The sequence below is a fragment of the Oncorhynchus masou genome, chromosome 28 (assembly GCF_036934945.1).
Source record: "Oncorhynchus masou masou isolate Uvic2021 chromosome 28, UVic_Omas_1.1, whole genome shotgun sequence".
Lineage (NCBI taxonomy): Eukaryota > Metazoa > Chordata > Actinopteri > Salmoniformes > Salmonidae > Oncorhynchus > Oncorhynchus masou.
Genome location: NC_088239.1, coordinates 30,073,120 through 30,145,208, shown reverse-complemented (window position 1 = coordinate 30,145,208; position 72,089 = coordinate 30,073,120). Strand labels below are relative to the sequence as shown.

The 72,089-nt window shown below is 42.5% G+C and overlaps 1 protein-coding gene and 1 non-coding gene across 2 annotated transcripts; one reads left to right on the top strand and one right to left on the bottom strand.

Moving 5' to 3' along the window:
- Window positions 1-51,278: 51,278 nt before the first annotated feature.
- Window positions 51,279-51,354, bottom strand: trnat-ugu (transfer RNA threonine (anticodon UGU)). The gene has a single exon. It is a non-coding gene; the product is annotated as a tRNA-Thr (tRNA).
- Window positions 51,355-53,386: 2,032 nt separating this feature from the next.
- Window positions 53,387-61,793, top strand: LOC135517504 (sonic hedgehog protein-like). The gene is made up of 3 exons (XM_064941881.1): window positions 53,387-53,996; window positions 57,906-58,167; window positions 60,155-61,793. Exons 1-3 carry the CDS (start codon window positions 53,688-53,690, stop codon window positions 60,847-60,849), a joined length of 1,266 nt encoding a protein of 421 aa, XP_064797953.1. The 5' UTR covers window positions 53,387-53,687; the 3' UTR covers window positions 60,850-61,793.
- Window positions 61,794-72,089: the final 10,296 nt, after the last annotated feature.

Below are 72,089 nucleotides of genomic sequence, written 5' to 3'. Positions count from 1 at the left end.
TAAACGAACTACATTTGATTAAAAACCTGTTTTTGCTTTTGTCGTGATGAGGTATTGTGTGTGGATTGATGAGAAAAATACATCTGTAATGTAACGAAAGGTGGAAAAAGGTCAAGGGGTCTGAAAACTTTTTTTTTTTTTTTTTTTAAGGACACCTGCTTTTTCCATGACATAGACTGACCAGGTGAATCCAGGTGAAAGCTGGTCAGCCCTGAGACAGTTGAGACATGGATTGTGTATGGGTGCCATTCAGAGTGCGAATGGCCAAGACAAAAAAATTGCAAAGACCTTTGCTTGGAGCATGGTAGTAGGTGCCAGTCGCACCAGTTAGCAAGGCTGCTGGGGTTTTCACACTCAACACTTTCCTGTGTGTATCAACAATGGTCCAACCACCCAAAGGACATCCAGCCAACTTCACACAACTGTGGGAAGCATTGGAGTCACCATCGGGCGCAAATCAATATTAGGAAGGTGTTCCTAATGTTTGGTATACTCAGTGTACGTCATCTCGCACAACTTTAAAAGGTCAAAAGGTCCATTTGATGACGGTGGGAAATTGTTGTTTTATACAGATTTTAAAATATTTGCATGAAAATCTGTCGCAAATTGGATGGAAAGCTAGCTATTGACATGGAAATGCTGAGACGGGCCAGCTTTTACCCTGACTACATTATAAAGAAAAGGGGTAGTACCCTTTTAAAAAGCACCAGACAAATGCCCAGGTGACCCTTGATATCACCAGTCCTAGAATATGTCTCATTGCTGCACTCAGTGGTTTGAGAAGGAACTGCATGTCCTCCCTGCTCCATCTGTGACCCCTGTGTGTGTCCAAATAATATCTCCTTTCTCCTGAAGTGTGCACTCGTTCACTACTTTCTACAAACCTAAAAGCATTGGATTGAAAAAGCAGGTCCGGAGCAAGGTGACGCATCAGGTGATACAAGGTAGAACGACCGAAAGTTGTCCGTTTAGGTAGTCCTGAGGCATAGACCACCTAAACGAGAGAGAGAGAGAGAGAGAGTCGAAACAGCAGATAGCACAGGACACCAGATAGGACAGGAATATTTGAGATCATGCAGTACAACCAGGTTGGACAGACTGACCCTAGCCAAACACATGACCGAAGCACCTCTAATCACATGACCAATGTTTAGAGTGAGCGTGTGCAGGCGGAGCTCCAGTAGTCCTTGTGAAATATCCTGATATCTAAGCCAGACCATGTAATTAGCTTTTGACCTACATTTCTCCAAGGCTTTCAATGCATAGGGCGCGGGTCAGTTTCACTGGGATTACATCTGGCCACTTCCAGGCAATTATTTTATTCTTCCCATCACAGCTGTGACTTTAAAGAAGAACAAGTACCTTGACCAAACAAAAACGAAGTTTCCATTTCACAGCTAACAGCTGTTCATTGTTGCGTGGCCTCAATCTGGGTTATGACGGTGTTTTAGCATCCGCCATTCAAACACTTCATGTTAAAAGATTACTCAGAAAGGCGGAGAATAATCTTGCCTTGAGGAGATAAGGGCATGGGTGAAGCAAAACTTCCTTCGACTGAACAACAGCAAAACCCGAGGCCCTACTTGTTGGCATCCTACATCAGGTCCAGCACTCCCCAATAACACACCGCACCATTGCAGGACAGAACATCCCTCTTTCCCCCCTCAGTTTCCAATCAGGGTGTAAAGCTTGATACCTCCCTTTGACAGCCACGTCAAACAGCTGTGTAAAGGGTAATTCTAACACCTCGAGGACATGGCCAAACTGTCCCACCCTCACTCAGTTTAATGCAGAGAAGCTGATCCATTGCCTTTATCTCCTCAAGACTGGACTACTGCAACGCACTCTTCATTGGGGATCTCTGGCAGGAGTCTCCAGAAGCTCCAATCCATCCAAAGCTGCCAGGATCCTGATGAGAGTGCGGAAACTCCCATACTGGCATCTCTGCACTGGCTCCCCGTTTCATTCCGGATTGAATTCAAAACCCTCCTGCTGACTTTCCAGTGTATTCACGGCAAATCCCCCCTTATCTAAAGAAAATGCTCTTCCTCCATAACTCCACTGGGCACCCTCAGGTCAAACGATAGGCTGCTCCACCACGTCCCCAGGTCCAAGCTTCGCACTTTTGGGGGATCAGGCTTTCAGTTCGACTGCCCCCAGCCTCTGGAACGCTCTCCCGGACCACCTGAAGGCACCACAGACTCTGGGCTCCTTTAAAACGGGCCTAAAGACCTTTCTCTTTAGGAAGGCTTTCTGTTGACAGCTGTGCTCCTTGGTGTCCTTGTCCCTTGTAGTATCAGCTGGGTTCTTTTTGTCAGTTACCGTGTCTAATTGTGTCAAAAACAATTCTATTTTGGTATTTAATTGTTATTTTATGCACTTTGAGATGATTCTGTATGAAGAAATGTCATTTACAAATGTAATAAATGATTATTATTAGCTTTGATCAACACATGGACAGGCAAGTCAGTCCAATGATTCTTAAGTTATTATGCTTGCAAGTTGACTGACAGTACCTGTATGTCCATCCACAGTTTTGATCCACTCAGGGACGGACTGGGACCATAAATCGGCCATCCATTTCCAAAACACCAGAGGTCTCACTATTAGCCAAATAAGGATTATTATGCGCAAAACCCCCAATCTACATAGAATGTTCACTGGACTAAAGGTGGACCAGCCCATCTGGCAGTTGCCAGAACTAACCTATGGCCAGTCCATCCCTGGACCCACCTGTTCTCTGAGTCTCCTTTTTGGCAGTTTCTCTTGGAGGTAATGCCGCTTCCTCATTGAGACTTCTCACCCCCCCCCCCCCCACCCCCCACCCCACCAAAAGAGAACAAAATAAAGCTTTTCAAAATTAATCTTTTAATCTCCATAAAAAGGTTCCAATGTACATACCGCTGTTAAAGGATGTAGATTTATGAGTCGATACAGTTCCATGGCTGTTTAAAATGAAAGCACATCATGGCTGCCAAAACGTCTGTGGATTAATGACAGAATTTAATAAAAATTAAGAGACTCTTAATTTATGGCCGAAACTCCGAGCAGGTAGCATTGCAACCAAACACGACTTAGTACACAAACTGTATACTGGAAGGAATGACTTCAAGTTTCAAAGTTTATTTGCCAAGTACACAGGATGCAAACAGCTGTAAAACAGGGCAGTGAAATTCTTACCTTGAGAGCTCTTTCCAAACAATACAGTGATAATAATAATTATGTACGTAGATAACAATAGAAAATAGAACAGAAAATAAAAGTATGAATAAAAACCACACAAGAACTACGATGAGAGTTAAAGAACAGAGAATCAAGTACATACAGGTCAGTGCCAGTACCTTATTCACTGTGCAGGGTTAATGGGGTGGTTGAGGTGTGTTAATACATAACACATGTCTGGTAGTAGGATATACTCTACATGTGAACAGGGCTGAAAAGTGACTGGTAGAAGGAACATATATGAATACTTATGGTAATACACTAATGGTAATATACACCGAGTGTCCTTATTTAACCTGTCTCCTCCCCTTCATCTCCACTGATTGAAGTGGATTTAACAGGTTACATCAGCAAGGGATCATTGCTTTCACCTGGATTCAGTCTATGTCATGGAAAGAGCAGGTATTCTTAGTGTTTTGTACACTCAGTGTATACATGTATACAGGAGTAATATTGACCAGTAGCAGGATAAATAGATAAATATTAATGGTAATGGCAATCAATAATCAATGGACAGCAGCGTAAAGGAGTAATAACTCTAATCAATAATAATTTGATAATCAATAATAATTCTCACGAAGAACAGTCCATGTCGCGGGAGGCTGGAGTCTTTGGCAATTTTTTGTGCCTTTCTTAGACACCGCCGGGCATGTACGTCCTGGATGGCTGGGAGCTCACACCAAAGGTGATGCGCTGGGCTGTCCGCACCAACCTCTGTAGGGCCTTCTAGTCGCGGGGGTGCAGTTGCCTTACGAGACGGTGATACAACCAGTCACGATGCTCTCAATGGTGAACCTGTAAAAGTTCCTGAGGATCTGAGGGGCTATGCCAAATCGGTTCTGGTGTGAGAGGACCATGTTAAATCCTCAATGATGTGGACACAGAGGAACTTGAAGCTCTTCACCCTCTCTACTGCAGCCCCATGTAGTCCATGGATGAGCTCCTTGCTGAAGTTGAGGGAGATGTTGTTGTCCTGGCACCGTAGTGCCAGTTCTCTGACCTCCTCCCTTTAGGCTGTCTCATCGCTGAGGTGATCAGGCCAATCACTGTTGTGTCGTCAGGAAACTTGATGATGGAGTTGGAGTCGTGTATTGCCACACAGTCATGGGTAAACAGAGAGTAGAGGAGGGGGCTAGGCACACACCCCTGGGAGGACCCGTGTTGAGGGCCAGTGTTGCAGTTCCAACCACCTGGTGTCAGCCCATCATGAAGCCCAGGATCCAGTTCTAAAGGGAGGTGTTCAGTCCCAGGGTCCCTCGTTTAGGTGAAGAGCTTTGAGGGCACTATGGTGTGGAACACTGAGCTGGAGTCGATGAACAGCTTTCTTAGTTGTCCAGGTGGGAGAGGGCAGAGTGGAGTGCAATTGAGATTGCATCGTCTGTAGATCTGTTGGGTCGGTATGCAAATTGGAGTGGGTCTAGGGTGTCTGGGATGATGGAGGTGATGTGTGCCATGACCAGCCTTTCAGAGCACTTCATGATTACAGATGTTAGTGCTACAGGGCGGTAGTCATTCGGTGGGTAGCCTTAGAGTTATTGGGAACAGGAATGATGGTGGTGATCTTGAGACATGTGAGGATTACAGACTGGGACAAGGAGAGGTTGAAAATGACAGTGAAGATGCCTGCCAGCTGGTTTGCGCATGCTCTGGGAACGTGCCCTGCAATACAGTCTGGTCTTGTGGCCTTGCGAGTGTTGACCAGATTAAAAACATTAACCATGTCGGCCTTGGAGAGCGAAATCACCCAGTCCTCTGGGACAGTGTGGGCCCTTGTCCACAGCTCGGTGTTGTTTTTCTCAAAGTGTGCATAAAATACATTTTTTATTTTATTTTTTATTTCACCTTTATTTAACTGCAGGTAAAGCATAGCAGTGTGAACAGACAACAACACAGAGTTACACATGGAGAAACAATTAACAAGTTAACTAGAAAAAAAGAGAGTCTATTTGCAAAAGGCATGAGGAGGAAGGCTTACAATGATTAACAGATGGTCAGATGGTCACAGGTAGAGATATTGGTGTGCAAAAGAGCAGAAAAGTAAATAAATATAAACAGTATGGGGAAGAGGTAGGTAAAATTGGGTGGGCTATTTACCGATAGACTATGTACAGCTGCAGCGATCGGTTAGCTGCTCAGATAACAGATGTTTGAAGTTGGTGAGGGAGATAAAGCCTCCAACTTCAGCAATTTTTGCAATTCGTTCCAGTCACAGGCAGCAGAGAACTGGAACGAAAGGCGGCCAAATGAGGTGTTGGCTTTAGGGATGATCAGTGAGATACACCTGCTGGAGCGCGTGCTACGGGTGGGTGTTGCCATCGTGACCAGTGAACTGAGATAAGGCGGAGCTTTACCTAGCATGGACTTGTAGATGACCTGGAGCCAGTGGGTCTGGTGACGAATATGTAGAGAGGGCCAGCCGACTAGAGCATACAGGTCGCAGTGGTGGGTGGTATAATGTGCTTTAGTAAAAAAACGGATGGCACTGTGATAAACTGCATCCAGTTTGCTGAGTAGAGTGTTGGAAGCTATTTTGTAGATGACATCGCTGAAGTCGAGGATCGGTAGGATAGCCAGTTTTACTAGGGTAAGTTTGGCGGCGTGAGTGAAGGAGGTTTTGTTGCGGAATAGAACGCCGATTCTAGATTTGATTTTAGATTGGAGATGTTTGATATGAGTCTGGAAGGAGAGTTTACAGTCTAGCCAGACACCTAGGTACTTATAGATGTCCACATATCTAGGTTGGAACCATCCAGGGTGGTGATGCTAGTCGGGCGTGCGGCTGCAGGCAGCGAAGGGTTGAAAAGCATGCATTTGGTTTTACTAGCGTTTTAGAGCAGTTGGAGGCCACGGAAGGAGTGCTGTATGGCATTGAAGCTCGTTTGGAGGTTAGATAGCACAGTGTCCAAGGACGGGCCGGAAGTATACAGAATGGTGTCGTCTGCGTAGAGGTGGATCAGGGAATCGCCCGCAGCAAGATCAATATCATTGATATATACAGAGAAAGGAGTCGGCCCGAGAATTGAACCCTGAGGCACCCCCATAGAGACTGCCAGAGGACCGGAGAGCATGCCCTCCAATTTGACACACTGAACTCTGTCTGCAAAGTAGTTGGTGAACCAGGCAAGGCAGTCATCAGAAATACAGAGGCTACTGAGTCTGCCGATAAGAATATGGTGATTGACAGAGTCGAAAGCCTTGGCAAGGTCGATGAAGACGGCTGCACAGTACTGTCTTTTATCGATGGCGGTTATGATATTGTTTAGTACCTTGAGCGTGGCTGAGGTGCACCTGTGACCGGCTCGGAAACCAGATTGCACAGGGGAGAAGGTACGGTGGGATTCGAGATGGTCAGTGACCTGTTTGTTGACTTGGCTTTCGAAGACCTTAGAAAGGCAGGGCAGAATGGATATAGGTCTGTAACAGTTTGGGTTCAGGGTGTCTCCCCCTTTGAAGAGGGGGATGACTGCGGCAGCTTTCCAATCCTTGGGGATCTCAGACGATATGAAAGAGAGGTTGAACAGGCTGGTAATAGGGGTTGCGACAATGGCGGCGGATGAACATTGAGTTCATCTGATAGAGAGGCATCACTGGATAGATCACGGCTAGGTCTACCTATATAATATGTAATGGACTGTAGCCCCTGGGACATATCGAGCGTTTGAGCTGGTGTAATAAGATTCCACCTTGCTCCTATATTGTACATGTTCATTTCCTCAGCCATAGCCTCGGGGTTAGCTGCGATAGCCCTGTGTGCAAGGAAGCTTTGTCCTTTAACTTAGCGTGTATCTCAATGTTAATCCAGGGCTCTGATTGGGGAAGCAGCAAACTTTCACTGTGGGGACAATGTTGGCGATGCATTTACTGATGAAACCCAAGACAGAAGTGGTTAGCTTGACGATGCTACCGGCAGTGTCCTGAAAACCTAGTCCAGTCAGCACTAGCAAAGCAGTCCTGCAACATAGCCTCAGATTTGGAGGATAATTTCTCTACAGAGCGTGCCATGGGTACTTCCTGTTTGAGCTCCTGTTTGTAAACAAGAAGCAGGAGTATAGAGACACGATCTGATTATCTGAAGGGGAGACGAGGGGGGGGGCTTATATACTTGCTTGTGGGTTGAGTAACAGTGATCTAGTGGCGAAGGAGACGTGTTGATAAAAGTTGGGCATCACGTGTCTAAGTGACACAGAATTACAATTGCCGGCAACAAGAAAAGCAGCCTCCGGGTGCATAGTTACCTGCTTGTTTATTGCCTTGTACAGTTCGTTAAGTGCCAGCTTGTTGTTTTAGTTGTTCCGAGGTGGAATATATACCGCAGTCATGATAACAGGTGAAAACTCTTTTGGGAGGTAGAAGGGTTGGCATTTGCTCCTCAGGTATTCCAAGACTGGTGAACAATAGGTTGAGACTTCCATTGCGCTAGAGTCTGCACACTATATGTTGTTGATGAAGAGACTTACCCCTTCCCCTCTGGATCTCCCTGAATCCAATATCCTCTACGCTTGGTGAATAGAAAAGTGGTGACTGGTTTTGCCTTCACCTTGGTCTCAACTGGACGTCAGATCTCTTGCCTCATTTTCGCCTGCGTTTCCTATTGGGTAGCCCAAAGATTGGATCAGAGGTACATAAAGACTTGAAGTTGAAGCCGAAATTGAGGTTAGTAACTGGCGATCTGATGTTCAAACGTTTTTGTAGGTCATAAGAAATTATATAGTATACATTTTGTGGGGAAAAAAAGGAAAGATAAACCACAAAATAGCAAAGTTGGGTCGGAGCTCTCTAGACTCCAGTCATACAGTACTGCGCAATCTTACTGCCCATTCTCTTTATGACTTAAGCTCCAATTTCACCCATAACTCCTGTCTGATATCGATCATCCTCAGCGGGGTCGGGTATAACTGGATGCATCCGGTTTTCAGAGGAAATGGAAAGAAAATCTTATTTTGGATGTTAACAAGGTGACACAACATCTTAACTCCTCCTCCACATTTACTGGATGAGTTGAACAGTGCAGAAGAAAACCTCCGTCAACAGAAATAAATTGTCACACCCTGATCTGTTTCACCTGCACTTGTTATTGTCTCCAACCCCTCCAGGTGTCGCTTGTTTTCCCCAGTGTATTTATCCCTGTGTTTCTTGTCTCTCTGTGCCAGTTCGTCTTGTATGTTCCAAGTCAACCAGTGGTTTTCCCGTACTCCTGCCTTTGCTATTCTCTTTTCTTCTAGTCCTCCCGGTTTTGACCCTTGCCTGTTCTGGACTCTGGACCCACCTGCCTGACCATTCTGCCTGCCTTGACCACGAGCCTTTCTGCTACTCTGTACCTCCTGAACTCTGATCTGTTGTTGACCTGTCCACGACTATTCTCTTGCCTACTCCTTTCGGATGATTAAATATTGTAAGTCTCCAACCATCTGCCTCCTGTGTCTGCATCTGGGTCCCACCTTGTGTCATGATAGAAATGTTTCTCAGGTGTTTCTTTTACACCTGCTACGTTATGTAAGGGATCAATTAACCAGAAATTCAGTCAACACAACCCACTGTGTATCAGTGGTGTAAAGCACTTAAGTAAAAACTACTTTCAAGTACTACTTAAGTAGTTTTGGGGTATCTGCACTTTGCTTAACTATGTATCTTTTTGACCATTATTACTTTTACTTCACTACGTTCTTAAAGAAAATATTGCACTTTTTACTCCACTTTCTCTGACACCCAAAAGTACTCATTACATTTGGAATGCTTAGCAGGACAGGAAAATGGTCCAATTTACACACTTATCAAGAGAACATCCCTGGTCATTCCATAATTTTGTTTGTAAATTATGTCTGGGTGTTGGAGTGTGCTCCTGGCTATCGGTAAATAAAATAAAAAACAAGAATGGTTGCATCTAGTTTGCTTAATATATGGAATTTGAAATGATTTATACTTTAATTTTTGTAAAAACAAAAAAGCTTGGGATCATTTAGAAATTTCATTGCTTTTTAAAGAAAAGCACATTTTTTTGTCCATTAAAATAACATAAAATTGATCAGAAATATATTGTAGACATTGTTAATGTTGTAAATGACTATTGTAGCTGGAAACGGCAGATTTTTTATGGAATATCTACAGAGGCCCATTATAAGCAACCATCACTCCTGTGTTCCAATGGCACGTTGTGTTAGCTAATCCAAGTTTATCATTTTAAAAGGCTAATTGATCATTAGAAAACCCTTTTGCAATTATGTTAGCACAGCTGAAAACTGTTGTTCTGATTAAAGAAGCAATAAAACTGGCCTTTAGACTAGTTGAGTATCTGGAGCATCAGGGTTTGATTACAGGCTAAATATGGCCAGAAACAAAGGACTGTCTTCTGGAACTCGTCAGTCTATTCTTGTTCTGAGAAATGAAGGCTATTCCATGCGAGAAACTGCCAAGAAACTGAAGATCTCATACAACGCTGTGTACTACTCCCTTCACAGAACAGAGCAAACTGGCTCTAACCAGAATAGAAAGAGGAGTTGGAGGTTCCGGTACACAACTGAGCAAGAGGACAAGTACATTAGAGTGTCTAGTTTGAGAAACAGACGCCTCACAAATCCTCAACTGGCAGCTTCATTGAATAGTACCCGCAAAACACCAGTCTCAACGTCAACAGTGACGAGCGACTCCGGGATGCTGGCCTCCTCTGTCCAGCGTGTGTTCTTTTGCCCATCTTAATCTTTTCTTTTTATTGGCCAGTCTGAGATATAGCTTTTTCTTTGCAACTCTGCAGAGAAGGCCAGCGTCCCGGAGTCGCCTCTTCACTGTTGGCGTTTCTACAGATTGTAAATTAAAGACATTTTTTGCTAAAAGCATTATTATATTGATCGATTGACTATCACTTTTCAAGTCCCCCAGCAGAGTTAGTTCCATGTAAATGTAGCAATTCTTCAGCCATTCCTGAACCTGGACCATAAACCAGCTATTTATGGATAGTACCAAAACAAATGATCTAATGATTCTGTCTCTTCGCAGAAAAATCTGCATAATTGCGATGGTTTTATCCCCCAACAAATTATCTAATGATTCCGTCTCTTCGCAGCAAAATCTGCAGAGCTGGGATGGTTGTATCCCTCATACGTACAGTGCCTTTGGAAAGTATTCAGACCATTTGACTTTTTCCACATTTTGTTAGGTTACAGCCTTATTCTAAAATGTATTAAATAGTTTCCCCACCCTCGTCAATCTACACTCAATACCCCATAATGACAAAGCAAAAACTGTTTTTTCGAAATTTTAGAAAATGTTTAAAAAATACTGTAACGCCGTTCTTCGTTTGTCGAAAGAAAGTCGGACCGAAATGCAGCGTGTTGGTTACTCATGTTCTTTAATGGAACAAATGACGATACACGAAATAACTTATAAATACAAAAAACAACAAAACGGAATGTGAAACCTATTACAGCCTATCTGGTGAACATTACACAGAGACAGGAACAATCACCCACAAAATACAAAGTGAAACCCAGGCTACCTATATACGGTTCCCAATCAGAGACAACGAGAATCACCTGACTCTGATTGAGAACCGCCTCAGGCAGCCAAACCTATGCAACACACACCCCTAATCAGCCACAATCCCAATAACTAAAAAACCCCACTAAGAAATACAACAAACATAAACCCATGTCACACCCTGGCCTGACCAACTAATAAACTAAAACACAAAATACTAAGACCAAGGCGTGACAAATACAAAACTGAAATATCATATTTACATAAGTATTCAGACCCTTTAACCAGTACTTTGTTGAAGCACCTTTGGCAGTGATTACAGTCTTGACGCTTCTTGGGTATGACGCAACGAGCTTGGAACATCTGTATTTAGGGAGTTGCTACCATTCTTCTCTGCAGATCCTCTCAAGCTCTGTCAAGTTGGATGAGGAGCATCACTTCACAGCTATTTTCAGGTCTCTCCAGAGATGTTCGATCGGGTTCAAGTCAGGGCTCTGGCTGAGTCACTCAAGGACATTCAGAGACAAGTCCCGAAGCCACTCCTGCGTTGTCTTGGCTGTGTGCTTCGGGTTGTTGTCCTGTTGGAACGTGAAACTTCGCCTCAGTCTGAGGTTCTGAGCGCTCTGGAGCAGGTTTTCATTAAGCAGGTTTTCTCCAGTCCTGAGCGTTCTGGAGCAAGTTTTCATCAAGGATCTCTGTCTACTTTGCTCTGTGCTTATTTTCCTCGAGTCTGACGAGTCTCCCAATCCCTGACGCTGAAAAACATCCCACAGCATGATGATGCCAAGACCATGCTTCACTGTAGGGATGGTGCCAGGTTTCCTCCAGATGTGACACATGGCATTCAGGCCAAAGAGTTCAATCTTGGTTTCACCAGACCAGAGAATCTTGTTTCTTATGGTCTGAGAGTCTTTATGTGCCTTTTGGCAAACTCCAAGCGGGCTGTCATGTGCCTTTTACTGAGAAGTTGCTTTCATCTGGTCACTCTACCATAAAGGCCTGATTGGTGGAGTGTTGCAGAGATGATTGTCCTTCTGGAAGGTGCTCCCATCTCCACAGAGGAGATGTGCTCTGTCAGAGAGACCATCCGGTTCTTGGTCACCTCCCTGACCAAGGCCAGTCTCCACCGATTGCTCAGTTAGTCCAGGCGGGCAGCTCTAGGAAGAGTCTTGGTGGTTCCAAACTTCGTCCATTTAAGAATGACGGAGGCCACTGTGCTGTGCTGTACTGTGCTGTCTTGGAGACATTCAATGCTGCAGAAATGATTTGGTGCCCTTCCCCAGATCTGTGCCTTGACACAATCCTGTCTCAGAGGTCTACGGACAATTCCTTCGACCTCATGGCTTGGTTTTTGCTCTGATATGGACTGTCAACTGCGGGACCTTATATAGACAGGTGTGTGCCTTTCCAAATCATGTCCAATCAATTGAATTTACCCCGGGTGTACTCCAATCAAGTTGGTAAAACATCTCAAGGATGATCAATGGAAACAGGATGCCCCTGACCTCAATTTTGTGTCTGATTGCAAAGAGTCTGAAAATAAGGTATTTCTGTTTTTATTTTGAATAAATTTGCAAACATTTCTAAAAACTTGTTTTCGATTTGTCATTATGGAGTATTGTGTGTAGATTGCTGATGATTTAAAAAAAAGTTTAGCCATTTTATTATAAGGCTGCATTCTAACAAAACGTGGAAAAATTCAAGGGGTCTGAATACTTTCCGAAAGCACTCTGTAACATTCTAATGGTTGCAAAAATTTGTACAATAATTTAAATAAAAAATGTGAAGTTTTAATTCGTCGTCGTTTTGTGTATCAGTTCATAAACCATGTTCCATTGAATCAGTACATCGAAAATCTCTTGTCACGCCCTAGCCTTAGTTATCTTTGTTTGCTTTATTATTTTGATTAGGTCAGGGTGTGACATGGGTGATTTAGGTGTTTTGTCTTGTCGAGTTTTTTTGTAGATTTATGGGGTTGTGTTCTTTTAGGTGTCTAGGTAAGTCTATGGTTGCCTGGGTTGGTTCTCAATCAGAGGCAGGTGTTTATCGTTGTCTCTGATTGGGAGCCATATTTAGGCAGCCATATTCTTTGGGTATTTTGTGGGTGATAGTTTCCTGTCTTTGTGTTTTATGCACCAGTTAGGACTGTTTCGGTTTTCACGTTTATTTATTTTGTAGTTTGTTCATTAAGTGTATCTTATTAAGTGTCTCTTATTAAAGAACCATGAACTTCAACCACGCTGCGTTTTGGTCCGCCTCTCCTTCCCAGGAAGAAAACCGTGACATCTCTTCCCAACTATTTTGCAATCTACATGACACAGCTGTTAATTGTTTGGTCCTTAAATGAAACTGTTCAACTTTTTTATTTATCACAATTTTCTTTAACCAATTTTGCTCTTTAATGCAGAGCAGACAGAGAGGTTCTTTACTTTTCGCCCATTCCACTTGTCTCTTCCATTTTAATACTGCAATTAGTTGGTTGTAGTTTGGGTAGAGCAGAAATGTCCATATATTTTTGTTTGCTGCATATGTTACATAACTTTGCCAGTCCAATTTATGATATAATTTACAAATATTATACCTTTTTTATACATTTTTTCCAAAAATAGTGGTTTATTGTCAATTAGTATATTTGAGTTTAACCATAATATCTGTTGTATTGTTTGTGCTGTCTTTTCTGATGGAAAAAACTGAAGTTGCAACCAACTTTCTGTGTTGTTTAAAAAATAGTGATATATTGGAGATTATTTCATTTTCATCTAACCGAAAGTGAGAGGTTGTAGTCTTAATAAAGGGAAATAGGCCATACTTGAACATGGGGTGAGACATTCTTCACTAATCTGCAGATTTAAGTATAACTTTTGTGAGTGGTCTAATGCTTTAAATATTAAATCCTTTATGCCCTCTGATTTCATATGCATTATATAAATAGGCACGTAAAAAAAATTGTCTGGCTTGCCGTTCCAAATAATATTGAATATTATTTTCTCATATAATATTTTTTGTTGTTGTTGCTAGGTGTAGGCAAAGGACACTAAAGAGTTTAAAAAAATAATAACCACAAAAAGACAGGTATTTTCCTTCCATGGTTGCAGATCTTATTTAATTTTGCTAACTTTATATTAAAATGGTTTGTTGTGAGATCATTTCTTTCTTTTGAGACATGAATACAGAGTATGTCCACATCAACGTCAGACCATTTTATTGCTAAATGACACAGTAATGTAAAAGTTGTATTTTTTGTGATCCAATATGTAATATAGTACACTTCATAATTTGGTTGTAATCCAGAGAAGTTATCTAGAACAATTATCTAGATCCTATACTAGGCTGTGAGTGGAGGGATCCAAATTGTGGATTTAAAAGAAAACATGAATCATCAGCGTACAATGACACCTTTGTTTTTAAGCCCTGGATTTCTAGCCCCTTGATATTATTGTTGGATCTGATTTTAATAGCTAACATTTCGAAGGCCATAATAAATAAATATGCTGATAGTGGACAACCTTGTTTCACTCCTCCTGACAGTTTAATACTTTCTGAGAAGTAGCCGTTGTTTACTTTTACACCAAGGGTTACTATACATAACTTTAACCTATTATATTAGAGATTCTCCAAAGTTGAAATATTCCAGGCATTTATATATAAATTCCAATCGTACTTTATCAAAAGCCTTTTCAAAGTCAGCTATGAATACCAGGCCTGGTTTCTCAGATTTTTCATAGTGTTCTATTGATTCCGGAATTTGTCTTATGTTATCTGCAATTTTTTTTATTTGTTTTATTTCACCTTTATTTAACCAGGTAGGCTAGTTGAGAACAAGTTCGCATTTGCAACTGCGACCTGGCCAAGATAAAGCATAGCAATTCGACACATACAACACAGAGTTACACATGGAATAAACAAAACATACAGTCAATAATACAGTAGAACAAAAGAAAACAAAAAGGTGAGTGCAAATGAGATAAGATAAGGGAGTTAAGGTAATAAATAGGCCATGGTGGCGAAGTAATTACAATATAGCAATTAAACACTGGAATGGTAGATGTGCAGAAGATGAATGTGCAAGTAGAGATACTGGAGTGCAAAGGAGCAAGATAAATAAATAAATACAGTATATGTATCGTCGATGTAAAAAAACCTGTCTGATTAGGATTAATAATATCTGACAATACCTTTTTAATTCTATGCGCTATGCATTTCGCTAGGATTCTTGCATCACAACACTGAAGTGTAAAGGGCCTACAATATTTGAAATGGACTGGATCTTTATATTTACAGTGCCTTGCGAAAGTATTCGGCCCCCTTGAACTTTGCGACCTTTTGCCACATTTCAGGCTTCAAACATAAAGATATAAAACTGTATTTTTTTGTGAAGAATCAACAACAAGTGGGACACAATCATGAAGTGGAACGACATTTATTGGATATTTCAAACTTTTTTAACAAATCAAAAACTGAACAATTGGGCGTGCAAAATTATTTAGCCCCTTTACTTTCAGTGCAGCAAACTCTCTCCAGAAGTTCAGTGAGGATCTCTGAATGATCCAATGTTGACGTAAATGACTAATGATGATAAATACAATCCACCTGTGTGTAATCAAGTCTCCGTATAAATGCACCTGCACTGTGATAGTCTCAGAGGTCCATTAAAAGCGCATAGAGCATCATGAATAACAAGGAACACACCAGGCAGGTCCGAGATACTGTTGTGAAGAAGTATAAAGCCGGATTTGGATACAAAAAGATTTCCCAAGCTTTAAACATCCCAAGGAGCACTGTGCAAGCGATAATATTGAAATGGAAGGAGTATCAGACCACTGCAAATCTACCAAGACCTGGCCGTCCATCTAAACTTTCAGCTCATACAAGGAGAAGACTGATCAGAGATGCAGCCAAGAGGCCCATGATCACTCTGGATGAACTGCAGAGATCTACAGCTGAGGTGGGAGACTCTGTCCATACAACAATCAGTCGTATATTGCACAAATCTGGCCTTTATGGAAGTGGCAAGAAGAAAGCCATTTCTTAAAGATATCCATAAAAAGTGTTGTTTAAAGTTTGCCACAAGCCACCTGGGAGACACACCAAACATGTGGAAGTAGGTGCTCTGGTCAGATGAAACCAAAATTGAACTTTTTGGCAACAATGCAAAACGTTATGTTTGGCGTAAAAGCAACACAGCTTATCACAATGAACACACCATCCCCACTGTCAAACATGGTGGTGGCAGCATCATGGTTTGGGCCTGCTTTTCTTCAGCAGGGACAGGGAAGATGGTTAAAAGTGATGGGAAGATGGGTGGAGCCAAATACAGGACCATTCTGGAAGAAAACCTGGAGTCTGCAAAAGACCTGAGACTGGGACGGAGATTTGTCTTCCAACAAGACAATGATCCAAAACATAAAGCAAAATCTACAATGGAATGGTTCAAAAATAAACATATCCAGGTGTTAGAATGGCCAAGTCAAAGTCCAGACCTGAATCCAATCGAGAATCTGTGGAAAGAATTGAAAACTGCTGTTCACAAATGCACTCCATCCAACCTTACTGAGCTCGAGCTGTTTTGCAAGGAGGAATGGGAACAAATTTCAGTCTCTCGATGTGCAAAACTGATAGAGACATACCCCAAGCGACTTACAGCTGTAATCGCAGCAAAAGGTGGCTCTACAAAGTATTAACTTAAGGGGGCTGAATAATTTTGCACGCCCAATTTTTCAGTTTTTGATTTGTTAAAAAAGTTTGAAATATCCAATAAATGTCGTTCCACTTCATGATTGTGTCCCACTTGTTGTTGATTCTTCACAAAAAAATACAGTTTTATATCTTTATGTTTGAAGCATGAAATGTGGCAAAAGGTCGCAAAGTTCAAGGGGGCCGAATACTTTCGCAAGGCACTGTACCACTTGTGACCTGTTTCAGTCGTAATGAAATCAGACCTTCTTGTTGAGTATCTGATAATCTACTATTTTGATACTTAAGTATATTTAAAACCAAATACTTTTAGACTCTTACTCAAGTAGTATTTTACTGGGTGACTTGTACTTTTATTGAGTCATTTTCTATCATATGGTATCTTTACTTTTACTCAAGTATGACAATTGGTTACTTTTTCCAAGACTGCTCTGTAGTTTCTGAAATAGCTCTCTAGTTCTGATATTCTGCATTAAAATGTATCTTCTTGACCCACAATCATGCATTGTCACAAGCAAGGAGAAGTTTCTGCCTATCAACATACTTCAAAGGGGTTGCCTGTTTTGGTGGAATTCCTTGATATAGAAAGAGACCACTAGAAAAACCACAAAATTCTTCCAAGCTTTCTGTCAGCAGAGATCTGTGTGTCAGTGCTTGCATTCATAGGGTGGTAGTTTAAAAAGATATTCTGCACCGTTACAATAGCAAGGCCTCATTTTTCTATACACTTAGCATAATTACTTAATTTATGTGAGAGCTCATGTGTACAACAATGATCAACTGTGTAAACCACAAACCAAATGTCCTTGGATCGCAGATTAGTGCAATCACAATACGATCAGCTGGTCACGAAATCAGTGTAGTTTCTGTATGGATAGGGAAACATCCAAGCCAGGTGGAGTGGACAGAGGAGTCTATTGGTCCGTTGGGCTGAGGAATGGGGCCACTGGCTGGTATGCTGTGCAGGATCCCAAGTCTACTTATCACAGAGTTCTCACCATAGGAAAATAAAAGATTTTCCAAAAAAAGACAAAGTAATTCGCCCATCTTTTGTATCAAATCCTACAAGAACTACTCAGCCCTTAATTTCATTATAAATCGGATTTACACTAATCCCTCTCCAAGTGGAGTTGCCCTTTGTCAGGTCTCTATCCCTGGGTGTCAGAAAAAGCTGAATGGAGAAAGTGGGAGTCCACTAATACATTGGGGGTGGGGGCAGATTGGGGATGTTGCGTGTTTATGATCATCCCAAGCCCTCAAGACTGTTTTTTTCTTTCTCACTTTATGAGAAAACCTGAGTAATCCCCTCAGGATTCCCCCTCGAGAGTTCTTTAGCTGCCATAAGCTACACATTCAACCGTCAAAACCCGACATAGTCTCTATAGAGACTGATATGATAGTATTAGAGGATGGTTGGTGGGGGTTTAATCTTCTCTTGTGTCCAACCTTTCCCCCCCAAAAAATAATGAACCTACAGGTAAGCGAGCCACGGGATTGGTGGACTGGTGGCATCTCTATTTATGTACATCCGGCCCTGGGTCTCTCCAACAGATGTTGTGCATAATAATTTATAATACTGTAGTTATTTACTCAATTTCTCCTGTTTTAAGTGGCTAATTCTGAGTGTCTGCATTGTATGAAGAAAGGATGTGGGTAACATAACATTGGCAATCAGTTAGGCGACATAATGCACGGGCATGTCTTCTTTTCTTCGCAAATATTCATGTCATTTGCACACATTGGGGGATTATGGGGTAGCTTGAAGAGCTTAAAATGAGTTCCTTTTGTATGTGATCAAGTCTGATCAGTGTGCCATATAATGAACTGCTGAAAAGCAAAGGGCCTTCTCACAGCACCCCTCTCCTTATACATTCAAGGTCTCTGGTACTGTCTGAATAGCTGACTATGACAGCCTTACCCTGATTGCAGATATGCCAATAGGTGTTACCATGGAAATGGCACTCAGTCCACCGTCTTTGTATGTATTCGATTCTGGGGCAAACTGCTGAAGTCATAAAGACATTTGCTGGTTAACGCTATGTCAGTTTGTAGTTGTTCAGATTCAGATAATGCCAATTTACTTAGAAATATGAAATATGTATCTTATACACTGATTATACCAAACATTAGGGACACCTTCCTAATAATGAGTTGCGACCCCGAACCTCCCCCCCACCCTCGTTGGGGAATGGACTCTACAATATGTCGAAAGCGTTCCACAGGGATGCTGGCCCATGCTGACTCCATTGCTTCCCACAGTTGTGTCAAGTTGGCTGGATATCCTTTGGGTTGTGGACCGTTCTCGATACACATGGGGAACTGTCGAGCGTGAAAAACCCAGCAGCGTTGCAGTTCTTGACACAAACCGATGCGCCTGGCATCTACTACCATACCCCGTTCAAAGGCACTTAAATATTTTCTCTTGCCCGTTTGCCCTCTGAATGGCACACATACACAATCCATGTTTCAATTGTCTCAAGGCTTAAAAATCCTTCTTTAACCTGTGTCCTCCCCTTCATCTACACTAATTGAAGTGGATGTAAAAAGGAACATCAATAAGGCACCATCACCTGGATTCACCTGGTCAGTCTATGTTATGGAAAGAGCATGTGTCCTTAATGTTTGGTATACGTAGTGTATTATCTGCACTAATTGTCTCCGAATCCAGCCAACCAGCTTCATAAATCAAACACATTTTCATAAAATTCTTGATACAGATATCAGATAAGAAGTCGGATGTTCTATCATCGGTTTAGTCAACGCGTTTAGTCTTTGGTCTGTGCTCTTGAAGACATGAGACTTTCAGTTCTTGGGTTTGTAGATGTCATCCCTGTACTAAATCACTTGCAGTCCAGACACCATTAGCATTTTCCTCAGGTCTATACAATGCATCCCAAAGACGGTCACTAAAGAACACGAAAACATGTCATCGGGGAGCGAGCCCCGTAAATCATCAGCAACCCACGCTTAGAGTAATCTGAAATTTGGAATGTCTCCGTTTGAAGTTGTCTGTGGGAGAGAGACGTTGAGAGACAATTATCTTGTATGTCCTCAAGAGGGCTGGTGTTTTGTTGGACAGCTCCAAGAGATCCGAGAAGTGGAGTACATAAATAAATACATCTGAGTGCTCTTTAGATCCGAGGTATTACCAACAGACACTTGGCAAAACAGTCCGCATGTCATGTCTTTACAACATTTCACTGCGCCGATCAACCAACCGATATTCCCCAACGAGGACCCCTTGTGATTTTGCAAGCATAAACGAGGACTTAAGCTTCCACAGAAGATGAATTGCAGAGTGCTAAATTGATTTGAAGTATTTTCTTTTGTGTGTCAACAAAAGCGACCAAGTTTGTACTGGTTCCTATAGCTGATGACAGATCATTGGGCTCCAGTGTTTGCCCAGGTGTCAGGCCTCCTAACTGAGACAGCAAAAAAGGGTTTGTCCAGGTCTTCAACCTGCACGTCTACACTTTTCAGTGCCTTCATTGTACGCAGAACCTTTTTCAATTGCTCCGAATTGTTTTATTTTATAAAGATGGCCAAGAACCTTTTAAACAAAAAACCCTTGTGACAAAATCCGTTTGTGACCAGAAATATTTGAGTTGAATCAATAACTACCTTTGAAACTGTGTGGACATTCACAATACGTGAAACTCTTCACAGAAAAGGTCTGATGCTTGACTTGTATCCTGTTTAGATATTGTGTGAATCCTTATACTAGCTCGGTAGCTCTACTTTTCCCAACCAACATTAATCATGAAGCCCATCATTCACCTTGCACAATATGATTACATTGTGTGCCTCTGGAATAAAGTGTATAATTGCTAAGGTGTGTAAAAAAAGGTATCACCTGAGGCGGTTGGCAACATCCCGGCAGTTTCTCAAAGGATAAATATAGACCCAGCAAAGCAGCTGAAACAGTGGTGGAGGACTTCATATGAAATGTGTGTGTGTTAATTAAAAGTCCTCTAACAGTCGGGCTAAGGTTAGGTCCTTGTGTCTCGAGGTGAAGGGGCCATCCTAGGTTTGGATCCTGTCAGTCAGGTACTTTGTTATGTCTGCATTCGTGAGGACTGGGCGGAGTGATAGCTGCACAGCTGGCTGGGTTTATCAATTATATCTCACTGTGATAGAGGAGAGACACCAACAACCAAACCGAACTTTAACCCTAACCTTTACCTTAACATTAAAGGGACATTTCTAAATTGTCCAACTACATATTTATCATCTCCAGCACCACTCCAACATCAAAATATATGAAAATGGCGCGTTTCTATGTTTTGTATTAAAAAAGATAGAGGAAGATAAGTGTTTCCAATGACATCATCAACCAATTAGTAAACAATTACTATGCAATTAGTAGGCAATGCACATGATCACATGACGTACACCAATGATGTCATTGGAAACACTTATCTCCTTTATAATTTTCTTTTTACTACAAAACATAGAAACGCACCATTTTCACATGTTGCTGCTGTTGGGGTAGTGCTGGAGATGATCAAATGATGAATTTTGAAATGTCTAATCCTGTCCTTAGCTTTTCTTTAAGCCAGGCCTAACTTCTTCCTTCCCCCCTTAACCTTAACCTAGCTTTAGTTCACATCCCCAGCTGTCTCCTATAGCGCTACTTAAGCATAGCATGACATGTTCTACCCATTGTAGCTAAATGCTAAAGCAAAGGTACTGCTTGTCCAAATAAAATGAGCATGATATGCATGGTTTACAGTGATATTAGTGTAATAACACTCCTAGACAACAGTTTGCAGTGATGTTTGACAGGCTTCGAATGCATATAATCCTATGTGTACTGTTAAATCAAAGGTGCCTTAAATCATCCTTGCTGCTTAGTCTTAGGGAGCGTCATTTACACCATTCCCTCCGTCGGTTTTACTATGATGTATTCAGCCTTTTGAAAAACTTTCACCTTGGACCACAGATCATGTGCTTACATGCTGTTCCTGCAAGTTTATATTTGTCCCCCTTTTCGACTCTTGAAAGTTGATATGTAAAAAAAAAAAAAAAAGAAGAAATGTACAAAGTTGAAAAATGACTTTTCTTTATTGCCTTACTTCACAAAACAAAAGAGTGAGCAAATTATTTTGCCACCAGAAGAAAGCGGTACAATTAAACATCTCTGCCACTTAATTTGACGGCCGAGTCCAGCCCTGTTACGTTTTGTTTTTCTAAGCCTCCAACATAACAGAGTGTGCCCTGCCGTCAGCACCTTGAGCAAGTAAAAGCACTTCCTTTATGAACTGCCCGCCAAATATTTGCTTTGCGAATCTCTGCGAGAAGAAAAGAGAGAGGTTGCTGCAGTGAATAACTTTTAAAACACTGTGTTCCAATGAAAAGCAGCAGACATGAAAGAGCAGGAGAAATGAATTGAATGTCGTTTTTTCCCCCTTCTCTAACTCTATGAAAAAGGCTGCCGATGGGATCTGAAGCTCTTGGCCAGGTGATTCATCACTGATCTCTGTCAAAAGGCGCTTTCCACAACATGAGACGAACAATGACAGTGTGATTGCATACAGAGAAGCTCTGATTGAAAGATATCAGCTGTATTCTATTCTACATTCTACCCCAGAGAAGGCAGTTTGCATTCTCAGAGAAGACGATCCACTAACAGATGAAAACGTATTATCTTAACCCTACGGCATGTGTGTCAAGAGAGCTGTTTCAGGAGGTGTTGCGTAACAAAAGCTTCCCGATTTTAAATTAACCAAAACAATTTAACAGCTCCTTAAACATGAACAGAGGAGCTGGCAGTCAGATTGATTGGAGATGTAGCAAAGTAAGTAACAGTCGAGGTAGTGCATGCGTTTCAGTGGCACTGAGACTTCAGCTGGGGAGTGGAGCTGAACAGATTGTGGACGACTGCCAGATCTCTTGATCACACATTCATACCTGGTTCACAACGACATACAGAGTTCACAGGAGAAAAATACTTACCTGGCTAAGAAGTTGTAGCCTTTTTTCTCTCTATTGAAAATGTTGCGCAACAGGCAGAGCTCTGCAGAGCTCGCAAATTCAATTGTAACTGACAATGTTGGTTTTAGTGTCAGCCTTTACATCTTAAGCCCAGTAATAATACTGATATTAGAATCTTTATTAGCCAAACCTGTGCCAGTCCTGAGGTAGGTGTAATATGTAGGCTGGGGCCTTCCCAACATGGCTCCACAACAGGCCTCACCCCTGCCTTTACCCCAGCTCTCTACTCCCCAGTACTCCACGTGAGAGCAGAATAAATATCACCTTAGATACTATTTACATTTAGGGCCAAGGACTACCATTACCTTCCCATCAATATCAGCACTTACAGGCCATAATATGGTGAGACAGGCCTCCAACCTGTAATTTTCATAGGCCCTAATTCATGGTAAAAGGAAATAATAGATGAGGTTATTCAACTAAACAATGATGATACTTACACATAATTGCCAGAGATGACTAGTATTGCCACTGCTAGATCAGCCTCAATCTATCATTTTCATGGGAAATTACACACTAACCTATGAGCAGTTTTACAAGCCATTTTACAGTCCAGCGCCCTCAGAATGAGGAAAGCACTTTCAGAGCAAACTTTCTATGTACCAGAACTTAATATATCTTTTTTTTAATAGTACATAATATAACTTTCTGCTTAATAGAACTTAAAATAACTTTCTGTTTCTATTTAATATAACGTTTTGGCATATATATATATATATATATATATATATACAAGCAAATAGATAAATGTCCCGAGACATACAATTGTTTACTCATGAGTTAAGCATGTAGATGTTGAGTGAGATGTCATGATCTGTGCTTCGTAATTATTTGCCCAATTTCAGTTTGGAGTTGCATTCCCTTCTTTTGCCCCCAGAGGGACAGAGAGAGATGCAGACACAGTAGTCATTCTCACCCCTATTTTACAGTTCCATTGAATACAGTAGCTATTAAATGTTATATTATACAAGTCATTAATCCCCATGATTAACTGATTGGATCAGAGAGTTGCAGCAGAAGTGCCAGCAGGATGACAGTATGTATAGTATTTGAGACAGTATTTACAATAGTTAAAACCACTCCCCCCCCCGCCATTCAGAACGCTGTGGAATTCAGGAATCACCTGAACTGGATCCAGAGTCGGATAGTTGCCAGCAGAAAGACAATCCTCCTGCTCCTAGGTAAGCTGGCTGTGACCCTGGATGGAAATACACTGCAGGCTCTGGCAAAGCTCGCAGGAATGTCTGATTGATCCCAAATATTGGATGTGCCAATTACAACTCAGATAAGAGAGGCTGATTTATATAGAGATGTATATACACATTTTTCCTTTCCAATAAAATGTGAGTGAGTTCCATCTTGATCGAGAGAGGGTGTGGCCTCTGGCTGGTCTTGCAGGGCTGTTTTAGAAGAGAATGCTATCGGCCTATCAACAGGGCCCAATTTTTATCTGATAAAAGCATGAAGACAATTTAATGCCAGAGGTTTAGGCATAAAAGTACTAACATAATGTTAAATGCCCAGGAGCGTTCCGGCTAAAATCATAACTTTACTTGATTTACCATTTGAATTTATTGCCAGGAAGTTGGATCAAAGGTAAATACACAGAGATGCAGTTTCCTTGAGCCAAATTAATTAAATGTTGGCCCTCCTTTACTGTCATCAATTATTATAATGTAATTAGTCAGGAGATAAATAATGTGAGTTTGTGTTGCAGGGTATTCTGTCTGCAGCAGGGTAAGGGCACTGTAAAACACGGTGAAATCAAATGAATATGAACATATTCTCCTCAAATAGTTTGTCCACCAACCACACATAAATGTATTTCTTCATTGAAGGATGTTTTTTTTCATGATCAATGCATGTAATTCAATGTGGTTCTGGGTTGCTAAGATTTTGAAAAAAAAGTTAGCTACATCATTTTCATTGACAATATTCAGTGATTTGCCCAGGCATAACATACATTATTGATACAAGCTTTAAAGGCATCTAATGGCCCTTTTCCCCAGACGGATGTGCAAACGGCAGATAGTGAAAATAGATGATGCAATGTTAAAAGTGTCAAACAACTATTCAGGGATGTAATTGCCTCTTCCTGCACCCCAGTCGTTCCTACTGGGAGTACAGTCGTTGTATGTGTGCCAAATGGCAGTCTATTCCCTACATAGTGCACTACTAACCTATGGGCCCTGGTCAAAAGTAGTGCACTATGTAAGGAATAGGGTGACATTTGGGACGTAGACATTAAAAGCTTCCTCCCCCTCTCCCAACTCTTCAGGAGCATCCCGAGTCGCTCTTTTTCCCCACACTACTTCACATAATTGAAAAGCATCTGCTGCACGATAAAAGACGCCATCGTCGCCAAATTAGCGCCATATTCAAAAAGATCTGAAAAGCCGCTGAGCGTTTACAATGGCGCCTTCAAGAGCATCAACGGCTCAATCATCCTGTGTGTGTTTTTGTTTTCCCTGTTGTCAACTCTAAAAAGATGCCAAAGTGAAGGTTGTGTCTTTTTCCCCCTTCCATGTTCATTATAGTAGATGAAGTAGCAGATTCTTATCTTATCTTATCTTACTATAACACTATCTTTGAGTGAAGTGAGGATTACATCATTGGAACTTCCAGCACAGCTCAAGGTGACACCGTGACAGATAGTTATGACTCAACAACTCCCACTGCGATCAAGTTGATCCTGTATTGTCTTACACCAGGCAGTCAGTCAAGCAGCCAGCCAGCCAGCCGACCTGGGAGTGGGTAGGTATGCAGGCAGTGCGACTGGAGCCATGACCCGGGTCGGGTGCTTCTAGGCTGGGCTGAAGTGCTGCCGTAGCCCCAGTGAGGACATCTGTCAGCAGCACCAACACCAGGCCAGATCCCTACTGCTGCAGCTGCCTGCTTCTGAAGATTGACCCCCCCTCCCCCCTGAGTTGAATCCTCTCCACCATCATCAAAGACAGAGAGAGAAACAGAGAGAGAAACAGAGAGAGAAACAGAGAGAGAGAGAGAGAGGGAGAGAGAGAGAGAGAGAGAGAAGGAGAGAAAGAGAGTTATAGGGACAGGGACATAACTCTTGTAACACATTTGACAGAGGATGCTGTTAAGTCAAGGAGCTTGAAACGGTATCTTCAGCTCTTGTATCGAGTGACATCCTGGCAGGGCTACAAGAAGCGCTCACTCTCCTGGTTGGGAGGGGAGGAGGAATGCAGATCAGTGCTCCAGAGTAAGACTCCTGCTTCGCACCTGCCTTCACACTGACTCCAGATCAGATCACCGAAGGAATGGAACACAGACATAGAACGTTTTTAAACTAACAAAATATATGACGTAGGATCAGATTTGCAACTTTCTGTTTACAATATCCTTACATTAGCATTGGGTTTGGTGTGGCCAGAGCCAAATTGAGACGCCAGATCCGCCTCTTTACACTGTAAAAGCATGAGTTATGTGGAAAATGTCTCTTCGAAACTGGTTTTAGTACGCTATCCACTAAGGTGGTGTAGCAATGGTGTAGAGAAGTCAGAAATAATTGAGATTTGCATCTTTACATTACTGTTATTCTTGCAATAACTCTCGTAAATTCATCGTAGTGCAAAGAGCCCCTACCTGTGTGTAAAAAGGCTCATAAGTATACATCCTCGCACATTACTGAATGGTTGACATAACAGTTCATAACGTAAACAATATTAGAGAATCAGAATTGTGTTTCACCATTCTTTGAATGGTTCTAGTGAAGTGCACTTTCCAGCACATTCTACTCACAGGGAGAAATCAAATGGAGATTCCCCTGCCCAAAAAAATCCAACTCATGACAAGTCGTATGAGTATGTAGGAAGATTTCTGTCAAAATGAATGAGACCATTCAAAACTTTGACAGAAATCTACGGTATCTCCATATGTCAAGCCCGTGTTTAAGACTAGGCTGGTGATTTCTCCCAGAAACTCAGGACACATTAGAAAATCGGATATTCTCTACTAGTTGTTGCAATCTCACCCATTGAATTACAATAAATTGATTAGCATAATACCAAACTACAAAGGAGGCAATGACACACTGGATTACTATTGAGTCATACAGTAAACTGATATCAGGTTATTACCACAATGTAAATGACACATCCAGTAAGGCTTTGCTTAGGATGATGACAATCTCGACACAAAAGGTTTGTTCGGCTAGCGTTCGTCACTCACTTAGACAAAAATGGACCGTCTCTTCGTTATGGGATAGCGGCTGTTTTGTGGACTCACAGAAAGAATCATTGTTTTGATTCTGAATACATGAATAAAGAAGACGTAACAGCCTGGATCCCAAATGGCACCCTATTCCCTATGTAGTGCATTACTTTTGACCAGGGCAGTTGTGCCCAATACAGGTATTAGGGTGTCACTTGGGACTCAATCTTCCTGGGTCTACTAAAGACTGTAGACAGACAAGTAAACAAGCCTGGTCCCGTGTTAGACCTCAAACAGCAAAAAAATCCCTAGAAATGATGAAGGACAAACAACGTAACGTGCTGCCACGCCGATAACCCAGACAACGTTTACCCGCACGGCGTATACTTAATACACTATTTCCAAGCAGTTGCCTTTTTTTAAAGAGCAGACGCAGGCTAGATGACCTGAGATTGAGAAACCACATGTGAAGGGAAGAGCATCGAAACAGAGTATCGTGTTTACCTTATAGCATATCTGGTAATCCCCCGTCCTCCTCCCCCCACCCCCCACCCACCCCCCCCCCATCAACTAGCAATTATATCCAGTTAGAGATTACGTGTGCTGCTCTGTTGCACCTCTGTCTTCTTCACAGGAACCCACCGAGTCAACTTGGACTGATAATAATAATAACGGTCGGCTGTGTTTTTAGCCATTCATTTGATAAAGTGCCTTTCACCTTTTAGCTTTAATTATGCCCAGACATGCCAGAGGGAGGGGTGAAGGGAGGAGGGGAAGAGGGGGTGAGGGGTGGAAGAGAGAGAATCAGATGGTAGGAAGCAAGAGCTGTGTATCAGTCTTAGAGGATAGAAAGGGCTAAGGGGAGGGGGGGGGGGTAAAAAAGAAGAAGAGAACGTCTTGAAGCGTCTATTTTTTTTGTTTTTCGAGACAGATATATCCTGTTGACGGAAAGGGCCGTGGTTCATAACAGAGCATGTCTGCTAGCAACAGCTTAGTTGGTCCACTGAGGTGTCTGTCCACGCGTCTTATGGGGGTTCCTTTAAAGGAGATGACTAAAGCAGTCTCTCCCGAAAAGCAGAAAAAATATGTGTTTATTTTGATGACCCCGCTTGACACTGTGGCGCTGCCTTCGACTTACAAAAACATGCTACTCCAAGGGTTGACTTTCAGACAGCCAGGCAGAGAGAGATATGTGAGAGCCTCCATTATCCACATGGATGACATTTCAAAATGTAACAACCTATCTTTTTTTTGTGTTTAAATGTCTTCTTTTTAATTTCTTATACAGTCCGACTGTGTGTTATAGGAGTGACACTTGGTTGGCAGGGTTTTCTTGAGGAAATGTCTGACTGCATCCCAAATGGCACCTTATGTGCACTATACTGTATAGTAGGGCTGTCACAATAACCGTACAACTGTGTGACTGATGGTTATGGATGAGGAACTTCATGAAAATAAAATACCCGGGGGTTTTGTGTATGTGTGTGTGTGTGTGTGTGTGTGTGTGTGTGTGTGTGTGTGTGTGTGTGTGTGTGGGGTTGTGTGTGTGTGTGTGTGTGTGTGTGTGTGTGTGTGTGTGTGGGTGGGGGGGGGGGTTGATGAACAGCTGGCTGAAAACGGGATAGCCGGGCATTAGTGTGGTTGGGTTCGCTTCGTGGTAACATGGACTCTTAAAAACCTGATATAAGTTTGTTACTCATTACTGAAACAAAGCAAGGTGTTGTAGCAAACGAGCACACGTTGAAAGGTGTGGCAAGGTGCAGCCACAGCACACAGAAATATAATATATGGCAGCACTTGCAGTCAGGAACGGAGGAGAGGAAAGAATGTGTGTCTAATTATTATTATAATCATTTTTTTTTGCTAATCTAACGATTATTACGGAGACAGCAGTCATTTGGCGGGCCAATTATCATGATCCAAAATTCCATGACCGTGGTTGGTGCCGTTTAAGGTGAGGGAGGACAATTTTTTTTATGAGCATGGCCTTACTTCTATTATAGCACATTGAATGACTCTCATTCAAATTCCATACACAGCTCAATGTAACATCAATAGGTTTATGCTACTACATGATACTCAAATTTTCCCTATGCCGATCATGAGGTTGCTACAATCTAGCTTATGAATGAAAGTTTACAATGTAGGTGCACAGGTCCGAGAGAAATTTCAGTAATCAAGGTGACAGACATTGACACATTCAATGCCGCCTTGCACCCTCTTGCCTGCCTGTAGCTGATCTAAGGTGTAATCATTAGTCCAACACTTGCAAAGAGAGTTTCTATTGGACAAATTCAGGTGTGTTTATCCCTGTTTTGTTCCGTTTGCTTCTGTTTAAGATATGTTTTTCAGCAGAATCGGCGGAATGATCACACGCAAACACAGTTCACTTTCATAGCAGCCACATACAAACAGCATGATCACTTTGCTCGTGAATTTTTTCTCTCATCCATGCGATCTCATCCTCTCACCTTCTCCCTTCACTTGTGGACTTCAGTGCACAACACATTAGCTGTCTGTGACCAGCCGAAAAACTTTTCCAAGCCAAACCTTCATATCATAACGTCATTGTCAACATAGCCACTAGAACTAACGCATTAGTAAAATTGCTACAATCATGCAGTATAATGTACAGTCAGCAGCAAGCAGTTTAGCAGTTATGCCGGCAGCTCCCGGTGGCAATACATTTGTAAAACCAAAACCTTACCTTGACTTGAAAGAGTTCCAGTGTTGGAAAGCCATAGTCAGCTAGCTAACATAGCATCTCCCTCTGTTTGAGCTGGGTGTTTGAGTAGGCTAAACTAGCTAGCTGCATTCCATAGCTAAGTAATTGAAGTGAAATAAAATACAACAAAATATAACTATCTCTCTCTCTCTCTCTTTCTCTCTCTCGCTTCTCCTTAATTTGTGAACAAATTACTTTGTTCAAAACTGTTCAATCGTTGTCTTCCGTTCACTTTGAGTCAACTACTCACAACATTTTATGCACTTCAGTGCTAGCTAGCTGTAGCTTATGCTTTCAGTACTAGATTCATTCTCTGATTATTTGATTGAGTGGAAAACATGTCAGTTCATGCTGCAAGAGCTCTGATAGGTTAGAGGACATCCTCTGGAAGTTGTCATAACTACTGTGCAAGTCTATGGAAGGGGATGAGAAGCACGAACCTCCAAGGTTTTGTATTGAAGTCAATGTACCAAGAGGAGGACAGAAACTAGCTGTCCTCCGGCTAAATCATGATGCTACCCTACTGAGTGCTGTTGAGGCTAGTGTAGACCTTAATTTAAAACAGTGTGTTTTAATGAATTATTTGGTGACGTGAATATATTTAGTATAGTTTTATCTAAAAAGGATAACTGTTTTAATGTTTCACTATTTTTTTTAAATAAAATTCACTGAGGAGGATGCTCCTCCCCTTCCTCCGATGGGGAGCCTCCACTGGTCACAGCCCTATTACCTACTAGCCCTGCTACAATCATGCTATTTTGTTTGTTTTTTGCATTGTTTGTAATTTGTTTTGTACATAATGTTGCTGCTACCGTCTCCTATGCCCGAAAAGAGCTTCTAAACATCAGAACTGGGATTGCTCACCTCAAACTGGACGCGAGGGATATACTGTTGACACCCGACCAGGCCCCGATCCCCATGATTCACTGGAAAAGGAAACGGCAATTCCGAGGCAAAAGATCAGGTTGCCTTGTGAGGACAAGGCGACGGGTGGCTAATCTGCCCTTGCCCTCCGTTCTGCTAGCTAACGTTCAATCACTATTAAGTAAATGGGACGAAATGAAAGCATGTATATCCTACCAACGGGACATAAAAAAACTGTAATATTTTATGCTTCACCGAGTCGTGGATGAATGACGACATTAAGAACATAGAGGGTTATACACCATATCGGCAAGACAGAACCAAAGCCTCTGGTAAAGACACGTGGCGGGGGCCTATGCATTTATGTAAACAACAGTTGGTGCACGATATCTAAGGAATTCTCAACGTTTTGCTCGCCTGAGGTGGAGTATCTTATGATAAACTGCAGACTTCCCTATTTACCCAGAGAGTTTTCATCTGCTTTTTCATAGCCGTCTGTATACCACCACAGAGCAAGGTTGGAACTAAAACCAATGAGTTGTATTCCGCCATAAGCAAACAGGAAACGCCCATCCAGAGGTGGATTTCGAAGTGGCCGGTGACTTTAATGCAGGGAAACTGAAATCAGTTTTACCGAATTTCTATCAACATGTTAAACGTGCAACCAAAGGTAAAAATATTCTAGACTACCTCTGTACCACACACAGAGACAATTACAAAGCTCTCCCTCGCCTTCCATTTGGCAAATCTGACCATAACTCTATCCTCCTGATTACTGCTTACAAGCAAATATTAAAGCAGAAAGCACCAGTGACTCGGTCTATAAAAAAAATGATCAGATGAAGCAGATGCTAAACTACAGGACTGTTTTGTCGGCACAGACTGGAATATGTTTCGGGATTCTTCCGATGGCATTGAGGAGTACACCACATCAGTTACTGACTTTATCAATAAGTGCATCGAGGACGTCATGCCCACAGTGACTGTACGTAAATACCCCAACCAGAAGCCATAGATTACAGGCAACATTCTCACTGAGCTAAAGGGTAGAGCTGCCGCTTTCAAGGAGCGGGACTCTAATCCGGAAGTTTATAAGAAATCCCGCTATGCCCTCCGACGAACCATCAAACAGGCAACGTGTCAATACAGGACTAAGATCAAATCGTACTACACCGGCTCCAACGCTCGTCTGATGTGGCAGGGCTTGCAAACTATTACAGACTACAAAGGAAGCACAGCCGAGAGCTACCCAGTGACAGGAGCCTACCAGACGAGCTAAATAACTTCAATGCTCGCTTCGAGGCAAGTAACACTGAAACATGCATGAGAGCATCAACTGTTCTGGATGACTGTGTGATCACACTCTCCGAAGCCGATGAGAGTAAGACCTTTAAACAGGTCAACATTCACAAGGCTGCTGGGCCAGACGGATTACCAGGACATGTACTCCGAGCATGCGCTGACCAACTGGCAAGTGTCTTCACTGACATTTTCAACCTCTCCCTGTCTGAGTCTGTAATACCAACATGTTTCAAGCAGACCACCATAGTTCCTGTGCCCAAGAACGCTAAGGTAACCTGCCTAAATGACGACTGACCCATAGCACTCACATCTGTAGCCATGAATTGCTTTGAAAGGCTGGTCATGGCTCACATCAACACCATTATCCCAGAAACCCTAGACCCACTCCAATTTGTATACCACACCAATAGATCTACAAATGATGCAATTTCTATTGATGTCCACACTGCCCTTTCCCACCTTGACAAAAGGAACACCTATGTGAGAATGCTATTTGTTGACTACAGGACCCTGGGACTAAAAATCCCCCTCTGCAACTGGATCCTAGACTTCCTGACGGGCCGCCCCAGGTGGTAAGGGTAGGTAACAATACATCCGCCACGCTGATCCTCAACACGTGGGCCCCTCAAGGGTGAGTGCTCAGTCCGCTCCTGTACTCCCTGTTCACTCATGACTGCACGGCCAGGCACAACTCCAACACCATCATTAAGTTAGCTGATGACACAACAGTGGTAGGCAACGATGAGACAGCCTATAGGGAGGAGATCAGAGACCTGACCATGTGGTGCAAGAAAAACAACCTCTACCCCAACGTGATCAAGACAAAGGAGATGATTGTGGACCTCAGGAAATAGAGGACCGAGCACGCCCCCATTCTCATCGGGCTGTAGTGGAGCAGGTTGAGAGCATCAAGTTCCTTGGCGTCCTCATCACCAACAAACAAACATGATCCAAGCACACAAAGACAGTCGTGAAGAGGGCACGACAAAACCTATTCCCCCCTCAGGAGACTGAAAAAATTTGGCATTGGTCCTCAGATCCTCAAAGGTTTTACAGCTGCATTATCGAGAGCATCCAGACGGTTTTCATCACCACCTGGTATGGCAACTGTTCAGCATCGGACCGCAAGGCACTACAGAGGGTAGTGCGTACGGCCCAGTACATCACCGGGGCCAACCTTCCTGCCATCCAGGACCTCTATATCAGGTGGTGTCAGAGGAAGGCCCTAAAAATTGTCAAAGACTCCAGCCACCCTAGTCATAGACTGTTCTCTCTGCTACCACATGGCAAGAGGTACTGGAGCATCAAGTCTAGGACCAAAAGGCTCCTTAACAGCTTCTACCCCCAAGCCACAAGACTCCTGAACAGCTAATCAAATGGCTACCCAGATTATTTGCACTCCCACCCCACCCCCACCCCCACACTGCTACTACTCTCTGTTATGATCTATGCACAGCCACTTTAACAACCCTACCTGCATGTACATAATTATCTCAATAACATCTATCCCAGTGCCCCCTGCACATTGACACATTGACTCTGTACCAGTACCCCCTGTATATAGCTATTGTTGTTCACTGCAGCTCTTTAATTATTTGTTTTTCTTATCTCTTACTTTTTTCTCAATTTGTATTTTTTTGTTATTTTCTTAAAACTGTATCATTGGTTAAAGGTCTTGTAGGTAAGCATTTCACTATAATACAACACCTGTTGTATTCGGCGCATGTGACAAATAAAATGTGATTTGATTTTTTGACTTGATACTCTATAGGGAATAGGGTGCCATTTGGAATGCACTCATTGTGTAGAAGTGTGGTATTTCAGAGAATGTGTTCACCTGCGTAAGTCCTCGGGCTCTGTTAGCAAGCTGAGCACCTCTGCTTCATACTGTTGGCATACATGTGAGTGTCATGTTCAATGTGAAATATCACATTTTTTAGATGACAACACACGCCCACAGGTACGAGGAGGTGGGAAGAGGTGAAAGAGAGAATGTGCGTGTGTTTACTTGGTGAAAAGGTAACACATCTGTCTGGCCGAGAGCATGATTATGAGAACTGAAAATAGGAAAGAAAGAAACACCAAAATGGCTTCACATTTTTCCTGACTACTTATGGGGCTTATAGACAATCTGGAATTCCTCCTGACCCTGCCTTTGTTTAGTAATAGAAAATACTGGGCTTTGGAGAATGGAATCAGTTTGCGGTGGTCAGATCAGTGTGTGTGTGTGTGTGTGTGTGTGTGTGTGTGTGTGTGTGTGTGTGTGTGTGTGTGTGTGTGTGTGTGTGTGTGTGTGTGTGTGTGTGTGTGTGTGTGTGTGTGTGTGTGTGTGTGTGTGTGTGTGTGTGTGTGTGTGTGTGTGTGTTGATTCTACCATGATTGTGCATAAACATCATACAGCCTGTTATTGGTAATGGGGAGAGTTTAGCATGTCTTGGGGGTATGTATAACCATTGTGCATCTGTAACTTTCTCACTCATCATTATTCATGACTCATTCATGAATGTCCGTAATCATGGTGGAATCCACATTAATGTAGAAGGGTTAAGAAACATATTCTATTCTTATTTAGAATAAAAGTGACTCCACAAAATAATCCAAAATACAACAAAAACTGCAACTGCATCCAACAAGTTTGTAGAGTCACAAGTGAGATGTAGTCATTGCGTGCTAGGAATATAGGACCAAATACTACACTTTTTACCAAATGTAATACAATAGTGAATTTGTCCAAATACTTATGACACCTTCAAATGGAGGGACTAGATATTTAAAAAACTGCTTTAATTTCTAAATGGTAAAACAGATATGCATGAAAATACCCTCAAATAAAATGTTACATTCTGTACTGTAGCCTCAAATCCAAAATGATGGAGTACAGAGCCAGAACAAAAGTTTAAACTCTCTTGCCCAACTAAATACGTAGAGTAGTGTATGTGCGTCTGCGTGTGCGTGTGCGTGTGTGTGTGCGTGTGCTCGTGCGTGTGTGTGTGCGTGTGCGTGTGTGTGCGCGTGTGTGTGCGCGTGTGTGTGCGTGTGCGTCTGAATGGCTGCTTGTGTTCATGTGTGTTGTGAACATTTGTATGAATGAAAATGTATCATTCTGCCACAACCCTCCATACACATATACACATCTCACACATATCTGATATTTCTCCTGCACTCCTACACTACAGTGGCATAAGTTAGCAAATAAGGTACATTTTCAGGAGGAGGTAGCTTTTAATATGCTTAGGGAATGGTAATCTTTACTTTTAATACGCTTCTGACCTTCTTGCGTCTGCAGTCTATAATTGGAAAGTCTGGCGGTGAGTTAGATTGACAGAATGCCGTGTCTTAGGGAGGTAAAGCCTTGTCCCACCGTCGGTCGCTTGACCCTTCTAAATCACCATGCGCCTGCATGAGAAATGTTTCATCTAACAAATTGGTTCCTGCTTTTAAAATTTTTTTTTTTTATCACTCTTTCATTTCACCAATCCGTACTCGGGACTGGAAGGTGATGTCATAGTCTTGTCCTTTTAAGAGTGACTGTGGACCATATATTTTGAGAGGAGAGCGAGAGCAGGGAGAAGGTAACGTAATCACATTGTGCCCCTTTCCTCTCAAATTCAAGTGTCCCCACAGAAGACATGATGGAGATGGTTTAGCTACGTATCTCTGTGTGTTTGGACTTCGATATAATTTATACAACGGAATTGTTGAATACTTGTCTCTGATTGGCTTGAAGGGCATTTTAGACTGTGCATTATTTCCCCTATAACACACAGTATATTTGCACGGTAGAATTCAATGGCTATAGTTCATTCTTACATGGTCTATGTTTGAGTGTCAAGGTTCAGGAGAAGACCCAAATGCAGACAGTTTCGAAGTAACAAAAGTGTATTACTCAAACAGGGATGCAGGCAAACGACAGGTCAAGGGCAGGCAGAGGTCAGTAGTCCAGAGCAGAGTCCGAAAGGTACAGAATGACAGGCAGGTTCAGGGTCAGGGTCAGGGCAGGCAGAATGGTCAAAACAGGGAAAGCTAGAAAACAGGATCTAGAGACAGATAGGGGCACGGGAAAAACGCTGGTAGGCTTGATGAAACAAAACAAACTGGCAACAGACAAACAGAGGACACAAGCATAAATACACTGGGGAAGATGGGCACGGGAAAAACCGTTTGTCTGTTGCCAGTTCGTTTTGTTTTGTGAAGCCTACCTGGGGGGTGGAGACAAGCACAAAGGTGAAACAGATCAGGGTGTGACATTGAGCTAGTTTAGGAATCAGAAGTTGAATTGAAAACATTATTGGCATTGTCGAATTCAATTTTCATAACAGATAGCTAGGACTGATGGTCTGTGTGTTTGGTTACCACACAACTACTGTAGCTATCTAGTAAACTTGCAAGCTACTCCAGTGGATGAACATTTTCTTTTTCTCCTCAATTTTGTGATTACGATCTTGTCTCATCGCTGTGACTCACCAACGGGCTTGGGAGAGGCGAAGGTCATGCGTCCTTCGAAACATGACCCGCCAAACCACGCTTCTTAACACCCGCTCACTTAACCAGGAAGCTGCACCAATGTGTCAGAGGAAACACCATTCAACTGATGACCGAAGTCAGCCTGCAGGCACCCGGCACGCCACAAGAAGTCGCTAGAGCGCAATGAGCCAAGTAAAGCCCCCCGGCCAAATCCTCCCCTAACATGGACGACGCTGGGCCACTTGTGCACAGCCCTATGGGTCTCCCGGTAACAGGAGGTAATGACATATGCTGAGATCGAACCCCAGGCTGTAGGGACACCGCTGCACTGCGATGCAGTGCTTTAGACTGCTGCACCACTCAGGAGACCTGATGAACACATTTCTACCGGCCAATCTATGCGTTCTCTGGAAAATAATGCTACTCCATGGAAGGTCAGCTCCACGTCGTTCATTATTTTCCACAGAATGTATAGCCCCCCCGTTGTTTGTCTCTGTGGACGGTTTGTCCTCTGACAAGTCAGTGGTATGTTTCGGTGTTCATCAAGGTTTTGTTTTAGGACCACAATTGTTTTCACTATATATTCTACCTTTTGGTGATGTCAATGTCAACTTTCACTGCGATGACACACAGCTGTACATTTCGATGAAACATGGTGAAGCCCCAGAATTGCTTACCCTGGAAGCCTGTGTTTCAGACATAAGGAAGTGGATGGCGGCAAATGTTTTACTTTTAACCTCTTGATACTACCCATCCCGTATCCGAGATCGTGAATACAGCCTCAGGCTCATTACCATAACGCAACGTTAACGATTTCTGAAAATCGCAAATGAAATGAAACTAATATGCCTGCTCTCAAGCTTAGCCTTTTCTTAACAACACTGTCATCTCAGATTTTCAAAATATGCTTTTGAACCATAGCAAATCAAGCATTTGTGTAAGAGTATTGCTAGCTAGCTTAGCATTTAGCGTAGCATTTAGCACGCAACATTTTCACAAAAACCAGAAAACCAAATAAATAAAATCATTTACCTTTGAAGAACTTCAGATGTTTTCAATGAGGAGACTCTCAGTTACATAGCAAATGTTCAGTTTTTCCTGAAAGAATCTTTGTGTAGGAGAAATCGCTCCGTTTTGTACATCACATTTGGCTACCGAAACGAACCGAAAATTCAGTCACCAAAACGTCAAACTTTTTCCAAATTAACTCCATAATATCGACCGAAACATGGCAAACGTTGTTTAGAATCAATCCTCAAGGTGTTTTTTCACATATCTCTTCATTGATATGCCGTTCGTGGAAGCCTGCTTTCGTCTCAGAATCCCATGGAAAAATACCAGCAGCTGAAAATGACGCAACAATTTCGACACCGGGCGGACACCGGGCGGACACCTGGCAAATGTAGTCTCTTATGGTCAATCTTCCAATGATATGCTTACAAATACGTCACAATGCTGCAGACACCTTGGGGAAACGATAGATAGGGCAGGCTCATTCCTGTCGCATTCACAGCCATATAAGGAGACAATGAAAAACAGAGCCTCAAAATTCCTGCTCATTTCCTGGTTGCAGTTTCATCTTGGTTTTGCCTGTAGCTCCTGTTCTGGGGCACTCACAGACAATATCTTTGCAGTTCTGGAAACCTCAGAGTGTTTCCTTTCCAAAGCTATCAATTACATGCATAGTCGAGCATCTTTTTGTGACAAAATATTGCACTTAAAACGGGCACGTCTTTTTATCCAAAAATGAAATAGCGCCCCCATAGATTTAACAGGTTAAACTAGGACAAAACAGAGATGCTAGTTCTAGGTCCCAAGAAACAAAGAGATCTGCTGTTTGATCTGTCAATAAATATTGATGATTGACTATCCATGTGAGAGACACAGATTATGTCTCAACCTTTAAGTCTTTACTGAAGACTCATTTCATCAGTGGGTCCTATGATTGAGTGTAGTCTGGCCAAGGGGTGCGAAGGTGAACAGCAAGGCACTGGAGTGACAAACCGCCCTTGCGGTCTCAGCCTGGCCGGCTCCCCTCTCTCCACTGGGATTCTTTGCCTCTGACCCTACTACGGGGGCTGAATCACTGGCTTGTGTTCATTAATGTGTTCATTAGTGCTCTTCCATGCCGTCCCTAGGAGGGGTGTGTCACATCGTGCCAGGCTTTTTTTCGCTATACTTGACTTGAGTGGGTTGAGTCACTGACATGATCTTCCTGATCTTCCTGATCGAGAGCATCACTGCCTGGTATGGCAACTGCTCGGCCTCCGACTGCAAGGCACTACAGAGGGTAGTGCGTACGTCCCGGTACATCACTGGGGCCAAGCTTCCTGCCATCCAGGACCTCTATATCAGGGGGTGTCAGAGGAAGGCCCTAAAAAGTGTCAAAGACTCCAGCCACCCTAGTCATAGACTGTTCCCTCTGCTATCGCATGGTAAGAGGTACCGGAGCGCCAAGTCTATGTCCAAAAGGCTTCTTAACAGCTTCTACCCCCAAGCCACAAGACTTCTGAACTGCTAATCAAACGGCTACCCATATATCCTGCCTGGTTGGCCCTGCCCGGTGGTAGTTTTCCCCAACCCCACATGTCTCAGCCTCCAGTATCTATGCTGCAATAGTCTATGTGCCGGGGGACTAGGGTCAGTCTGTCCTATCTGGTGTCCTGTGTGATCTTAAGCATGCTCTCTCTACCTCTCCCATCTTTCTCTCTCCCCTCCCGGAGGACCTGAGCCCTAGGACCATGCCTCAGGACTACCTGGCCTCATGACTCCTGGCTGTCCCCGTCCCCAGTCCACCTGGTCGTGCTGCTGATCCAGTTTCAACTGTTCTGCCTGCAGCTATGGAACCCTGACATGTTCACTGGACGTGCTACCTTGTCCCGCAGACCAGCTGTTTGAGACCCTCCCTCTCCCTCTCCCTCTCCCTCGCTCTCACTCTCGCTCTCTCCCTCCCTCTCTCCATCTCTACCGCACCTGCTGTCTCAACCTCTGAATGCTTGGCTATGAAAAGTCAAGGTGCTGACTGGTTACACCCTCTACAACCACTGTGATTATTATTTAACCCTGCTGGTCATCTATGAATGTTTGATCATCTTGAACAACGATCTGGCCTTAATGTCCTTGTACTCTTATAAATCTCAACCCGGCACAGCCAGAAGAGGCCACCCCACAGAGCCTGGTTCCTCTCAAGGTTTCTTCCTAGGTTCCTGCCTTTTTAGGGAGATTTTCCAAGCCACTGTGCTTTTACATCTGCATTGCTTGCTGTTTGGGGTTTTAGGCTGGGTTTCTGTATAAGCACTTTGTGACATCTGCTGATGTAAAAAGAGCTTTATAAATATTATTGATTTGATTAGATACAGGAAGCAGTAAATTTAGCGCTGGTTGTTTATTTACTTGATGTCCTTGCCTGGAATGTCCTAAATGAAGGTGAACTATCCATAGCAGCACGTTGCACACTCACATACACACACTTTTTTATTTTTTTATTTTTTTATTTCACCTTTATTTAACCAGGTAGGCAAGTTGAGAACAAGTTCTCATTTACAATTGCGACCTGGCCAGGATAAAACAAATCAGTTCGACACATACAACGACAACAATCATGCACACAAATGCATGCATACACGCACACAAACACACACCGTCCTTCGCAACCTCTATGGTCACAATCCCATCCAGGTATATATGCTATCAACGTACTGAGCCAGTGTGTTTCAAATTGTTTTCGTGCAATTTGTGGGTTTGTTGGTGGTAGAGTGTTTTTTTGTGTTGTGGTAGTGTTGAGCGCACAGCTTCCCTATGGATCAACGCATCTCTTTGGTGCTCCTGAGACGTCCCTCTTGTTCGTGCGGCATTCCAGGTCCGTCCTTCCTGTCGCTCCCCTTGTATGGCGCTGATTGACAAGCGTCCGCTCCTCTCAGCCACGTAATCAATCTGCTAATTGGTGTCGGAGGGTCGGATGCTGTTGAAGCGTCCCCAGTCTTTCATTGCCTAATTAATCTTTGTCACCACTGAGGAGAAGGAGAAAGAGTTAGGAACAGTTTTTTTTCCTCTCTTCTCTTGCCCTCTCTCTTTCTCTCCCCTCTCCTCCTCTCTCTCTGGCTCTCTCTTTTCGTGCTTTGTCATGACTCTCCTCAGAGACGAGTATGTTATTCCCTTCATGGTTTATGCATGTTACTGTGCAGGGTTCATTGTGTCTGGCAGGCAGAGTCTTTGCGGGGAAGGTAAATGTTAGGCTTGCTGTTTCCATTAGTAACAGACGGGCCTGGAGGAAACAGAGGTCAACCTGCCAGGCCTTAGTTCACTCCATTCACCTATTTGCATCCCAAATGGCACCCTATTCCCTATATAGTAATAGGGAACAGGGTGCCATTTGAGATGCACAGTTTCTAATTTCACAGACAGTATCCATATGCTGTCGTTACAGTTCCCCTCATAGTGTTATGACTATCCATAGCAGTGCATTGAAATTTCCCATTTACAGCTACACCTTCGAACTGAATCTTTGTCTTGTGGGGTCGTGGTGATGGGAAGAAATCACACGGTCCGTGTCCCAAATGGCATCCTATTCCCTATTTAGTGCACTACTTTTGACCAGGACCCATAGGCCTCTTGTCAAAGGTAGTACACTATATAGGGAACTGGGAGCCATTTGGCACGCAAGCTATGAATACTCTTTGATGGCAGGGGCCCTGGAAACAGCCCACTCCACTTCTTCACCTCGTGATTATTTCACTGGCTTCACCGCCTAAGGTGCCAATCAGTTGCTGATTGGATGTCAAAGACCTGCAGGAATTTCAATAGACCCTGGGCACAGTCAGCACTGTACTGCATAGAACACGAGGACAAAGTGACATCAACAGCCTCTTTTACACCATATATACATTTCTATACGTATAAAAAGAGGCAACATATTTCACTCTATTCTCTATTGCACAGTTTTAGATGATAATGAAGTCAAAGGAGTGTGTCCATCTAATTCAGCACATTTCTCCAATCTCATGGCTTGGCCCCCCAGTGCCCCCTGTTGGCCCCCCACTCATCTGTTGCCTCCATGGACCTTGTTTAACTTACTCTAAATGATGAAATCAACTTTGATTAGAGAATAAAAGAAAACATTGCAATTGCACATTTTTACAGATTGTGGTTTTCACGAGAACAAACATAAAAGCAGGAGGAGACTCTCTCCCCCCTCTCTCTTTCTCTCTCTCTCTCTCTCTGAGAGGGATGCAGGTTGATTCAGGAGTGAGCTGAGGTGTTCTGAGGAGAGTGATCATCATGAGAAACAGCGGGGGCGAAGGTCCAATCCTACCCATGTCTCTACCTGCTTGCTCCCTCACTATCCCCCTCCCTCGACAACAACACCGGTTGCAATTCTCACCCATTGACCACAGACCCATTCGAGTTATTCAGTCCTTTTTATCTACGCATTTTTTTCCCCCCTGTGAGCAATCTTTGCTCCATAAGGGCTTGAACCGCTGCGTCAGCCTGCCGACTGTGTGCTCAGAATGCATTTTTCAGTGCTTTTGACAGCAGCCATTACTACCACAACCTGCCCAGGAGGACACATCGGGCTAGGACTGCGTCCTAAATGGCACACTATTTACTATTCCCTATATAGCGCACTCGTTTTGACCAGAGCCCTATATGAGCCTTCGTCAAAAGGAGTGCACCATATTAGTGAATTTGGTGGCATTTCGGACGCAGTCTAGGACATTATGCAACGGAACCTTTTCAGGTTAATGTCATGTTAATAGAACAAAAAAAACGTACTGTATATTTATGGCCTGATTTGACGTTATTGCTTGTGCAAGTACGTTTTTTTTTCAGTGCAAGTAAGGCTCTTAACATAGTTTGGGGATCAGAAACTAGCTTAGGAATCTTATCGTCATTATAATCCTAACGTTACAAATGTAATGCCCAATTCTCAACATGTCCGTTCAAAGCATGTCCACTGAGCGTGTTGAGATCACCATTATTCCCGAGACAGTGTTCACGAATGAAAAATCGCAGAGATTCAGTGGGAGCAGTTAATATGTCTCAGATTCACTGTGGAGTATATATAATGGCCATTCCTACAGCAGTGATGACAGTAATACAATGACAAATAAATAATGATGTGTGAAAATGGATGGAAATTAGACATAACTAAGTCATACTATTTTGGGGAGCTGTTGCTGCCCGGTGACGTGAACTAAGGTCATAAAGGTCACCAAACCTATTTGTCAAAGGAAGTCAAGGTGGTTGGAGGCTCACATCAAAGTTCCCTGGGAGGAGATACAAATTGCCTGTGATTCCCAAGGATCATGTTCAATGCTAGTCAGTTGGATGGTCTCTACGGTCACATATAATTGGCCTGTCTATATAGCGCCACTTCCTGTCCGCCTGCACATCGTCGTGGCGCACGTTATTCAGAGATGTGTTCTGTCCAGCTCCACTCTGACCACTCAAATGTATCAAATACCCATACCTCTCTTAAAGTACTCTACAACAATTAGAAATGGTATTCATTTCCATTATCTTTTTAACTTAAAGTGTAAAAGTCCAAGTCACTAAATGAACTAAGGAGTGCTGTCTTAAACACGAGCAGTAGTCACACTAACTTGACTACATTGAGTCAAACAAACTCAATTCCTCAATGTGTCTCTCTTGACTAACAAGGAGTTGTTGAAGTATAAAGTACTGAGAAAACTCTGTCAAATCAGTTGTGCTTAACCATAGACATTAAAACCAGTATTTAGTGATAGCGATGACGTCTTCCATGTCTTCCTATGGAAAACTCCCGACGGCATTTGAAGCCGGAAGTATTTCAATTTGAAGTGCACCATTTTTCTGAATGGGTCTGAATGGCACCAAAATAATCGCTAAGGATCATGGTGAAAGTGGCCGTAACTAGCAAAAGATCACGGTCGATATAGTTGTTTTCATCCTGCCTGAGAGAGTCAACCTTAATGTCTGTGGAGCCTCCTTGTAGCCTGTCGGCCCGTGATTGGTCTGTGTCAGCACGTGGTCCTGTGTGGCGACAAATGTAGTAGTCAGAATGGATCACTATTTCATTAAATATCTTGATTTGTAGCGAACGTTAAAATAATTCACTGTGGGGATCTAACTTAATCGTAATAAACCAATTTTCGAGCCCAAAGCGCCCCCCCCCCCCCCCCAAAAAAAAATTAAATAAAAAACATTTGTCCGTTCTGGCGGTCGTAATTTACATAGGTTTTCCAGGGCAGACCAGGGCTTTTGGCACCGCTAGGTTGCTACGCAGGAGCCGACCAGCAGAGCTTGTGACTTCACGCTCCTGCCCGGACACTGTGGCATGCGCTTAACAGTGAGTGTCATGTCTGTTCCCAGCCCAGTTCACAAAGGCAGAGATGTAGGTCAAACCGAGTCCAGCTAGATCTAAATGTGATGAGAGGTACAGTATAGTGCCCAGGATCACAATCATTCAAGTGAAATGCTCATTTTTTGAAATTGCAAGAATCCCTCTCCTCGACTCAGAGGAATTTGAGGCAGTAAATTCAACACATTTTTGATCGCCGATGTCCAGTCTGGTCAGGAGCGTACTCTATAATGTAGTGAGTAGGTGAGTTTTTACACACTTCCCTGTCAGTTTTCAGGGCGCTTCGCAAGCAGAGGAAGTCTGACGGGTCAGTCCCAACTGTAGCACCGCCGGAAACTGGACTCTCTCAATCCACATCGCAGAAGTTTCACGGAAGATCCGCGTTATAGCGTTACTGAAATGTAAAGGCAATGTTCCCGCGTTCACAGAGACTGCATTCATGGTGAACGCCGCATATGTCAGCTTAATCCCCCAAAAATTGCATTTACCTTTTACGCAGCACTTACTTTGTATGAGTAACAAAAAACATAGCCAATGTATGAGAAATATGCGATTCTCCTTAACCAACATAGCAACGTTCCCGAAACCTTTAGGGACCACTAGGGGGAACGTTCTGTGCTCTCTGGGGCTAGAGCACCGTTGGTGTGTGAATTGCTTAGCTTCTCAACAAACCTTCACATTATACAGTCCTTTTCAATGACTCGACATTGTCGACACTAGCAATTACAGTTCATACGGAAACCCTATGATTATCGTAATGATGACGTGTCTTCACAAAGATGGCGTAACTCATGTGATGTGTTTTAATGGGTTTTAATGGTCCACTGCATCGGAAAGGCCTCAATCCCTTTCCTCAAACAGGTAGCATCTAGTCCCCCTGTGATCTGGGTCTTTTTATAGACTTTACTACCCACAGTAGCCTACAGAAGCAGGTGCACAAAGCTTTAAACCTAACCCCCCCCTCCTCCTCCTCCTCCTCCTCCTTACCTGATGAAGCACCTACCTGCTGCAAGGCTGTACAGATAAAGGGCGGGGTGTTTTCCCACCTGCACAAAGAGACCTGAGATAAGCACAACTTCCGCTGTTCCTGTCAGTCGCGGAGCACACTACTGTTTCTCCCGGAGTAGTATACACACCATGCTTCTCCATCTCACTATTCCAATTGACTGTATGTCTGATTTGTAGAATCATTTAAGATTTATAGCGCTGGCGGTTGTGTCCTTTATTGGCTTGATTGCGAAGTACGTCTTTATGACAACTGCCTGAAATATATTGATGTTTGGAACTCCTAGATCTACGTGATGTGTTAAAACATGTCTCCCAGCTAACAATTATAGGAAGAGAGAACGTTTTTGTTATGTGACCCGCAATGTTCCACGGATGTTTGAGGGTCCCGTCTTCCGTTGGTTATGGGAAAATTCTATATCTGTTTGCAAAAACCTCTTGAGAAGCTTTTTTTACCGTGTTTTAGCGTTAAGAGTTAGGGACACGCTCCCTTAATGTCAAACATAACTTACCCAGAACATGGTTATTATGTTCTCATGACATCCAATATTAATGTTCTAAACCTGTTTCATGGGACCTTGCAAGAACATGAATGTGTCCAGTTTTGTGAGGGTGAGGGGAACATTCCATCAACGTTACACCAAATGTTTTTTTTAAAATGTTTTAAGGGACGTCCCTGGAACAAACTAGGAATTAGACAAAAACCTCCAGCGGACCATGACAGAACGTCCAAAGTTTTAAATGTTATTTGGACACAGGAATGTTCTTGCAACATTCCCATGAAACATGTCTAGAACATTAATATTGAATAGTCTGAGAACACGGTAACCATGTTCTGGATCAGTTCTGTTTGACATTAAGAGCCCTATTCAATCTGTAGTGCTGAAGATCCGCTTTGTAGCCCGATGGACAATTATACGCAATGTTCCCATGGTCGCGGAGACTCCATTCACAGTTAACACTGCATTCACGGTACGTATTCACGGGAAAAAGCTGCATTCAAAAGCTGGAAACAATCCTTGCACTCCACAGGATCATCCATATGAAAACGTTATGTAATGACCTCATGAGACTCTTAAGGGAACGTTCTCTAAAGTTTGTTGTTAGCTGGGATTTACACACATATTCTCAACTTCTGAAACAATGTTCGCATTTGTTTTTTGAACCTTTGAAATGTGTTTCATTTTTTCAGTGTGGTCTTGTTTTCCAGCCGCCACAGGATTAGAGGCAGCTTACTGAGTTTACTGCCAGACTTTAGTCGTCAGGAAGGAAGGAGGGACTCCTACTTGCTCATTGGACTATGATCCCAGCAGGCTTGAGTGTCAAAGAATCCGTATGGTTTCACTTGGAGGTAGAGGAAGAGGACTAAGAGTCAACATCACAAATGGCACCCTATTTATAGTGCATTACTTTCGACTAGGGCCTATAGGGCAAGTCTGTCTCGCCGGTCAAAAGTAGCGCACTACATAGGAAATAGGGTGCCATTTAGGAGAGTACCAGAGAAGTGGAGTCAGACACTGTCTGGTGAGACAGATAACGAGGACAACGTGATTACATCACAGAAGGGAATGGACGATCAATGGCGGCAGCCTGCGATCGATAGCCATGCTCTTTCGGTTGGAGCCGCTGTAGCTGGGCTTTGTCTACTCCACAGCAGTTTATCCCAGGCACTAATCTAACACGCCAATTTTATATCTCTACTAACAGCACTATAATTCACAGACAGAGCGAATGAGAGAGAGGCCCCCAGAGGAGAGAAACAGATAGAGATGGAGCGGCAGAGAAAGAGACAGAGGCAGATTTTCTCGGCTCCTTTCGTAGGGGTGGTATTATCGGTGTGGTATGTGAGGTGTGGACTTGCAATGTGAAGGACACACCTAGAAGAGCTGGTGCAAGTCCATCTGTCTGTCTATCTATCCGTCTGTCTGTCATTCCAGCAATAGCGTCGATTTGAGTATGTCCTCTTCCCTGAAATCAGTTTGTGGACCTGCAAAAAACCACATCTTTTTAACAGGGGCCTGATTGGTTATTGTCAACGTAGTCATGTGTTGTTTGAAGTGTCGACGAGGCTTCAGAGCTGAAAGTCTGTGAAAGGGAAGGTGAGCCTGAAGGTCTGAGCTTGATCTCCATGCTAACACACCGTACGCATCCCAAATTGCACCCTATTCCCTTTTGGGTTCACTACTTCTGACCAGAGCCTGTCCCTGGCAATTCCCAGCCTTACCTCACATTATTCCCATTATAGTGCACTACTTTTGACCAGCGCGCGTCAAAAGTAGTGCACAACATAGGGAATAGGGTGCCATTTGAAGAGACACGACAACACGGCAACAACACACAGACACGACAACAACAGAAGTGATAAGACTGAGCCTTTGTTAAGGTGTCTTGTTTGCAAGGGACATTATATTATTCTGGGAGATGGTGGTGGAGGGGGGGGGGGGTGAGGTGGAGAGGTGAGAGGGGGTGAGGAATGACTGGCAGGGGGTCACTAAGAAGGTGTGAGTCAGAGGTGCAGCGCCGGCCGATGTCTAATCAGCTCGCTACTATCCAGGCTCATCCTCCAGAGCGCCGTTTGACATATCCCTTCGACGCCGCTCACAACTCTGCTCTCCTCACCTTGGTTCTCCAGTCTCCTCCACGCTGGGCTGGTCTCTCAGCATGCTACCCAAATGGCACCCTATCCCCTACATAGCACGCTACTTTTGACCAAAAGGGCTCTGGTCAAAAGTAGTGCGCTATATAGTGAACAGGGTGCCATTTGGAATGCAATCTCAGTCTAAGCCCCACTACCTGTCTGCCACACTCTATTGACATAACCCACTCCGCTATCAGTCACTCGCCTCATTAGCTTCTGTTTTGCTGTTTTTCTGAAAGCTAGTCTAAGCGCACACGCTCACAAACACACGCACACTCAGAGAACTCACAATTATTCCCAGGAATAAGTCAGTTTGACGGTTTTGACGTTTTGGAGGTTGATTGTGAACTCTGTAGACGACTCTCACTCCTGGTGTGATGTCAATGAAGAGAAATGATCATCGAAGTCGCTAGCTGGTTAGGTCGACTGAACTGTGCCTGTGTCCGTTGTAATGGTATGAGGTAGTTGTCTACTTTTGACTCGTTTGTTTTATGATGTCTAAGCAGACGTTACAAATATGCAGCCTGTGACTCATGAAGTTAATGGTTACTTTACCTTTGGTTAATATCATAATCAATTAGGAAATAGGCACCGACTGTATCTTCAGAGAGCATGAGCAGTACTTTGGAATCAATCCAGGACAACATTTTCTCCAAGCTTACTTCTGACAAAGAACCAACAAAGTGAGAATCTGATGCATTGTTGCTCCAAGGACAGAAATCATTCACTTAGATGGGAAAGAGCAGATACCATAATAACTAGCAGATACTGGCGTGGTTAGTGTGGTTAGTGTGGCATGAGGAAGCACAGAAGCCTGTTCCTGTGGCATAATTAAGCTACATTGGCGTTTGCAAGGCTCTTGGGTTAATTTATAGACTCTATTTGATAGGCCTGAGGTGAAATGGCACACACTTGAAGGACTCGGGATCATTACACAGATAGTATCTGTGTCCTCAGGTTTCTAAAAAAAAAATGCAGATTGATCAGATCATACCGAAGCAGAGTTTTCCCACCATAAACATTGACCTTGCATATCCAGATTTGTCACGCCAACGCAATTATCATTTGTTTGTTGTCTGTTGCTGAAATGGCCATTATAGTTTCACAACAGAAGAGGGCCTTGATTTCATGCACATGAGTCACTGTGTTGTTGCCTTTTGTTTCTAGGTATGATTTCAGTACGTTTAAACCCATATGGGTGACAAACCACTCGTATCACAGAAACACAGGATCTATTTAGCCCATCCTCTCAAACAATCTATAATTTGGCATTTGCGTGACTACCAGGGAAGGAAATAGGACCGATGTTACACACGGAATGTGATATGTCAACAGAGGTGGCATGAGACTCTCTCCTAATCAAGCATTATCCTAGTTAAGGCCTGGATGTTCTAACCATGCCCCACCACCCCTCCCCTGCGCGTTGGGTTCACCCTACTCCGTAGTTCAAAGTGGTTTTGCCTGTCTAGCCTTGGCGCTTAATGTTTAAGTATTGGGAGCGGCTGCAGGGAGCAAATAAAACATCTTTACAGACTCTGTGACACACCGAGAGCTACAATCCCAGGTACTGTTGTTGCGCAATCTCCGGTGTAACTCAAATGAAATGCCTTCAGGACATATCAATCCTTTCAATACAAATCACGACCAATGTCCTCTAAAAAGCGGGATTGTACCGTCTTAAGTGATTCAAAGATAGGAAGATTGTTCCACCTGGGGAAAGGTTGTGGGATAACTGGCGTAAGTGTGCCAGTTTCACCTATTGCAGATTGTCAAAGGTTCGGGCCAGGATGAAAGCCCTCAAGCCCTGAATCGGGACACCTGCCATTTGAAACGATCAACCTTGTCCTTGGTGATCGTTTTCTATTGGGTCGAATAAAGGAACTTCCTTTTACCGAACAAAAAAGAGAACTAGCTGGCACAGGGTGTGTGTGCGTGATCACTCTGCAGCGTTAATCCATCAAAACCTCAGACAGAAGGAGGACTTAGAACAGTCATGGAAGGACTTAGACCAGCAAAAGCTCTGTTCAGCCCCTTTCATTCTACCTCGCCACATGCTTGGTTAACACTGTGTTGTGCAAAATTAGCCACCTGTTTAGCTTTTTCAGATCAGAGGCAAATCGAGATCCTCCATGCCGGCTCAAACTGGTGAGGGGAACATGCTCAAACAACCAATGAGTGCTTTAGTTCGGTATGGCTGAGGTGGATGGGTGTTTTCAATCAAGGCCTATGGAATATGGCCCCAATCACATGGCAGAAAAAAAGGGATGCGAAGGTGGTGTAGCCTGCATCCCAAATGGCACTCCATTCCCTATATAGTGCAATATTTTTGACCAGAGATCTGGTCAAAAGTAATGCACTATGTAGAGAATAGGTTGCTACATAGGACATACCCATAGTCACCTGGAAGGTAGATGTATGGAGATGGCCATGGAGAGAAATGATGAGTCATCCATCTCACCGTGGCTTATCCATCACATGCAACAGGCTCAGCGGCACTACGCAATTCATAATGCCCTCAATCCCCCTTTAATGATTTCATCAAACAATTCTTATTGTTGCTGTGTCACTCCTGGTAGCAGTTAGCATGGCTCTCTCCTACTGCTCTGCTGTCCCTGGTGACTATGTTCTACTATTTATGAGTGCTTTCTCTAAATGGACTAGTCTCTACCACTGTATAAACATTATGCTGTTGAGATTCTGCTCCCAGTGTTCAGATCATCCAGATATTGCACGTCCCCTCCCCCACCATTTTATTTAACTAAGGAAGTCAGTTTAAGAACAAATTCTTATTTTCAATGACAGCCTAGGAACAGTGGGTTAACTGCCTTGTTCAGGGGCAGAACAACAGATATTTACCTTGTCAGCTCGGGGATTTAATCAAGCAACCTTTCGGTTACTAGTCCAACACTCTAACCACTAGACTACCTGTCGCCCCACCCTCTGTCCAGGGCCTCAGAGTAGGGTGAAGTTGCCAATAAACGCTGATCTGGGGTCAGTTTTGCATTTCCCCCACTAATAGGTAAGGATTGGGGAGGGGAAGCTGATCCTAGATCTGTACCTAGGGGAAACTTAGTATGTCCTCACCCCGGAGGCTATGGCTGTGTCAATGCTGGAGAAGAGATGCTTGGCTGGGCTGTGTTCTTATTGTCAGCTGTGCTTCCAGTGGACTGGTTGGTTCCCTCAGAGCCCAGGCAGCAGCACAGCCTCCTAGTCGTCTGTACAGGTTGCATTATTCATGGCCTCCAGTCTGCATTATTTACATTGCTTACCATTTTTACATTTCACACATTTAGTTACCAATTTACAGGGAGGCCTTTTTCTCTTCTCCTCGTGTGATTGAGGTAATGTACCCAGTTGGTTTGTTGGTACAAGACATTATGGCGTCAGCCACCAGGGCGGATGTGGTGGTGGGTTGGTGGAGTCTGAGGGTGAGGGCTCCACCTGCCTCACCAGTCCCCACCACACCTCGTGGCAGTCCCTGTGATTTTGAGGCACCTGGGTGGCATCACTGGCATGTCTGTCTGGGTCTACATCTCAGAGTAGTGATATCTGAACTCCTGTTCACTGCCTGTGACCTCAGCTTTAACACTGCCCTTGGTTCTGGAACGTCTCCTGCAGCTGTAGGCTCGTCCTCCCTGTGTTTACTCAGGACTTCCATGTTGACGGCTGCTGAAATGTGCCTACTGCCGAGACAACTGAGATTCTCCTGTCACTCTGGAAACAAAGAACATAGAGGCATTTCAAGGGTGTGTGCACAGCTATACGTAGATAATCGAGTTATTTTTCTTGAACTCTGAACAGAGGGGGACTCTCGGTTTGGCCTGACGCTCTGCTAGCTTAACTGGTCATCTTTTGGCAAGGGCTTCATTGTGTTCCTGTGCACATTAAGTGAGATGTAGCATCACCTGTCCTAAGCTGGCATGAGCCACAGACACAGGGTTGGCAGTGCTGGAGGTCAGCCAGGGCAGGTTTAAGTTAGACCTAACCTGTCTCTCCTGTGGAGGCAGGATCTCCCCCGCTCTCATGCCACATACAAAGATAGGTTAATCATAACTATTAATATTTCTGCATGATCACTATGATATTGAATACCAATGTTAACCAATAATTCACCCAGGATACATTATTTTTACTTATAGCCATTTTTAAGAATCATCTCCAAATGCTAATCCATTGTTTGCTTGACCCAAATCAGCACCTCCTTACTGAACAAAGGGTTTTGTGATTACGTACAAAGCTCCTCCCATTAGACTTTTATTCAAACAAGCCACAGATTTTTTCTGTGATACTTTATGTAGTAACATGCATATACAGTATCAGAGAAATACTACAATTAACAATATGCACTTTTCCAGAGCGACTTACAGTAGCGACTGCATACATTTTCAAACTGGTCCCCCGTGGGAATCAAACCCACAACCTTGGCATTACAAGCACCATGCTCTACCAACTGAGCCACACAGGACCACTATCGCTTCTACAATGGTCATTCACTGTGGCAATATCTTCAAGGCCTCTGCTAATGTTTCATATTGTGTCAGACCAGAGTGGTTCACTCATTGCCAAGTCCTAGACAAGGAGTTTACTTCGATAAACCCAGGAAATATTGATGAAAGCAATCTTAACAGGTCACAATCTCTTTGTGAAGCTCAGATATGATCTGCCATGCAGCATCAATTCGATACTGATGAACATTCTATGCATACATTGAGTTTTGGTCATCTCCAGAAGCAAAAACAGATCATTATCTGCAATGGGGCCTGCTAACAAAGGCCTGACCATCGAGGAGCAGAGGCAGAGCGTTAATATGTCTTCCCAAGACAAACAGACACCATCTTTGAGAGCGGTCCTGCAAACGTGTGAAGACAAGAGAAAGTAAGACAATTAACGCACATACCTCGCCTGCTGCTATGGACCAGTGAAAACAGTGGTTACCATGGCTTAATCTGTCAATGAAGTGGCCTTTGGGGGACAAGCTTTGTGGTCTGATCCCTGGCCCAAACAGACAGCAGCGTGTTTGTGTACACTTGACAAGCCATTCCCAATAACCAATGGCCCAGGATGTGGAGGAAGTAGAGGCCTGGGATAACAACCTCAGAACACCCCAAGTCTCTTCCCCCCAAAACACCATTCAAACCAGGACACCTTTTTGTGCTGATCTGGTTTTATCCATATTTTGGGGATGATGTGCATTTGGGGTGAATTTATTAAGATAGGCCTAAACATAATTATATTCCATAATAGGCCTGGATATTATTTGTTTGGAAAGAGACTGAATATTAAAAGTTGTTTAAAAGTTGTGTGTGTGTTTTTAAATGTTTAGTGCTAAGGTATTCCCTTAGTTCCATGGCTGAACATCTGAACATATAGGCCTATGCTTCCGCACAACATACTTTTCGGCCTATTGTAACAATAAAGAAAATGTAATTCAACATTTGTATTAAAAGGTGTTACACAAAGTAATAGAAAAGTGTTGGCTACTCATATAATTTGTGTTTGCACATGGTATTGCAGTGTCGTTTCAGTAATTATCATTTGGCGAATTTTGGAAAGGCTCATGTACAGCGCGCATTACGCATGTATCATTACCATAAAATTGAATTTGAGTTAGACCTAATTTGCCAGTTTTGTCCATTTAAAAAAAGCCTGCTTCCATGCAACGCTTTATCTGAAGAAAATTTGAATGGTGGCTCTAAAACGTGACATGTATCCACATAGCATATGTGTGCTCCACTGGCTATGTCAGTGTCATGCGCATTGATAATCTTTTATTTATTTTTATGCAAGAAAATAAACGCAAGGTTTTTCACTTAGCATAGGATGTCCTCTTTCTATGCAATAGCAGACTGAAACGTAATGTGTCCTGCTACTTTCTGTTCTGACTGAAAACGGGTCTAAAATGCTTCAGCTGAAATGAGGGGTTTTGTGCCCGAGTCAAACGGCATAGTTGGACATGTGTGCATACATTAGTTTAGCCTAAATTATATTTCGTAATAGCTGTTTTAAAAAGGTTTACTGGTTGGCTAACCAATTGTACAACTTCTTGACAACTTCTGGCTTATTCATGGCAGCCTTTCCACCCAGACACTCTAACATAGACTCACTCTTACACAGCGAGGAACACCCAGTCAGTCAGAGACGCACGGATTTTCAAGCTATTTCCCGCAAGTGGGGTGTCAACGTGTACCAAAGTTGATCTAATAATTCTAGACACAACATTCGAATCACCCACACTAAGTCAAATAGCATAACAACACAGGCCTATAGGCTACTAGGTGGGTTTTCATCAATTGCTTAGTTTTAGGAACAGAGGAAGAGAGAAAAAAAAGTGTAATTGATGTTTTCCCATGGAGTACAGCCCCTCCCCTATAACCCACCATTCAGGTGGAAAAAAAATCTTTAAAGATTGTTTTACTCTTTGTGGGATAACATCAGAAGGGTTTGTTTGGGCGAACCAATCAGGTCCCTCCCTGCCATAGATCGGTGCTATAATACATAGCAGTAAAAGCGGTCTGCTCGCACAAGCGGCTGTAGCTCGACTACGCAGAGATTCCGTGGCTAATTTTCTCACTTTTTACCCACGCAGCAACGTCTTTCATTCGATGTGTTCCGTTATTATTTTAAAGAGGCGTTCATTTCCGCACCTGCCACGGTAGTGATCGGGGGGGCACCGGTAGCCTACAGACGAACTAGAAGAGGAGACAAGGACATTGTGGAAGCAGCGGAGCGAGAGGCAGGAGAGACATAGAAACCGCCGCCGGTTGACAACATACTGAGAGGCTCCGAGTAATTTAGATTTTATGGACGAAATGCTGCTGTTGACAAGAATCGTTCTGGTCGGGTTGATCTCCTTGTCCTTGGTGTCCTCTGGGATGGGTTGTGGACCGGGCAGGGGCTACGGGAGGAGAAAACATCCGAAGAAGCTGACACCTCTTGCGTACAAGCAGTTCATCCCAAACGTCGCGGAGAAGACCCTGGGGGCCAGTGGCAGATACGAAGGGAAGATCACACGGAACTCCGAGCGATTTAAAGAACTGACTCCCAATTACAATACTGACATTATCTTCAAGGATGAAGAGAACACCGGTGCGGACCGGCTCATGACTCAGGTAAAACGAATACATGTTTAATGCGGTGCATCTTCTAGCACACTGTCTAACACAACCTTTCACATAAGGATGAAGATTGCGCACCACAAATAAGGACATATTTAGGTCTCAGGTCTGTGCTTTTTAAAGCAGATGTGTGAAAAGGTTCCGTTTCAATCTCAGAGCGTTGCACTTTTGATTAGGTCCTGCATGGGTAAGGCTTTCATAATTAAACCAGAGACATGACATAGGCCTAGTGGCATTTCGGTAAAACACCCGACCTTCATGATTGTGGCAGTTTATTTGAAATATTTATGTGGTTCTCTCTCCTCATATCTATATTTGTATCAAGGCCTTGTCTTGTACAGACGCGCACAGGCTGTGTTATGCATTAGCTTACTATATATCAATAGGATATTCACCTATTGCACCGTTAAGATTTCGATTAGATCTTGTCTTAAATCTTAATTTCAGTCATCTGATCTGGCATCTATGACTATCGCAGCGGTGTTGTTTATGCATGGTTGGCGCATTCAGATATATTCTTGCATAATGGTATTCACCCTTTCGCAGTATGGTGTTTGTCGGCGCATGAAGACTGACATTTCTTTGAGGATGTTCTGAACACTGTTACCACTTCATAAATGGGTGGGACGCGTCCAATTAGTGCAATGATATAGCAAGGCGCACCGACTGCGCCTTGCGTAATGCATTTGCTTTGGAAAGGCTAAGTGGCAAATAAGCAGTGTAGTTTCTGTGAATCAGATTTCCATTAGCCGAATGCTAGTCTGTGATGTCTTCTTAAGATTCTGGGTGGCTAGCTTGCATGCGTTGTCCATAAAAATATGGGTCAGAAATGCACAGTCTGGATAGCATGTCTCGCGCCCATAAGGTTACTTGATTTCCAGCTACTGTTTGGCTAAATTGGGTGTTTATTACGCGTATGCCGCACTTGCTGTGCTGCTATTTTAATAATAACCGAATTACTTCAGTCCGGCCACCTTAAAATGCGACTGAGCCTGAAGTAGTGTGATAGAGGTGCGCGAGCCGGACTCCCTGGACTGTCTACAGCGACATGGGCACGAGCTCTGATTAAATATTCACCCTGCGTGCAGTCTCAACATCTCTCTTAAACGCTCCCTTCCCTTCCTCCAATATATACGTTATCACACTTTAAATGGAGGCTAGAGTGAGATTCAACCTTATGTTCTGTCTGTAGCCCTCGGCCATTAGCCGTTTAAGCTGTGGTTGAACAGGGAATTGTGCCGAGGACTCTGCTTTTTGGACACACCATGCGCTTTTATCTCCATTTTACCTGCCTTCTTTATCGATCTGAATAGAGTGGAGGATGTATTTTGGGGTTTTATTCTGTTATGACTGCGTAAACAAATGCGCAAAACCATAAAAAAAACATTATTTCATTGTGAGTGAAAAAATAAGCTCATTGCTTTCTGTTTTGTGCTAGACTATAATTCAAAGAAAGGACGTGTTTGCATTAGATCAACCAGGCAAGGCAAAGGAGGCTCATTAACATAGGCGGGAGCATTTGAACGCATGACCTTTGGTCAATGGGAAGAGGAAGCATAAACAAAGTTCAGACAAAACATGTATTAAGTATATCGTGCTCAGTATTTATTTGCTGTTAAGTGGCGCACTTCGTAGCCTTAATGTATAGACGCACCTGCAACACCAGCACGAGTTAGAGATAAACCAACGTAATATCTGAATAATATGAAGAGCTAATGGTTAGCATCTAGAATATGTTTGCCATCTTCTATATTGGATGGTTGTTGTGCGTAAAGGTCAATCCAGTGGGCTGTCGTGGACACCGCGCGGACGCTCTGTGGGTGCACAGGCGCACTGAAAGTTATAGACTATTATAGACGATCGAATCCTGGAATAGTCTCACTGTTGTTTAATCAAACTGTCATTTCAACTGAGATTAAACGTGTGTCTGTTGTGGTTTCCTAAATGTAAATACAACTCCAGTTAAAGTGATGACTATAAAAGCGTGATGCCCCAGGCTGCGCCAACTCATTTTGAGTGTGCGGCTTAACCAAGCAGTCCCATCAACTACAAAGACAAGTTCGTTTCGAGGAAAGTTAATGACGTCCTCGCTTTACAGACATTTTTTTAGCGCGCAGCCCCCGAAGAGTCTGTCGCAAGTAAAAACGTCACATGGTCGTCTGTAGCAAGCACATCTTAATGTGAACGGAATATTTCCACGTAAACGAGGCGATATTGAGATGGACCAGTGGGTTGTTTGCACTGACAGGTAACTGATAAGTGTTTCCTCTAACCAATTCATTTGTGGGAAGATTAAGAGGCAGGCTGCGGGCTAGGCTTGTTGAACAACTTTAGTCTGAGCACAAAGCGCCGCTGAGGGATCCTGCTGGGCTTCACGGTGGCTGAACATAATTTGGCTTGATTTGCGGCACACGACCCAATGAATTAATAAATAGTTTAGTCTTCACGGCTCTTGACTCCGGCTATCGTACTCAGATGTTTTTTTTTCACCCACTGCATGCTACAAGTGCGAGTATAGTGTTGTTTTTTTGACCTCTCGCAAGAAAGACCGGTTAGGCTAATTGAGATACCACTGGTAGACTAACCTAATGACCAGCATGTCTTGGGGATCGTGTGTGTGTGTGTGTGTGTGTGTGTGTGTGTGTGTGTGTGTGTGTGTGTGTGTGTGTGTGTGTGTGTGTGTGTGTGTGTGTGTGTGTGTGTGTGTGTGTGTGTGTGTGTGTGTGTGTGTGTGTGTGTGTGTGTGTGTGTGTGTGTGTGTGTCTGTGTGTCTGTGTGTGTGTGTGTGTCTGTGTGTCTGTGTGTGTCTGTGTGTGTGTGTGTCTGTCTCTGTGTGTGTGTCTGTCTATGTGTGTGTGTCTGTCTATGTGTGTGTGTGTGTGTCTCTCTGTGTGTGTGTCTCTCTGTGTGTGTCTGTCTGTCAACCTCCGGTTGAGTAGTCCTGTCACGTCCTAAGAACTGTGGCGACAAGAATAATTCAACTTTCCTTCTGGTTGCGGTGAAAATACGCTTTTTGTGATGTTATATTTTCCATAGGACCTATTTGTTAAGTGTTGAGAAGGGTTGTCTTGGAGATGGCCAAGCATCTCACAAGGTTAGGTTAGGAAGTGCAACGTTCCGATTACAGGAAACTATTTTATAACTCAGTTATTTCTGAAGATGATCCTCAATATCAATTATTTCTTCCAAGAAAACACACATTTTAGCCTACTAAAGATTCTTGGTTTCATTAAGTGATACATTTTTCCCATTCTAATGCGTTTTAGATATGTAATTCATTCCAGCATTTCGTTTTATTTGAGTCTATCACTTCTTATATCATCGTGGGAGAAGAGTACACAGGCCATTGAGCGGTTGCACCTGTCCAAGGACTAAATCTATATATTTTAGGCCAGTGAAGCGAATGCAATGCCTTATCAATTTTTCATCAGAAGCTTCTCTATCTGAGATGTGCCCCTCTGACGCTGCTCTTCACACAGAACATTCGAGCTTAGGTAATTCAAACAAACCATTCACATTGTGAGTAGACGTATATCCCCTCTCATAGGCTATCGAACATCACGATGGACGGTATTGATTGAATCTCAGTTGACGTTTAGTGTGGTGGAATCTTGGAGATATTCAGGTTTACCAGATATAATGAAATGTTAACTATTTAATGATTTGTACTTTGGAAAGACCATTGAAGACCTTGAAATATAGGAACATGGCAACTCTATAGGACGGTGGTTTTGGCCTCGAACCATGCATCTACAAAATCGCCCATACCTTCAGGCATCGAATTAAGGTTATGAGGCGTAATACCCAGGCCTGATACACATGAAAGGGTATTAGCATCTAGTGAGTATGATTCGTGAATTTGATATATCTTAATAGACAACTGGTCCATTTTCCTTTCCCCAGAGATGTAAAGACAAGCTGAATTCCCTGGCTATCTCCGTCATGAATCAGTGGCCAGGGGTCAAGCTCCGCGTCACCGAGGGCTGGGACGAGGATGGGCACCATTTCGAAGAGTCCCTACACTACGAGGGAAGGGCAGTGGATATCACGACCTCCGATAGAGACAAGAGCAAATACGGCACGCTGTCCAGACTTGCAGTGGAGGCTGGATTCGACTGGGTCTACTACGAGTCCAAGGCCCACATCCACTGTTCTGTCAAAGCAGGTAGGGTGTCAAGTTGAGAAGCCGTTCGTCACCATCACTGACATTAAAACGAATGTGAATGGAAAAGATGGTAATGACAGGGAATATAGCCCCCCCCTCTGCCCTCCCCATCAAAACATTATTATGTCCGATTTAAACTCGCCCATTTAACTTGTCCAAATTCCAGTTACTGACATTAGCCTACATCAAAACCCACAAAGGAAGTTGCATGGACGTTGCATAAAGGCCTATTCCTCACCGATGAACGAATAAAGTTATTGATTATAAAACTGTTTGTTTTTTTAACCAATATGCCACTCCAGCTAGACAATTAATCAACATAGATTATTGGATAGAAATAAACAACGTTTCTATAACAAAAATATAATAAAACAACGTTTCTAAGATATTATTTGATGCTTCCTCCAACCTTCAGAGTTCTCCACAATGTGTCCTCTTGCTATTCACGTGTTATACCGTGATCTCTTGTCCTTTCATTTGAGGCCTATCGGTTATAGTTCTTCTAGATTTATAGGCCTATTTAGATTTCAAATAAGTAGGCCTACTCCATCTTTATAGTAGTTGTGTTGTGTATGGGTCATTTCCTGTTCATGTTTAATGCACAGACCCTACCAGACCTTTTTTTTAATGATCTTTTATTGCCCCACACCGTCTCTTAGATGGAACCACGACCTTATACTTCACAAAATCTATTCCCACACTCATAAAATGCCATGACCTATACTTTCATTTTGTTCCCCGTAAGCTAACTGATAGGCTATTGACTCCAAAATCATTGCACGTCAAGAGAAGACTATTCGAGTTAACTAAATACATTACAGTTTTAGATGTGTAGATTTGTATGATTTTTTTCGAACGAATCAATCAATTCTAGGCCTATGTTTGGATCCGTGTTGGCCATCCAAAATGTATATACATTTTACCAAAGTACTTCAGGCAAATATTTTGGGTTAATGTCATCTCTTGAGTTTCCTAAAAAAAAAAAACATATGGAAATCGACTTAGCTCCATTCTTCCCGAAGAGCACCTTTGCGTTTTGAATTTAATGGAACACCTATTTAAAATTCAACACACTCGTTTTGACATCATATATTCCGTGTCATTGGGGGTCATGTGACTTTACCAAAGGGATTTAGACTTACGAATGTTGAATTCGTTTGGGGCAAATCTAGTTTTCAATTGTCACCTTATTTCATGCCACGGAATCTTAAAATAAGATTAGATCCAGAAATTCAGAGCGGGGTCGGTTCTAATTCTGTGGATGTGTGTGCTTACTGACAGTGTGATCCTGGAGATCGGAATGTAAAGAGTTCTCCAAAGGCCCGAATTATTGCCATCAAGATTGACAACAAAGCGGGGGAGAGGTGGTAAAAAGAAGGGGCATTGATGTTGGTCGACTGCAAGCATTTAGAGTCTTGGCCCTCATTTAAATTCAAATCTGCATCTTGAGAGGCTTGGAAAAGTGGCTCCACTGGGTAAATAGTCTTTGCGGCGCTCATGTTTTTTTTTTCTGAGAGTACTAGGCTATGTGTGTGAATTGTCACGTGGAGGCTTCTGCACCTGAGCAAATATGGGAAGAGAAGCTGGGAAAGGCGCAAGTGTTCTTTTCCAAGAATGGCTCGGTCCACAAGCTGATTTAGAATGACAATGTCCGCTCTTTATTGGTTTTTAATTAACGTCAGCAGACCCAGGGCTTTCGGTTTTCTCATCGAATGCAACAAGAAGCAGCCAATAGGCTGTGGGGGTAGTAATGTAACATATAGGATATTGATAAATACGTCTAAAATCACCATTTTCAGTCCTCTATCCTTTATAAAGTAAGGATAGAGACAATAGGCGTATGTGACAGTGGTTCATTCATAGCCAGGCCCATGCTATATACATATTCCACAGTACTGAGCTCAGCTCGCCCTGCTCTCGTGGGTAAATCAAATAATTGATGGATATATATTCACAATCACTAATATAATCTCTTCTATTTCAACAGAAAACTCAGTTGCTGCCAAATCAGGAGGCTGTTTCCCAGGCACCGCTTCGGTAACTCTCAAAGATGGAAGCAGGAAGGCAGTGAAAGACCTCAGAGTTGGCGACAAAGTGCTGGCAGCCAACAGTGATGGGAACCTCGCATATAGCGACTTCATCATGTTCGTGGATCAGGACTCTGCAACCAGAAGAGTGTTTTATGTGCTAGAGACTAAAGAACCAGCCCAGAAAATCATCCTTACTGCTGCACATATGCTCTTTGTGGTCAACAACTCAACGGATGATCTCCACAGCATGTCAGCAGTATTTGCGAGCAAAGTCAAACCTGGACAAAAGGTGGTCGTCTTTGATGATTTGCATAACCAACTGAAGTCGGTCACCGTGGAACGGATTTACACGGAGGAGCACGAGGGGTCATTTGCGCCTGTGACGGTTCAAGGAACCATCGTGGTAGATCAGGTGCTTGCGTCATGTTACGCGGTAATTGAAGACCACAATCTAGCGCACCTGGCGTTTGCACCTGTCAGAATGAGCTACTGGCTGTCCTCGTTGCTATCCCCGAAAGACTACTCCATGCCCAACGCCACCCTACATGAGGACGGAGTGCACTGGTACTCCAAGATTCTATATCAATTAGGAACGTGGCTCTTGGATAGCCACGCGCTTCACCCACTGGGGATGTCAATAAACTCAAGTTGAAACCTCATATGGAAAATCAAAATGAGACTAATGTAGAACAATAAACAATAGTAGAATAAAAAAGACAGGCCCCAGCGGAGTTGGGATATTTATTTCAGTGACTTTTACATGTGTCCCTTTCAAAGAATGAATGGAGCCTTAAAAGTTTTATTTGAATAATTTATTCTCATGTGAACTAACTGGTATCACACGGATGGATTCTAAAACTGTGTGACCAGCAAATTGTGCAGAATCTATTTTTGTATATCTCAAGTAAACCGCAAAGAAAAAGAAGACCATGTAAAAAGCAGCAAACTTCTTGACAGGTTGCAATGTTCTGTGCATATCATGTGCAACTGACTGTTATATTTTGGGGATAAACAAACTTCGTGGGGGTCCATAAATTATATTTTTATACACAGAATTGTAAATTAGATTTTGACAGATCGTTACCGAATCACATTTCGTTATTTGAAATAGTGTAAGATACGAGAATATATTTTAATTTAAATAGTTGGGAAACGACTTGGAAATCTTGTACTGTTTTGTTTATTAATAATTCTATTATGTTGGAAACGTTTCGTTTAAGTTGTCAGAGTGGGACGGATATTCTGCCTCATGTATATTTCCTCTGCTTTTGTTGTATTTCTTTTTTCTATTTCTTTGAGAAAATGTGAAATGTACATTCTGACAATTCAGTAACAGTATAAGTAGTAGCCTATAGAAAAAAAACGTTTCGTTGAATAGATAAGTAACTCCTGTAAATTTACTAAAATGTATTTTTCCTTTCATATTTTGTAATAGGGAAATAGTTTTATAGAAATTACATGCGGCATATGCACAGTTTGGATAGTTTATAGCGTTCCAGTTAACTTTCATAACAGGGCGATGTGTCAAAAAATGTCTAGAGTTTATTATTTATATGTTTATTACAAAATGATATAAAGAAAATATTCAAACCTGCAGTTGTTACATGTCTTTTTCTAATAGCCCTTGGAAATTGACATTCTGTGTCCATAGGGGAACATAGACTACCGAAATTAAAATTCGAACTGTTGCTTCAATTGCATAACTTTGGCGCAAGTCTCCCTTTGACACAAATGCATGTGTCTAAAATGCGAGTTAAGCGCGTGTTTTACTCAAAAGTTTGGTGTTTAGCTATGAATAAATTAAATTTGAAGTTTAACGTATCGAGATAAAATTGCAGGAATTCCGCTCTGCTTTGAACTGCCTAATGTGTGCCTGTGAAATGTAGAGACCCTACGTCAAATTTAACGAGGTTAGCCTTTCGCAAATAACTTCTGAAAAACTTAGAGACAGAACCGTGTTTGTTAGCCCTAAACCTGCTTGGAGACTCTGTGAGCAATTCCATTTACAGGAAACGTAGTTAAATCAAATATTTGCTCAATGAAGAGTTCACTGCCACATAATACACAAATGCCTAATACACAAATGCCTGTCCATTCAAGGAATAGCGACTATTGCGCTAAAACAATGGCGCAGTATTCCAAGTCCTTGTGGATGCATGCCCACCAACGCATGGAGTACGGTCTGTATTTACTTCACACATTATGGTCATACAACTGAAAGATAAAATGGCAAATGATTAAGCTTATATTTACATTTGAGTAATTCAGCAGATGCTATTTACCAGAGTGATGTGCCAACAGTTTTCACCTGATCGACACGGGGATTCGTACCATAAACCTTTCGGTTATTGGCCCAGCGCTCTTACCCGCTAGGGTACTTGTCGGCCTAAATCTATTGAACGTCTGTGTTCTGGTCATCATGACCCTTTCGATTATCGACACACATCAAATCTATATGATTTTAAATCAACAAAGTGCAAACGGCGGCATCAATTCAATCTGTTAACATGTAGAAGTGCGACACCATGTGGTTGAGGCACTTAACATGTTTCCTTACTCAGGCGACAGAGCAAGAGGACACAAGCGTCAACACCCATGACTTAGGTTCTATCTAGGGTGCAATTGTCTGAACATTCTTTAATCTTCCAATTAAGAAGTGACTAGCCAAAATGGACCAGCAGCAATAATAGGAACACAACTTTTGGTAAATTGGTAGGATGTCCCAGAAGACTATACTTTTGATGAGATTGCTGATACCAAATGTTTGGTCTTGTTCTGTAAAATGCTCTAGCTGGGAAAGTGGTGCAATGGTATTGGACACAAAAAATATTACATTTATTTGACATACAATGCATTCGTAAAGTATTCAGGTCCTCTTGACTTTTTCCACATTTTGTTACATTACAGCCTTGTTCTAAAATAGATTTTTTTTAAATGCACTCATCAATCTACACACAATACCCCATAATGACAAAGCAAAAACGGTTATTTTTATTTCAGAAAATTTATTAAAAATTAAAAACAGAAATACCTTATTTACATACGTGTTCAGACCCTTTGCTATGAGAATCAAAAAAATTGAGCTCAGGTGCATCCTGTTTCTATTTATTATCCTTGAGATGTTTCCACAACTTGATTGGAGTCCACCTATGGTAAATTCAAATGATTGGATGTGATTTGGAAAGGCACACACCTGTCTATATAAGGTCCCACAATTGACAATGCATGTCAGAGCAAAAGCCAAGCCATGAGGACGAAGGAATTGTCTGTAGAGCTCCGAGACAGGATTGTGTTGAGGCACAGCTCTTGGGAAGAGTACCAAAACATTTCTGCAGCATAGAAGGTCCCCAAGAACACAATGGCCTCCATCATTCTTAAATGGAAGAAGTTTGGAACCACCAAGACTCTTTCTAGAGCTGGCTGCCTGGCCAAACTGAGCAATCGGGGGAGACTGTCCTTGGTCAGGGATGGTCGCTCTGACAGAGCTCCAGAGTTACTCTGTGGAGATGGGAGAACCTTCCAGAAGGACAACCATCTCTGCAGCACTCCACCAATGGAGTGGTAGAGTGGCCAGATGTAAGCCACTCCTCAGTAAAAGGAACATGACAGCCCACTTGGAGTTTTCCAAAAGGCAGCTAAAGGACTCTCAGACCATTAAAAACAAGACTCTCTGATCTGATGAAACCAAGATTGAACTCCTTGGCCTGAATACCAAGCGTCACGTCTAAAGAAAAACTGGCACCATCCCTACAGTGAAGCATGGTGGTGGCAGCATCATGCTGTGGTGATATTTTTAAGCGGCAGGTACTGGGAGACTAGTTAGGATCGAGGGAAAGATGGAACGGTGCAAAGTAGAGCAAGATCCTTGATGAAAACCTGCTCCAGAGCTCTCAGTACCTCAGACTGGGGCAAAGATTCCCCTTCCAACAAGACAACGACCCTAAGCACACAGACAAGACAACGCAGGAGTGGCTTCAGTCTTGAATGGCCCAGCACTAAATGTAATCAATTTTAGAATAAGTCTGTAACATAACAAAATGTGGAAAAAGTCAAGGGGTCTGAATACTTTCCGAATGGACTGTATTCATCAAATACACACCCCAGGTAAAAGGTAGTTAACACTTTACATGAAGGGGGTATGCTTAAGGCATTTATAACACCTTTATGTATGTTGCAGTAGCATTGATACAACATTCATAACACATTTATTCATTCATAAGTGGTCTTCAAAATAAAACTCAGTTTTTTTTCTAATACAAAAAGTTATGTAAGTAGAAAAATATGGTGGGAGTAAGCCAAATGGTTATTGGTGTTACTGGCTGGGTGGGTTAAAGCCTGGGTCTTCTGCGCACCACAATGGCAGGTAAAGTCTAGGGCTAAGCATTAGTTTGTGGATCTAGTACAAGTCTTCAGGTCTCAGTTAGGATTGCTTACCACCACATTTCAATGGCAAACAATGGCTCAGGTGGCATCCAGGCATCCAGTTCAATAGTCTTTAAAATCTTTCAAATACTGTGAGCTTTCCCATGAGCCTGCCTGAAGTGCCAGACGGTCAGGTGGGGGTTTCACTTTTGGGACTGTTCCATTGGGCCAGGCAAGCTCAATCAAGCACAGCTAGCTTATATATTTAAATATTTACACTGAACAAAAATATAAACACAACATGTAAAGTGTTGATCCAATGTTTCAGCTCAAAAAATTTCATGCACACAAAAAGCTATTTAGCTCAGATTTTGTGCACAAATGTGTTCACATCCCTGTTAGTGAGCATTTCTCCTTTGCCAAGATAATCCATCCACCTGACAGGTATGGCATATCAAGATGCTGATTAAACAGCATGATCATTACACAAGTGTACCTTGTGCTGGAGCACTCTAAAATGTGCAGTTTTGTCACACAACACAATACCACAGATGTCAAGTTGAGGGAGCGTGCAATTGGCATACTGACTGCAGGAATGTCCACAAGAAGTTGCCAGAGAATTGATTGTACATTTCTCTACCATAAGCCACCTCCAACGTATGGAGTATGTCCAACCGGCCTCACAACAGCAGACCACGTATAACCACGCCAGCCCAGGACCGCCACATCCGGCTTCTTCACCTACGGGATCGTCTGAGACCAGCCACCCGGACAGCTGATGAAACTGTGGGTTTGCACAACTGAAGAACTTCAGCAAAAACTGTCAGAAACCATCTCAGGGAAGCTCATCTGCGTGCATAAGCTACGGACAATGAACACACTTGTATTTTATTGATGGAAATTGATATGCACAAAGATATTGTGACGAGATCCTGACGCCTATTATCGTGCCATTCATCCGCCGCCATCACCTCATGTTTCAGCCCTGGTAATGAACGGCCCCATGTCACAAGGATCTGTTCACAATTCCTGGAAGCTGAAAATGTCCAAGTTCTTTCATGGCCTGCATACGCACCATACTTGTCACCATTGAGTATGTTTGGGATGCTCTGGATCTACGTGTACGACAGCGTGTTCTCGTTCCCGTTAATATCCATCAACTTCGCTGAAGAGGAGTGGGACAAACTCCACAGGCCACAATCAACAGCCTGATCAACTCTATGCGAAGGAAATGTGTCGCGCTGCATGAGGCAAATGGTGATCACACCAGATACTGACTGGTTTTCTGATCCACGCCCCTTCCTTTTGTTTTTGTTTTTTTACGGTATCTGTGACTGTATTCCCAGTCATGTGACATCCATAGATTAGGGCCTAAATCATTTATTTCAATTGACTGATTTCCTTATATGAACTGTAAGTCACCAAAATCTTTGACATATTTGTATGTTCATTTTTTTGTTTTGTGAATTTAAAAGATACACCCAATGCTGGTGCCCTTCCCTACAGCCATTGTGGCCTTTAGCAATTCATTTAACCCTCAAAACTGTTACAAGGGTAATGCCCTTAAGGCTGACCTTGTGCTTCTCCCAACATGCTGCGTGAATAGTTTCTCAGAAGGTTGGGTACTGTGACACTAAGAACACACATTTCAGCTGTAAAATGGATGAATCGAGTTGGACTTTAATTTTGGATACTCTTTTTGATGTTGAATTCACGTGTTATGAATGATACTGCAACATTCAACGGTTTTATGTATATACCCCTTCATATAAAGTGTTGTTCGAAAGGTAAACAAGGAATGATGACTTTCAGAGGCCGACCGATCACAAATACTAAGAATTAGGCTTCACTCTCTTGAATAAATTGTGGTAGGATTATTAACCCATTACATGAATGAACTGTGATAAAAAGGTCTATAGAGCCACGGTATGGTTGGTCAATGTTTAATGCTGTACTACTGAGTCGCTCTCTACATCTTACACTGTGCAGAGTGTAAGAGCAAAGGAAGACTAGAAGTACAGAGTAAATGCCCCCCCTCCCCTCAAGTCTCAAAAAGAGGTAGGGCCACTGCAAGGTTTCTGAAGTCTGAACACTGTTGCAACACGACCAGGAATTCCACTTCCTTCTCCAGAGTCACCTACATTGTGTATTGTTGTTGATATTGTGAGGTGGAAACTTGGGAGAGACAAAGCGGCACGTCTCCTCCAGAGCGTTGACCTTGGGTCTCTGGCAGATACAAAAGCGGCTGAGAGAAAGCATTCCGCAGAGCAGGTAAATAAAGCTCTCGCTAATCCCTGTGGGGGCCTCATGTTTGACTGCTGCAGTTTGAACAACCATTTCAACAATCGGGGACATTTGCAAACATGAGCAGTCATCTGGCATTTTTGGAAAACACAACTTGGTTTCTTAGGGGGGTCACGTTGAAAATGGAAGTTTGCATAATTTATTTTGTGTAAACGTTTGATGTATTGCATCTGCTGTCACCAACAACCCCGAGGTGTGTCTGCAACACTGTAAATGGTTGGTAGTAAGATGGAAAACGCGAGTACATGAGTACATAACTCCAAATGTTCAAAGGAATTTACAGTTGAAGTCAGAAGTTTACATACACTTAGGTTGGTCATTAAAACCCGTTTTTCAACCACTCCACAAATTTCTTGTTAACAAACTAGTTTTTGCAAGTCGGTTAGGACAACTACTATTTTTCCAACAATTGTTTAGACAGATTATTTCACTTATAATTCACTGTATCACAATTCCAGTGGGTCAGAAATTTACATACACTAAGTAAACTGTGCCTTGAAACAGCTTGGAAAATTCCAGAAAATGATGTCATGGCTTTAGAAGCTTCTGATGGGCTAAATGACATCATTTGAGTCATTTGGAGGACTACCTGTGGATGTATGTCAAGGCCGACCTTCAAACTCAGTGCCTCTTTGCTTGACATCATGTGGAAATCAAAAGAAATCAGCCAAGACCTCCAGATTTTTTTTTGTAGACCTCCACAAGTCTGGTTCATCACTGGGAGCAATTTCCAAACACCTGAAGGTACCACGTTCATCTGTACAAACAATAGTACGTAAGTATAAACACCAAGGGACCACGCAGCCGTCATACCGCTCAGGAAGGAGACGCGTTCTGTTTCCTAGAGATGAACGTACTTCCGTGCAAAAAGTGCAAATCAATCCCAAAACAGCAAAATACCTTGTGAAGATGCTGGAGGAAACTGGTACAAAGGTGTTTATATCCACAGTAAAAAACGAGTCCTATATCGACATAACCTGAAAGGCCGCTCAGCAAGGAAGAAGCCACTGCTCCAAAAACGCCATAAAAAAGCCAGACTACGGTTTGCAACTGCACATGGGGACAAAGATCATACATTTTGGAGAAATGTCCTCTGGTCTGATGAAACAAAAATACAACTGTTTGGCCATAATGACAATAGTTATGTTTGGAGGAAAAAGGGGGATGCTTGCAAGCCGAAAAACAACATCTCAACCATGATGCACGGGGGTGGCAGCATCATGTTGTGGGGTGCTTTGCTGCAGGAGGGACTGGTGCACTTCACAAAATAGATTGATTTTTTAAAATTATGTGGATATATTGAAGCAACATCTCAAGACATCAGTCAGGAAGTTAAAGCTGGGTCGCAAATGGGTCTTCCATATGGACAATGACCTCAAGCATACTTCCAAAGTTGTGGCAAATGGATTTAGGACAACAAAGTCAAGGTATTGGAGTGTCCATCACAAAGCCCTGACCTCAATCCTATAGGAAATGTGTGGGCAGAACTGAAAAAGTGTGTGCGAGCAATCCTGACTCAGTTACACCAGCTCTGTCAGGAGGAACAGGCCAAAATTCACCCAACTTATTGTGGGAAGCTTGTGGAAGGCTACCCGAAACACTTGACCCAAGTTAAACAATTTAAAAGGCAATTCTACCAAATACTAATTGGGTGTATGTAAACTTCTGACCCACTCGGAATGTGATGAAAGAAATAAAAGCCAAAATAATTCTCTACTATTATTCTGACATTTCACATTCTTAAAATAAAGTGGTGATCCTAACTGAGCAAAAACAGGGAATTTTTACTAGGAAAAACTGAGTTTAAATGTATTTGGCTAAGGTGTATGTAAACTTCTGACTTCAACTGTTACACAGACATACTTTTGTTATCGTAAGAATGACTTGAGCATAATTTGTTTCTACCTATAGTTAGTGCGATTGACGCCTAGTATGATGCGCTGCGATATTTCACCTGGTTAAATAAAGGTGAAACATTTTTTTTTAAATCAATCGCACTTTATTTTCAAAGTTAATTCAAGAAAACCAAAAGACAAAATACATGGGTGTTTATTTAGGTATGGAATCACTTAATTATTCAACAATGCACATTGTATCTTGTATATTTTGTTAAAAAAATAATAGCATATTTCAACATGTTGCATCTCAGTTTACAAAGGCACCTCAAGCAAACATTTCACAGACAAACACTGAAATTCTTGAACAATGTTGGTTTGTACAATCTTGATTGATCAACATTTCTTTCAACACAAATGTGAAACATACATTTTGGTATATTTTCAACAATTCAAGTCAGTTTTTTCAGTGACAATATCACACCGTCCACGGTATAACAAATCAGTGGTGTCTTTTTTATGATCCAACCAAACATTTGAATGCCGAGTATAGCTGGCATGACTTGGGTGGAGTGGAAGCGTGTGGCTTTAAGCGTGTCTGATCTGTGAACCCGGGTGTCGTCACAGAGATGTTAACCTCCATCCATTGGGCTAACAAACAAAGGTAATCCAGACAGGGCCCCTGCTTGATACAGAGGGTTAAGAGCAGCAACAACCACAATAATAACACACCTCAACTGAGTCAATGCGAACCTTGGAGGTTGGGAGGATAGGGTTACAGGAAAAGGGGTTGATGGAAGAAGCGTAAGTCCGGCCAATGGGGTTTGAGGCCCAAAACCATGCTGCAAAATCAACTGAATTATCAAGAGGGAAAAGTAGTCAATCGTGTTCTCACAGGACCTGCAAACAACCAAACCGTGTTAGCATTGAGGCAATGTGCCAGTCCACGGGATCACACCTAAAAAAGAAAAGAGGAAAGGAGTCAACTATGGATATTCAGCCGTGGTCCTGCAACAACAAAAAAACAATGCGCTTCTGGAGCCCATCCAATAAACCTAAGTGAAGAATAAGAAACGTTAGTAGTTTCAAAGTTCGGAGATCTTTTAAACGTCAGGCACTTCAACCCAATGGCCACGATAACATTTTAAGCAGCATGTCCAGTAGTTGCATCATAGAAAACCATTGACATTTAAAATAATATAAGCAATAGCAAACAATTCGATGTGAGCAGATCAGTCAAATCAGTAGATGTAGCATCCTGTTTAAAACCTAAATGAATGCAGCTTCCCAAAAAAATCAACATTAAAACAGCTAAAGTGGCGTGCTCCAAACCTGATGACACAAAAAACACAACGTTCATCATACAGTACACGTAAGTACAATGGCAATAAACACCTTAGAAACAAGGTACAAAAATAGGTCCAATATGAACCTGGTTCTCTGTTACAAGACATAACATTCATGTCTTTTACTAATGTGACTTAAAATGGCATTGCCAATACTTTTCAAATCCATAAGATTCAAATTTAAATTCAGCACAAAAAAACAAACATTGAACAACGTGCAAAGAAGCGGCCAGTTCAAACATCTAACAAAATTAAACCTTAGTCAGTAGTCAGAGAAAGCCCAAAATGGGAAGTGACAAAAAAAAAAAAAAAAAAACTTTAAAATTGTACTCAATTGTATCATGTTGCCCTTTACGACTTACAAGGAGTACAGGAAACCGCTAGGTAACACATGCGCCATCCTCTGCTCCTTATGCTGACAGCTAATACTATGGCATCTCAAATAATGAATTATCAGTGCTGTGTGTTGGGGAGGATGGGGGTAATTAAATGTAAACTATGAATATATACACTCATATACTTTGAATAAAGATACTCAAATACTTCATTTTATTTTTTGTGAAGATTCATTGCCAGAAATAATGGCAGATTGTACCCAATTAGCATGTAATGGAACGATGTAGCCTACATTCAAACTATGTAGCCTACATTCAAAACCACAAGTTACCTAATCTTACTGATACACCTAGTTCCCAAGTTGAATTGTGCAACAGGAAATTGTTCAAGGATTTGGTAAAACAGCACAGGGAGGGGAGTCAGTATACTGGAAGAGACAATAACCAGGGAGGATAAAAACTAACCAATACCGTAAGAAAAATATTTGATTACAATGAAGGACAGCTGGCATCCGAATTGAGGTACCTCACCGTAACGACAAATAGACATCAGACACACAAAGTTGTGGGCTAGAATAGTTCAATCGGCTTCACATAACCATATTTTCATGGTATATATAGGCCATATTTTATTTTCCCTTTAAAACGTCTTCAAATATAGACAAACAGAAACAGGGTCCAGGCTCTCAAGTTTTTGTTCTCCATACAAATGAAACACTTGTAGAATAATGAAAGTCTGGACACACACACACATCTATATCTAGATATATAGATATATTTATAAAAATAAAAAAGGTTAACTTGATACAACAAAGCACATAATGAGAACTCAAAAAGTTTGGAAAAGTGAAACATTCAATTGACAGTTATAATTGTTTGATGTTATGTTCATGACTACTAATACACTGACAATGGTTGCCCCCACACCTTCCCAAATGGAACAAGTACTGCGCTAAATTATACTAAATAATGAAATTATACCGCAAAGGTTTTATTCTGATCTCTTATTATAGGAGGTTGGTCACTTTTGGAAGTAAAATAAAATAAAAACCTAACCTAGCCTTGATCCAGCAATACTGAAAGGTACTTTGACACAAATATGCATTTGTTGCACCAGGTTTCAGTAAACCTGCAATCCATCATTAACAAATAATTATAAAACAAATATGATGTATGTATGTATGCACTCAGTATAGAATGAGTTTGTAAATTAGTTTTTTTAAGTAAAAAAAACAAGCATGACATTTCCTTTTGCGGTTTGGTGTTCTAATCAAAATTCTAAACAAAAACATAGATTGGCAAGACTGCTACAACATTCTGAACTGTGGCCTAATGAAAAAAACCACAAACCAGTATCCTTGTTTTATTATTGAGTCAAACTAAAGTTTACTATTAAATGAAAGTAAGAGTTCTAGCTCAGGTTAGAGTTCTATATGATCAGAAACAAAACTAAAAACTAAACTAACGGTTTCTAAATGACCCATATAAAAAATCTTCTGAACGTATCGGCCAATAATAATCATATCAGCAATCCAATACAGAATCAAAATTTATGGCAACTAAAAGACATCTGATGCAATGTAAAAATTGTACCCTGCAAAAATTGGACGCCTCAAAGTTTCCCCTGCCAATCAATCTGTAAAAGATTTTGTTGACAGACTAAAACTACCAACCATACTCAGCATTTGAATCATTATACCAATGTAGCAT

Bases quoted from the DNA above. Each gene is read 5' to 3' on its own strand.
- LOC135517504 (XM_064941881.1), top strand. From the start codon at position 53,688: ATGGACGAAATGCTGCTGTTGACAAGAATCGTTCTGGTCGGGTTGATC. The intron at 53,997-57,905 runs GTAAAACGAATA...TCCTTTCCCCAG, and splicing joins CGGACCGGCTCATGACTCAG to AGATGTAAAGACAAGCTGAA. The intron at 58,168-60,154 runs GTAGGGTGTCAA...CTATTTCAACAG, and splicing joins CCACTGTTCTGTCAAAGCAG to AAAACTCAGTTGCTGCCAAA.